Below are 59,706 nucleotides of genomic sequence, written 5' to 3'. Positions count from 1 at the left end.
GAATGGCTTTAAAAGGGGCCTGGATAAATTCCTGGAGGAGAAGGTTATTGATGACTACTAGTCCTGATGTCTCCCTCCAGTACCAGAAGCAGGAAGCCTGTCTACACTGGTTGCTGGGGAACATGGGTGGGAGGGTGCTGTTGCACCATGTCCTCCTTGTGGGTCTCCTGTCGACAGCTGGTTGGCCACTGTGTGAATAGAATGCTGGACTAGATGGACCTCACAGGGGGGGGGGATCTATACTACTGCTTTAAAGCACTTTATAACAGTTTTGACAACTGTTGGGGCCCAGGACACACTGCATATACTATTTTCAAAACGTTTTCAAAGTGCTTTAAAGCGCTTTAAAAGCAGTAGTGTAGATCCCCCCTAGCTGAGCTCCTCTTATGTTTTATATATATCCTGCCCTTCCCTCAAAATTCTCAGGAGACACATGTTTTCTCCACGCACCCTCCACACACATTTATTGTCCTAACAACCCTGTGAGATAGGTTAAGGCCAAGAGAAAGAAAATGAGACTGGTCCAAGGCTGAATGGGGATTAGTACCTGGTTCTCCACTACTAGTGCAACGTTCAAGGGTGCATAGCCTTCTTTTTTCTGTCAAAGGCCATATTCACTTTGGAGTGAATCTGTCAGATGGCACACTGGCAGTGGCCATGACTTCTCTCTCTCTCTCTTTACCATCCCCTTTTCTCTCTCTTTTTCTGACAGTCGCCTTCCACTCCCTCTGGACTCCTTCCACCCCTATGAAATTTGGCTGAGCCCCCACCCCACCACTGTTCAAATCACAGCATTGCACTTCATGTTTCCCCCGTTAAAAGCAAAGTAAGGAAAACTTGCAAACAGAAAATCAGAACATTTGGTGAAAAGGGTTTCCTGCTGAACTGGCTTCCATTTTTGCATGGAGTTTTTAATGTAAAGGAGCATCAAAAAAATATGTCATGCCCATCCACTTACTCATTCTGCACGCCTGGATCTTTATCCTAATGCTTCTGCATGCTACCCCCATCATTCTGCTGCATGTATAGATCATGCCCACTGACCCAAACAGGTTGAGAACTCCTGCTTTCTAAAAACAGTTCTCAGGGTGGCTCACAAGATAAAAGATTAAAAGCAAGAAAAACAATATATCTAAAATCCCAAGAAGTATCTAACATGCTGGTGTCAAAAAGGTAGTAGTAGTGTGTGTCAGGGCTGAGAAGGGGTGGGGGACAGGGGAGCAGTTGGCATGGGCCTATGATTTTGAGAGGGCCTACTCCAAGGCACCCTGGGCAAAGTTGCTTGATTTTTCTGTTGATGATGAATTTGCCCAAAGAAAAGCACATAAAGCATTTCTGAATGTGAAGAAGTGATGTCTTATATACATCTTGAATAAAAGTGCTTGCCGTTACCTTTTTTATAAATCGTTCTAGTTCGTATGTATTTAGAACTGGTTAAAAATACTTAATAAGCAGTTTGAAATGTTGCCTATATTTCCTATCTGGCCCAGGCCTATTACCAGCTTTGCCCGGCCCTGAGTGTGGGTGCCAGGTAAGCCTTTTTAGCAGGGTGGGGTGAGGGGCTGAATTTCCATAAATGGCACCACAAGTAGCCTTACTCAAGGCCAGCCAAGCGATTTGGGTATCTAAGGCTGAAAATCCCATAAGTATCTCTCCCCCTCCCTAGAAGTAAAAATACAACAATAATATATTCAATTACAAAATGAATATTGATGTGCTGACCTTTCATGACAATCAAAAATCATCAATTTTAGACGGCTACATCTTCTCACTTCATCAAGATATGGTGTGGCAATATCCATGGCGTGGTATTTGACTGATAATGGATCGGACACACAACTACACACACACCAAAAAATAATCTAAAAGCACAGGAGCTGCAATATCATCATGTGAAGAAGGGTTGCATCCACATGTGCAGGGCTGCTGCCCAAGACATTTTGCTGCCTGAGTCAGAGCAGCAAATGGTGCCCCCCCCCCCCCACACTCAAGTCAAGGTGGATAGTACCCAAAGTTAGCTGAATTATTTTGGTACATGTGGCAGAAAATGCCGAAAGCACCTCTCCCCCTTCCATGGCAGCAGAAATACAAGGTAAATAATGAACAATTTGCCGCCCCTTTTATGACACCCAAAATTTGCTGCCTGAGGCAATTGCCTCACTCTGCCTTGTGGTAGGGCTGGCCCTGTACAGGTGTATTGTCCACATTGCCCACCCCTTGTATAGCACTGTGACGCAGAGAGAGGAAGCCAGTGTTATCTCTGGAGCCCATGAACATGTTTAGTGGCAGGTGGGGTTCAGGCAGTGGGGCTCATATTTCTTTAGACAAGAAGTTAACCTGTGAGTGGAGGAGGCCCTTCTAAAACAATGTCTTCTAGGAAAAGGGACTGGATTTGTTATTAGATCAAAACATCCAATTTACACGCCATCAGTAAGGTGACCAACTTTTTTTTTCCTGGCACGACTTCTATGGGACTGTTCAAATGACCCTTCAGGCTCTGCAGTTAGCGAAACTGCGGTTCTCTGGGATTAGCACTAGCCACAAGCCATGCTGTCACACACATGTGACAGGGCAAAATTCAAGGGATGAACTTTTGCCCTCAGGTAAGGTTTCACCTTGCAAGGCAACTGGAAAGCAGCCACTGAGAACAGCTTTTTGCACCCTTGATGTCTGAATGTGAGACACAAAATAGGAGGCCCTGGATGGATCTCGGATCACAACAGGCCCAAGACAGTCAAGGTGGGCTGGGCCGGCCCCCAAATGACTCTTACTGCTGTCAACATTTAAGGGGTATGAAACGTTTGTAGTGTTTATCTACTGTATACAATTAAAAGGAAACTTTTGGCAGAATACATGCTCAAACTTCAAGAATTTCAGGATGCTATAATTACCATAAAGACAAGTGATTTATTGCAGCACTGATGTTCAACACTGTCACCTGATTAAGTCTTACAGTGCAATCTTAAGCATTTTTACTTCAGAAATAAGCCCCAGTAGGCTTAATGGGACTTAATTGCTAATATGCACTTAGGATTCCATTGTAAATCGACCAAAGTGTTTTAAACTCTGGGATCGATTAAATCTCCATACATTTGCAATTACTAAAATTTGGAAGGGGGAAAATGACTGTTTTACCCAGAGGACCTTCTCTTCTGCTGCTCCCAGACTGTGGAATGGCCTGCCGGCAACCTGACAGTCTTTTAGAAGTTAAAAAAGCAATAAAGACTGATCTATTCCGGCAGGCCTACCCAGTGAAATTTTAGAATGTTTTAAGGATGTTTTAATCATGTATGCTATGTTTTAATCAGTTTTTAATGTGTTTATATTCATTGTTGTTCCCCACCTCGATCCAAGTGGAGAGGCGGGTAAGAAAATTATTATTATTATTATTATTATTATTATTATTATTATTATTATTGGTACGTTACAGTAATCAGTCTTCGAAGTCCATCCCTCATGAATAAAGGAATGCTTCCTCAAATATCGTGACTGCAACCTGCAGTTTTTATATGTATGTTACAAACTATTAAATATTGGAATTGTTGTAGATCACAAGCCAACAGTGTGATATGGCTGCAAAAAAGGCAAATGCTATTTTGGGCTGCATTAATAGAAGCATAGCTTCCACATTGCACAAGTTACTGGTTCATCCTGAGTACTGCATCCACACTTCAAAAAGGATGCAGACAAGCTGGAGGGGTTCAGAGGAGGGCAACGAGGATGATCAGGGGTCTGGAAACAAAGCCCTATGAGAAGAGACTGAAAGAAATGGGCATGTTTAGCCTTGAGATTGAGGGGAGACATGATAGTACTCTTCAAATACTTGAAAGATTGTCACACAGAGGAGGGCCAGGATCACTTCTCGATCATCCCAGACTGCACGACACAGAATTATGGGCACAAGTTACAGGAAGCCAGATTCCAGCTGGACATTAGGAAAAACTTCCTGTTAGAGCAGTACAACAATGGAACCAATGACCTAGGGAGGTTGTGGGCTCTCCCACACTAGAGGCATTCAAGAGGCAGCTGGACATCCATCTGTCAGGGATGCTTTAAGGTGGATTCCTGCATTGAATAGGGGGTTGGACTTGATGGCCTTATAGGCCTCTTCCAGTTCAACTATTCTATGATTCTCTCTCTGTGTGTGTGTGTGTGTGTGTGTGTGTGTGTGTGTGTGTGTGTGTGTATTGGCAGATTCCCTGGGATGCCATTTCAGTCAATTAAAAAGGGGGGTTAATCAACTAACCTGGCCGATCGATTAAAATTACTGCCCAAATATTGTTTGACATACAATGTGGATTGATAGTATGTATACTCATGTTTGTCTGTATTCATGTTTCAAAAGTACCATGTAATGATATAAAACGAAAGAATGACAAAGCACATTAGTGTACACAATTTATTTTAGAGATTGCAGAAACATAATCACCAGGGAACACCAAGTTTTGGGAGGGTCACTTTTTATTGAAAATTGACAACATTAGAAAGGTATCAAGCTCAACAGTGCTGGTTCTTTCGTGTGGGTCATGTAAAGAGATACTGAGTGCAGCTGTCAAATCACAATTCTTGTTTGTAAAGAAACAAAAATAAGTGTTTAAAAAAAGAGACGGCGAAAGAGAGAAAGAGACAAGGAGAACAAAGTTCTGGGAAACAGACCCCCATGCAGTGAACGTTCCAAAAAAGTTCCAAAAGTGGTCAGAAAATGCATTTTTAAGGGCAGTAACATGTGCGATATCTTTGAAAACAAAATGACCAATTACTGACAAGTTTCTCCACAATCTTGATATTGATAACAGAAAAGTCATTTTTGCAACCCAGGATGATTTCAGGGAGGGTTGAAGTTGTGGGATTAAATTTACTACAGTAATAATACTTAGTCTTTATACAATGCTTCTTCCCCCACCCCGCCCTCGCCAAGTGCTCCAAGCGCTTCATGTGTTTTATCACGTTACTCTTTAGAACATCCCTATAAGATGGGCCAGTATGGTTATTCCTAGACTGGGAGAGGCAGGCAACTGAAGCTGAGAGAAGAATATGTATGCTTTCTAGATCACAGCTCGCTCTCAGCCACCACGGCGCACTGGTCTGCAATAAATTTAGTGGGAGTTTTGTAACAGAAACATTACTCAATTGAGCAGATTACTTTTTATTGAAATGGCAGAGGTTATCTATGATCCCAATGAAAAATATACTTTCCCCTCCCCTTACCCTTTCCCCACTGCCCTTTACTTCAGTGTTAAAATTAAATATTCCTCAGAGGTAGCAAAGTCACTTGTTTTTCTGTTTGCTGTTCATTGCATAAAACAGGTTTGTTTTTTAATCCGCGCAAACCAATGAAGTAGCACAATTTTTCCACAGATACTTTAAAAACACCCATCGTAATTATATTGAGGCAAAAGAGGAAGGAAATATTTGTGTGTGTGTGTTTTTAAAAAACCAAAACTCCTGTCTCAACGTCGTTTGGCTACGTTGTTAATTTGTCCACCATCTTTTGGTTGCTTCTTGAACCTTTTAACCGATACGCAGATGCTTGTCGTTCTGATATTTTCCCCGTCTTGTTGCATAAACCGCTAGATGCCTCAGCTTTAAAACACCCCCCCATGCACATCAGAAAAATGGGAAAATAAACAAAAGCCAGTCTTTCCAAATATCTGAAGACTTACTCATTCCTCCCCCCTCCCTCTCCCGAGCAGGGTGGGTATCCCTATACGTTTCCTCAAGTGGAAATCTTCTCCCTCAGACATAATGCAGCAGGTGGAGACAGATTAGAAAAAACTAGAGAGAAAAAGAGAGAGAGGGGGAGAGAAAGGGAAAAAGAAAAAAACAGAGATCATCAATTAAAAAGCCAGCGTCAGGGGTGGGGGAGCGCATTCAAAGAAAAAGCAGAAAACAGATCACAGGACACAACTAAATCGAGTGAGAGGAGACATGAATTGATCAATACTTGTGCAGCTGTTAAGGTCTCAAACAGAGCAGCATTGATGCATCAGGAGAGATCAAACACATTAAATATTTGAAAGCAACACATATTATTGTAGAATTATGGATGCAACCACACTGTAACAAAATTCACGCAAGCACAATTTTTTTTAAAAAAAAAGTTATTTTTTTCAGATCAGTGCAAACATTCAGAAGATGGTAAGAAAAAACACAAGAGGAGCATTGTTAAAACAGCCCCCTAGTTTTTGGCCCCCAACACCTGGAATTCATAGGCATACTGAAGTTGGAAGTTCCATGAAAGTCTGGAAACAAAGCCCTATGAAGAGAGACTGAAAGAACTGGGCATGTTTAGCCTGGAGAAGAGAAGATTTAGGGGAGACATGATAGCACCCTTCAAATACTTGAAAGGTTGTCACACAGAGGAGGGCCAGGATCTCTTCTCCATCTTCCCAGAGGGCAGGACACGGAATAATGGGTTCAAGTTACAGGAAGCCAGATTCCAGCTGGACATCAGGAAAAACTTCCTGACTGTTAGAGCAGTACAACAATGGAACCAGTTACCTAGGGAGGTTGTGGGCTCTCCCACACTAGAGGCATTCAAGAGGCAGCTGGACAACCATCTGTCAGGGATGCTTTAAGGTAGAGTCCTGTGTTGAGCAGGGGGTTGGACTCAATGGCCTTATAGGCCCCTTCCAACCCTACTATTCTATGATTCTAAGTTCCATGATGGAAGGAATAAAAACAATCCCCCTCTCCCCTTTCTGAACTGCATACTGGCTTTGGTTATTGACTAACCTACTTTACCAGGTTGTTGTGAAAATAAAACAACACACACACATCTTGGGCTTTTGGGTGGAAAGAATAAAAATGGAATAACATAAATGGATGCAGCTCTTGTTCATTTCAATGGGTCTAGCATGAGAGAACAACCTAGTGGGTTGTGTCCCATGGATCCGTTCTGCCTGCCAACATCCACTTGGGAGAGGCGTGCTTTCTTTTTGTAACAAATCAGGGAACCAGTTGGTATTACCCTATTTCTTCGATGGTAAGATGCACTTTTTCCCCCATATAAACATCTCTAAAAATGGGGTGCGTCTTAGAATCGCGGGTGTGTCTTAGGGTTTTTTTTCCTGTTGGTGGTACTGAAATTAGTGTGCATCTTACAATCGATGGCATCTTACAATCGAAGAAATTCAGTATTAAAGGTACTCTGGATTTTGAGGCTTTACGTACGTCCATCTAGCTGAACTACCAGGAAGAGGCATGAGCACCTAGGTTTGGAACTTTTGTTATAATTACACCCTTCCTCTTTGTTGCATTTAAAATCTCTTTAAACATTTGGTGAATCTGGAATATATTTTTTCCACCCAAAGAGAGTTTGAATCCACAACTGTACTAGGGATAAAGAGCCCTTTGCAACTCCTGTGTGTGACCATTCGAGATAGGAAGTCTTTTCAAAAATATATTCTAAGAGGTCATTTGCAAATCTATAAAGAAATGAACTAAAACACTAACTTGTTAAAAAAAAACTGATCTAAACTAAAATTGTGGAGGCCCTGCCTCTTCCATAGACCCATAAATATAGTTGTTTGTGAACAACATTCTTGTTTTTCTAAATACCCATCTGCTGAGGAACACACCAGAATGAGCTAACCACCTGAAGTTCCAGTATACCTGCTTTTCCAGGTGGTGTGATCAGCAAAGAATCAAGGGAAACAAAAGCATATAACAATTATTCATTACCGCATATAAGAACGGAATCCAATGTACAAGCAACATTTAGTTAGTTTACTTGTTCTCGCCACTCCAACATTTAACTAAGGTAGTGGTGTTGTCTTTTAAAACAGAACAAAAACAATACCCGCCGGTCACAGTCAGCATGGTCTTTTTGCCAGTAAAAAAGTAAACATCTAAAAACCATACTGGCAAGTAAGAATTGACATTTTATTCATTGGAGGTTGAAAAAATTAAAATAATATGAAGGGGATTGGCCCAGGATCACCTCTTCAGTTGTCTGCCTCTTTGCAAGGCACTCTCAAAATTCCAAATATGCCTTCCAAACCCTAAAAGATTGGAGAGACTTGTCATAGGGACACTATTCTTGGTATTTACCCTCCTCTAAAAAAGGGTGACTGGTTCTGGCTTTCATGGGAGGTTATTGGTGTGGCGGCAGAGAGGTTCTGGTGCCGGCATCCACTGGGCCTTTTCAATGCCGCCATCTGGCACATGCATGAATTAAGGCTTACGCCCCACAACTAGGGAGGGGATGGGGTTTGGGCACGCTGCCTCATTAAGTTATTCTGCTGAAATGAAGAGAGTACATCCTGCAGGCCTGAAGTCCGCCCACCAACCTGCCCTATAACCTTGGTGGCAATTCTTGGAGCCAGTATGATCATAGCCCTTCCTTCAATCCCAATGTAGCCTCTGATGGAGCTACAGTTTATTGGAAATGAGGAATTACTGACAAGTACATGAGCCTCGTGCCGGACTTTTCCTCCCACGCTAACATGGAGCAAAACTCACCCCATGTCCTGACATCTTACTGACAAGAGTTTTCTTGCCCTGCATCAAATGGCAACAGCAGTCCTGTGGTTATCACAGTCCACTGTTTAGTGTGTGTTTTTTGTTTTTAAGTTCAATATTCTGCCCTTCCAGGGCGGTTTACAAATTAAAAATAAAAAAAAACAAATCCAAAAGAAATAAACACTACGATTGGTAAAAATTCCAGTGGCACTAGAAACAGAGCTTACAGGCTTTAACACACCTGGCCAAATTCAAGGGACTTCACCTGGCATAGAAATGACATTAGAATTCTGCACCTGGCAAACGTTCCTGTGCACAGCTTTCCAAATATATTCCTAGGGGGTTAGAGAGAGGTGCCACAACCAAAAAGGCCCTCTCCCTGATTGTCACCTGCTTAACCTCAGATAGTAGGATCCCCTGGAGAACGGCCTCAGAAGGTTCGTGTGGCAGCAGACAGACCCTACTTTAGCTCTGGGGATTCTGGGAGTTGCAATCCAAAATACTGGGAGTGAGCCAGTTGAGAAAAGCTGCTCTTACTTTCTAGTTCCACCCTTTCTTTACCTGGAGGCAATTGCGTGTAGGGAATTCACCACTGCTGCATAACTGAGCCTAGGACAGCCTTGTATTTAAGTTCTTCCTGGTAGCCATGGGAGACAAGGAATTAAGGCAGGCGAATGCGTAGGCTGGCAGGAAAAGGAATGGGGTACTTCAGTCCCTCCTCTGCATCCAGCATAGAAACTAAGCAGGCTGCCTGAGAATGCATGCCCCCCTTTTTTTATTCCAACCAAGGGCCAGTGTTCCCTATCCCTATTCCTCCGCCAGATTCCAGGAGGCTAGTAATAGTTTTTGCAAGCTAGTAACTATTATGGGCTTATTTACAAGGCTGGCCTAGGATGGTATCCTAAAGACATTCTGCAGTGTGCAAAAAACCAAAAACCAATACTGTTCTTCTGCACGGTTTACAAGGCACACACACCATTATACAGCCAAAAAATAATAATTTAAGGAAAAATCAGATACTGATTACGAAGAATATGAATCTAGATTTATCATTGGTGGAAGCATCATGAGAAGGCCATGGCTGAACAGAAGCGTATTAAATAAGTGAAGGTCCAATTCCAGCTCAGTGTACTCAAAGGAAATTACTCAGTACACAGCCATGGGTTACTGTAAAAGAAGGGCAAAAAAAAAGAAGGGGGGAGAAACAGAAACAAAGGATTAACCAATTATTGTCTGAAAGAAGTTTATTTAAAAAAGAAAAAAAAAAGCTTTCCCATCAAAAATATAGACTTTAACAAGGCAACACAGAGATGTATATGCCAATACATTTGGGGTGGGGAATAGCAATTCAGAACGATTTCAGTGCAATGATTCCACTTCTAAAAAGTACGTTGTAATCCAAGACTAATGCTCCCATTCTAAATGTACTTGTTTGTCTAAGATCCTATTAAGGATAAAAGGGCTGTGCATGTTTGTTTGGCCGGGGGGGGGGGATATAACCCAAGACACCTGTTACAGAGGCAACTGATTTCTTCTGGGGCTGGGGATTTTATTGCTGAGTGGGGCCATGGACTGCTCTAACACAGTGGTTGCGTTCGGACCACACAATAGTCAATGGTGGGTTAATAGTCAACTCCACGGTTGATTATTGAAGGGGTACTCCCTGCACAACATGATTATAATCAACCGTGGTGTGCATTAAGGCCAGTGTTGAGTTAACTATTAGTCAACGGAGTGTTTGATTGCTACATCCCCCACCCTCTCTCCCCCTTCAGTCCTCCCGCTGGTATCCCATCAGCCATTGCGAGTTCTGCCAGCTGGACTAGAGTGGCAGCCGCTGCTGTGGCCACTCTTGCCAGGGGACTCTGTAGTCCCCGAAAATAACCAACTGAGTGTGACGAAATAGTCAACGGCGCACGACACGACATGATAACCACCGGTTGTTCAAATTATCATCTCTGCACAGCGTTGGCAATTTTGTAGTGTGAAGAAGTCAGGACAGATGACACAATAACCAACCGTTGACTATTTAACCCACCATTGACTATTTAGCCCACTGCTGACTATTGTGTCAGTCAGTGATTCAGGAAGTTCTTATAGGTAGGGGATGGTGTATGCGGACATTGGAGGCCCTACGCCTGCAAGGGCTCATTAAATCAGAGCAAGTATTCAACAGGAGCAGGAGCATCACTATCTGCACATCACACCAGTTGAAACGAAAGAGTGACCAGCAATCCAAAAGTCATAAATAGGATAAAAGAGCCCTGACTTCCTCGGTCATTCTGATGTTCCTCTGTGCTAACTGCCCCTTTCACATCCTTGTTTTTGCATCAGCCCCAGCCTTCACACAACCTAGTGCCCTCCAAATGTGTTGGACCACAACTCTCATCATTCCCAGCCAGCATGGGATGGTGGGAGTTGTGGGCCAACACATCTGAAGGGCACCAGAGGTTGGGAAAGGCTGCAGGTGGCCTTTATGGTGCGTTTTGTAACAGTCAAAGTGCAGGTCAAAACGTAAATGCAATAAACAAAAAGATTCCCATCAAGAAGAATCCTATAAACCTCTTTAAACAAGCAAGGGGGAGGGGGAGAACTTTTTAAGCAGAAACATTGTTGGTTTCCCTAGATAATCCATGACAGGGCTTAGGCATCACGGTGCAATCAGTAAGCAAACATGCATCAGTAAGTCTTATCATGCATGCGCCTACCCACCCATGCATTCATGACACAGAACATCTTAAGGGCATTACACCCGCAAACCTCCGGTCAGTAGACTAAGATAGACAAACAAGTACTCAGAACCTCTCTCATCAGCTCCACAGAAAAGTCTGCAGAGTTCTTCGCCAAAACAGTCAAGTGAGTCCAGCCTCTTTGTGTATTTAGCAAACGTGTCAAAACAGAGCAAGAGGGCGCACTGAGAAGGAAATGGGCAAAACAGGTAGAGGGGTGGGCTGCATGTTAACTCAAAATGTGGGGTGGTCGTTTCTGGAGCAAAAGGCTAGGATCTACAGGAAACCTGAACTGAAAACAAAACAACAACAAAAAAGGATTAATGCTTTTCTAGATGAATAGTAAGTTAATAAGATAAATATGGCATGAAACAGGGATGGGCAACACATTTTGGATCAAGGAGCACAACGGCAATACATCATGAGAGACAAAGGTTATTGTATGGATGTCACATGCAATTAGCGTATGATTTGCACAAGCCCCACTGGCACCACACTACTGAAGATGAACATATTGTATCTGTGATACCTTAGATGTCCAATAATGATATTAAGTGGGGGTGGTGGTGGAGGTGGAATAGCTTAAAGCAACAACCAACAATAAATCTGGATCAATATTTATCTGCCTTTTTTCTAGTGCCTGAGACATTAAGCTCATACATATAATCATTATGTTGTCAAAGGGACTAGAAACTTTAAGAAGAAAATTTTCAGCTGAGATTCCCGAGATGCTACAAAAGAAAAGTACTGAGCAGCACCAAAGAACCCCCCTGGTATTCCCATGTAGTCTTTGGGTTGCGGGTTGCCTCCCCCTGGGGTCTCTAATTTATAGGAGGGAGAAAAATAATGTTAGTTTGGCTTTTAATTTTACTTAAACATGCTTGAACACACAGCGCTATGAATACAGCCTTTCAGTTTTCAGCAGATTGCAGCAGGGTAGTTCACTTAGATGCAAATTGTTTGTGACCCAGAAAAAACAGGCAAGCCATGCAAGGCTTCTCAGACCAAATCATTACTGGGAGTGTTTGTGAATTGTTGGACAAGTTATTTGGTTACTGCGCTTCGCAAGGACCAGGACAGATGCCCCATTCAGAAAGGCCATGTTTGCAAACTGTCTTAGGAACAAAAAAGAGGGCCTCTTGGAGCCACGGACCAGCATGCCACAGTGTTGCATATGGCAGCCTGCCAAAAGCAATCCAGAGCTATAACAAGAGCCCACGATGTTTACTCCCTTCCAACCCTTGAAAATGTTCTCGGGCCTCATATAAACACTGCCATTGTTTGAGCTTATTTTTCACAATCCAAGCCTTGAAGGGCAAACCATTGTTTTCCTTTCCTCATTCTCAAATCCCTCTCTTTCGTTCTGCGGTCTTATTGATCTGCAACCCAGAAGAAGTCCCATTTGAATTATATTATCAGGCCCATTCAGGGGAAAACATGAGCATGAAAGGCAGGCAGCTTTGAGTCAAACCAGATGCCAACCTGAACATCACCGGAATGCACCTTTCTTGCAGGTGGATTGGTTGGTGGCAGGTTAGGCTACCGTGGGTCAGCAACTAATTTTTTAAACCAGGGGTGGTGGGGAAAACTGCCAGTTCCGGGTTTCTGATGGCCCTTGAGAAAGTTCCCCATGGCAGATGTCTCTCCCTCAGTGCATCTACCTTCCCACAATTGTCACCAGCTCCTCCTCCTCCTCCTCCACTTGCTCATCACTGCTACACAGGCAAAGTGTGCAAATAGGCAGTGGCATCTACTGCTTCTCCTCACTATCACTGTTGTCTGGGCCATACCAAGAGGCAAGTGAACAAGCAGAGCGCAATAGTGAGGAGGAGGAGGAGGAGGAGGAGGAGGAGGTGGTGGTGGTCCAGGGGGTCCTTGCCAGTGGGCCCATGCTAGGGTGTGGGCCTTTGGCAGGTGCCCAACCATGCCTACCCTTGACGCCGTCCCTGGAACAAGTCCCAGAAGGGCCAGCAACACAGGCTTCATCCAATACCACAGCGCCAATCGTCTTTTTAACCCATCCCTCCCCAGTTAGAAGAGGAAATCTGTCATGCACCTGAGCTACTTACGCTGCTGAAGGAACTTTGTCCAGCCAAAGAATGAGTAAGTAGCTGGGCACATATCAGAAGAACTTCTAAGAAACCTTTGGTGGATGTTCATGCTGGAGGAAGGGACTAGAGAGTCACACATTGAGAGAAAGCAGCAAAGGTGCATAATTGTCTGCTGGGATTGTTGGATATGCAAGAGGGCCCAATTGCACGTTCAGAGTTGCTGTGGCGGAGTTTTGTTTTTTGCACAAAGCACCCTGTGGGGTTCCCACTGCAATGGCTATTTCATTTAGTCAAAGCTTACCAGCACAATATTCTTTCATGCACCATGCAGCAAAGAGCAGGCTTAACTGTAAAAACAGCATACAAATTAAAACCAAGGAAGAGGAAGGCATTTTGGTGTATCAAAACAAGAATAAAAGGGGGGATAAAAATCTTGATTTTAACTTTTTTCTTAAAAACTGAATTAAGCAAAACGAAGGCTTCTAGGAGGGCCAATTAATGGGCAGATGCTTTAAACACAAGACGTGAAGACTTGAGCAAAGTTCAACTTATGGCAGAGGGAGGAGACACTGCCTCTTTATCTTTTGCGATGGCCCGCTGAGTTAGAACATTACAGAGGGTCTTGATTTGGCTAAAATTGGAGGGAGTCAGGGAGAGGGCCTGCCGGATTTCATTAAAGGTCTCCAACCTTTGCCTCCCTAATTCAAGCTCTGGACTGAGGTGACATTACTAAGCTTAAACCTCCAGTACTAAGTTGAAGCCTGACATTGACCAGAACCATTCAGGCAAATAGAGGTGTCACTCTGTCCCTACATGTCTGTTCTATACTCCGGTATGCCTGACATTGGCAATTAAGAGTGAAAACAGAAACAGAAGTGAAAATGAAGGACTGCATTGAAACTGAGCGCAACTCGCTTTAAAAACTGATGCCAGGATTTGGCCCAGGCAAGTTTTGTCTAGCTTTTACCAGCATGAATTCTGGCAGGGCCAAAGACTGCTAACACAGGAAGCAGTGGACTTCTGGCAAACCTGCAACAACCAGTGTGGTGTAGTGGCTAAGGTGTTGGACTGGGAGTCGGGAGATCCGGGTTCTAGTCCCCACTTGGCCATGGAAACCCATTGGGTGACTTTGGGCCAGTCAAAGACTCTCAGCCCAACCTACCTCACAGGGTTGTTGTTGTGAGGTTAACATGGAGAGGAGGATTATTATGTACGCCGCCTTGGGTTCCTTGGAGGAAAAAAAGCGGGATATAAATGTAATAAATAAATAAACAACCCTTCGAGGGAGAACACAGTCGTGTCTCTCTCTCTCTCTCTCTCTCAGCTGTTTCAAGCCATTACGGTAAATGCAGTCAAGAAACAGCCTCAGCAGAGGACTTCAGACATCCAAGACAAACCTACTTTTGCATCCAGAGAATAATAAAGGGAGAGTGGTGGTGGAGAAAACCATGTCTCAAAATGCCACCCAGTGAAGCCAACTTACTTTTTTCTCTCCTTTTCCCTTTTCAGGGTTTGCGATCCTCCTGCCTGCTGAGCTTGAGACTGCAGCAATTCGGCCGCCGTCTTCCTCTGCTTAAATGCATTGACTTCATCGTCCAGGAATTTCTTCTTGTCCTCCACTTTCTTCTTTTCGTCCTGATGCAGCTTCTTCAGGCGATCAAATTTTTCGTGCAACTGGAATAAGAGCAAAAAGATGCAACAGCGCTAGGACCATATGCTAGGCATAGGGTAAGAGTTTTCAAGGTTGGGTTTTGGGGAACCTTGGGGTTCCTTAATGAGGAGCTCACTGATGGTGGACGTCCCCCTGAGCAGCTTGTCCACTAATACCAGCCTTCGTATGAAATGTGCCATTGCAGGGGAGCATCTAGGATAGACTCTCAAGTTTGTGCAAGGTGACAGTGAGGTCCAATAATCCTGCAACAAGCACGCTGCATGAAGTGATTGCACACCCAGAAATATGCCACCAAATTCTCTGCCCTCTGGACGGGTGTCCTCAGAAACAAAGCCATGGGAAAAGGGTTTCCAGCATAAAGGAAGTTTGAAAACCAGGAGGTGACACTGCCAGTGCAATATGACATTGCAAGAGCGGACAAATATTCCCCTCCTTCTTAAGCGCGATTTCCCCAATTGTCTGATGCAAGGGAGATGGAGTCCCCCCCATCTCCTCAAATAAACTAATAATGCTACTTGATTCTTCCTTTGCTTAATTGTTTCTGTGCAAAACAAGTTAGAGATCACTGAGAACACCACATATTGACAGTGAGGGATAGACTTAGGCCATAGCTAGACCTAAGGTTTATCCCTGGATCATCCAGGGGTCAAACCTGTTCATCTAGGTGACACACAGGGGGATCCAGTGCTCAGGCAGGGGCGAACCCTGGAGGATCCCAGGATAAACCTTAGGTCTAGCTGTGGCCTTGGTTTGCATGCAGCGAACAACCGACAGTTAACAAACCATGGTTTGTTTGGGAGTGTATGGGTGCAAGCTGGCTCCCAACTGCTCACCAGCTTCCGCTGCGCTAAATAACCCAGAGATGCTCCATTCCTGGGTTGTTCTCCATGACATGTGAACCTGGAACTCTGGGTTGTTGAGAAAGAAACAACCCAGTTTAACTCAAGAACAAACCATGAGTTCAAACTCTGGGTTGCTCCTGCCCCTCAAGAGATCTGGGTTCACGTATCACAGAATATAATCCAGAGATGGGGTATCACTGGGTTGTTTAGAGCACCAGAGGCGGATGAGCAGTCAGGAGCCAGAACACTCGCTCACTCCCATGTAAGAACATAAGAACATGAGACGTGCCATGCTGGATCAGACCAAGGGTCCATCTAGTCTAGTGCTCTGTTCACACAGTGGCCAACCACCTATTGACCAGGGACCAACAAAGCAGGACATGGTGCAACAGCACCCTCCCACCCATGTCCCCCAGCAACTGGTGCACACAGCCTTACTGCCTCGGATACTGGAGGTAGCACAGAGCCATCAGGGCTAGTAGCCATTGATCGTCTTCTCCTCCAGGAGATGTGTTCCTAAACAACCCATGGTTAACAAACCCTTGGTTGTTTGTTGCGGTGAATCAGGTGATAGTCTTGTAGGAGACTGCCCCTGCGTTCCTTGCTTGGGGAGATTACCAAAATACCTGGTGCTCATTATGCTGAAGAGCTTTCAGTTGTTGGCTTTAAACAAGAGCAACCTTGCTGTGCTGAAGGAGTGAACTCGCAAATGGAAATGCTAATTTTTAAAGAGAGATATATTTTTTAAAAAATGTAGACATATACTAATGTTATTATTATTATTATTATTATTATTATTATTTATTTATATAGCGCCATCAATGTACATTGATGAGTAAAACAGTAAATAGCAAGACCCTGCCGCATAGGCTTACATTCTAATAAAATCATAATAAAACAATAAGGAGGGGAAGAGAATGCACCAAACAGGCACAGGGTAGGGTAAAACTAACAGTATAAAGTCAGAGCAAAATCAAGGTTTAAAAGCTTTAGGAAAAAGAAAAGTTTTTAGCTGAGCTTTAAAAGCTGCGATTGAACTTGTAGTTCTCAAATGTTCTGGAAGAGCGTTCCAGGCGTAAGGGGCAGCGGAAGAAAATGGACGAAGCCGAGCAAGGGAAGTAGAGACCCTTGGGCAGGTGAGAAACATGGCATCAGAGGAGCGAAGAGCACGAGCGGGGCGATAGTGTGAGATGAGAGAGGAGAGATAGGAAGGAGCTAGACAGTGAAAAGCTTTGTACGTCAACAGAAGTTTATATTGGATTCTGAAGTGACTTGGAAGACAATGAAGAGATTTCAGAAGTGGAGTAACATGGTCAGAGCGGCGAGCCAAGAAGATGATCTTAGCAGCAGAGTGGTGAACAGAAACCAACGGATTGATGTGAGAAGAAGGAAGGCCAGTGAGAAGAAGGTTGCAGTAGTCCAACCGAGAAATAACCAATGCATGAACAAGAGTCTTGGCAGAAGAGACAGACAAAAATGATCGAATCCTGGCAATCCAAATTACCATATTCCTGCATCTCAGGAACATTGTCACAACAGCTCTCTGTAATATTTAACCTGAACAACACTCCCAATTTGAGCCAAAATCTGATAACACAACAGATAAACGGATATCACATTCACCTCTTTTTCAGCCTCTTTCAGCTCCGCTTCTTTCTCCTTGACTCTCTGGACAAACATTTGCCGCATCTCCTCTTCCTTTTTCTGCAGCTCTCCCAGGAACTCGTTCCGTTTGGCCTCATATGTTTCTTGTAAGCTAGCGTGACAAAGTGGGAGAGGGGGTGGCAAAACAAGATTTAGAAGGGAAAGGAGTAGGGATCGAATTCAGTGCATGCAAACTACTAATGACTTGAGAGTCTACAAATCTACATTGCTGTGATTATGCTGAACTATATGAAACAGGACCTCTAATTAATCGCCTGCATGGAACCTGGGTTTTCATTAAATAATAAATGTTGCAAGTTTCTAGTCCTCAACGTTGAAGACAAAAACTGAAATCTAAAGTATGGGAAATTCAGGTTGATTTTTATATATAAATAAGATAGATAGATAGATAGATAGATAGATAGATAGATAGATAGATAGATAGATCGATCTCAAATCTCTTGCAAGGAAAATTTACATTGTGTGCTCAGAAAGGAAAATTATCAATGGATGTTTAGCATGTGTAATTTATGCTGTTTCAATAATCTGGAGACTCATACCATTTGGAGATTTTAAAATTTTTGTTTTAGAAAGAATTGAGGTTATGTAGAAGAAAAAATAAAGGAAGTAGGAATGTTGATGGATCAAGAGCTGCGGAGGGCAGGGAAGAGTGCATGGTATAGAAGATTTTGAACTTTTTTCCACACACTGTTCATGTATGTCTCCAAACACTCCACTAAAGCTACAAAGACATAAGCTTAGATATTTCACACACACACACACACACCGTGTGTCCAGACACACACCACTTCAAAAAGTTCAAAATTCAGTGGATTACACTGTTTTCTGGCCATTTAACTAAGTGCCGATGTTTTTCTTTAATTATTTTCTACATCAAGGGTGCAGAACTTCAGGCACGTGGGCTAAATTCGTTTCGCCTGGGCTCTCAATCAGCCCCCCTGCAGTTCCCCAAACAACCATGGTCCCACCCCCTTTTTCCAGACCACTGATCTTGTGGTATTTTTCTGTGCAGTTCCCCCACACACACACACACACACAAATCTAAAAAGTTAAAATGCCTCTCCTAAGGCTAACTTACTGGCAATAAGAGCTTTAAGCTATAATACACTGGTAAATTTGCCCTTGCCCCCTTTTGCCTTAAGCCACCCCCCCCCATCACCCACCCACCCCCGAGAGTTTCTCCCAAATGGAACTTGGTGCTCAGGCTGAAAGAGGTTCAACACTCGTGTTCTACGTCAAGATGTTTTTCCTTTCCAGCCATTTCTACCCAACCCATATTCAATACCTGAATGGCTTGCTATCTGGATCAGTGTCCTTAAATCCCATTTCTTCCAGTTTACATCGCCGGTACAGCTCATAATGGCGCGTGTGGGTCTGCTCGCGGAGATCCTCCATGTTGACACGGATCAGCATTTCTCTGAGTTTTACAAAGTCACAGTGCGCTTCATTTTCCACTGTCAGGGTTCATGTGGCAAAAGGAAGGAGAAAACCAAGGGCCACTTTAAGGCAGGTGGCTCTACACAACATTATCCTGGGGCTTTTTGCACATCGTAACAAAAAACAGGCCATGGGTCTGTGGGTGGTTTGCAGACAATGGCAGCAGCCCACCCTCGCCAGGATTGCACAACGCAACAAGCCATGGTGCCACTTCAACCTCCCCACTGCGGCTTGTGTATGCAGAATGACAGATGACACACAGCATGACGGCCCCGAGTGTGAATTTACCCATGGTGGTTTACCATGTTGTGTGAACCAGGTCACTGAGCTCCTCTCACAGTTAAGGAGGAGAGAATTGTACCTCCCCTTAGTTAACGTGAAACTACAGCTGCCTGGGAATGATGGGAGTTGCAGTCCGACACATCTGGAGGGAGCCAGGTTGGGGAATTATTATTATTATTGTTATTATTAGTATTTATTACATTTATATACCACCCCATAGCTGAAGCTCTCTGGGTGGTTTACAAAGATTAAAAGACTTAACATTAAAAATCAATATACAAAATTGAAAACCATAAAAACAGCTAACATTTAAAACAATTTTTAAACTCTCAGCCAGGCCAAAGCTAATTCTGACATCAGTTAAAACTCAATATATGCTGTTAAATGCCTGAGAGAAAAGAAAAGTCTTGACATGGCACTGAAAAGATAACAATGTTGCCACCAGGCGAGCCTCATCAGGGAGATCGTTCCATAATTGGGGGGCCACCACTGAAAAGGCCCTCTCCCTTTTGCCGTCCTCCGAGCTTCTGCTCAATAAGGTGAGGCCTAGCTAATATGGCAGAGAACAAGGGCCCGTGAATTGCAACCCTGCTCTCACTCAGGTCACACACCCACAACTGGGTAGAATGAGGCACCATAACCAGCCCTGTTACTTACCTTGCACCGTCCCCCAGGGATACTGGCGGGCCTTCATCATTTTGTTTCCTATCTTGACTTCCTCTGTGCTGCCAATCACGGCAAAGGGTAAATGGGCCTAGAACACAGCAAAAGAGAGAGATTATTATTATTATTATTATTATTTATTTATTTATTTATTTATTTATTTATATAGCACCATCAATGTACATGGTGCTGTACAGAGTAAAACAGTAAATAGCAAGACTCTGCCGCATAGGCTTACATTCTAATAAAATCATAATGAAACAATAAGGAGGGGAAGAGAATGCCAACAGGCACAGGGTAGGGTAAGCAGGCACAGGGTAGGGTAAAACTAACAGTATAAAGTCTGCACAACATCAAGTTTTAAAAGCTTTAGGAAAAAGAAAAGTTTTTAGTTGAGCTTGAAAAGCTGCGTTTGAACTTGTAGTTCTCAAATGTTCTGGAAGAGCGTTCCAGGCGTAAGGGGCAGCAGAAGAAAATGGAGAGTCTTCAAATAATAATCATAAGCAGTATCTTTATAGCACTTTTCCTAAATGTTTAAAGCATTTCAACCTGGGGCACATCTACACGGGCTCTATACACTGAAGTAAATGCGCAGATTCGCATTTTAGGACACATGACACTGCCGTCCAGTCGCAGCAGCGCCGAGTTTTTAACTCGACAATGCGCATATTTACAGTTGCGATTTAACACGACATGTGCACCGCGTTAAACTGATGTGTCGTCAGGGGAGTTAAATCGCCTTTTGACATGTGGGCGTATCTTCCACGGCAGAACGAAGTGATTGGCTGAGCTCCCACCTATCACATCCTTATAAATAAATAAATTAAATAAATAAATAAACAAACAATGGACCTTTCCATGTATGGCCAAATGTGCATTTATGTCAAACAAAAACAACCCCAAAATGTTTTTTATATATGACCTTTTGCTCTTCCATTTTAAAATATTTTTATACACTCACAAAGTACCCCTGTGGATCCCATTTTTAGGTCTGGCAAAGGAAAAGTGGCACAGAAATAGCACGCCCTCCCTGGCCATGAGAAATGGCACATGCCTCCATCCTACAGGAAATGAACGGGGAAAGTATTTCTTGCAGCACTCTACAGTAAGAACCGAAGATGACTGCCGGAAACAAACTCATGGTTTGGATCCAAGTTACAGGTTGCATGGTTTGGGTCCAGGTTACCTGCGGGATCGCCTTCTCCTGTACAATCCGCCCCACACACTCAGGTCCTCTAGGAAGAACTTACTCCAATCAACAAAAACAAGGCTGGTAACCATTCCCCAGAGGACCTCCTCTTCTGCCACTCCCAGACTGTGGAACGGCCTGCCGGGAGAGATTCGTCAACTTAACAGTCTTCTGGAATTTAAGAAAGCCATAAAGACTGATCTCTTCCAGCAGGCCTAGACAGTTGAATTTTAAGATACCTTTTAATAATGTGCTGCTTTTAATAATGTATTAGTTTTATATGTTTTAATCAATGATATGTATTTTATGGTGTTTGTATTTGTGTTGTACCCCGCCTCGATCCAGAGGGAGAGGCGGGTAACAAATAAATAAATTATTATTATTATTATTATTATTATTATTATTATTATTATTATTATTTCAAAAAGCAGCGTTGAGAAAAGAGGACAGGGTGTGTCAGTGATGGGGTGGCACGAGAGTACCGTTAAGGAAAAAATATCGACAAGGTTGTATTTTGTGCTTGGCTGCACACCTGCCGCAGACAGCATTATAACAAAAATACTGCATATATATATAGCTATAACAATTAAGCTGTTTCTGTGCCGTTTCAGTGAGACTTAGCAGCACAGAACATGTAGGCAGGACTGCAGAGCACTTGACAATTCTGAATGCAATGTTCCTCTGAGCCTACCCTTTGCATTTCAAATATAAATTGAAAGTGGGAGGGCTGCATGTGGAGTAGGAGTGTGCCAAAATGGCAGGGCTGGGTGGGTGGGTGGAAATCAGGAGGGTTAAGAGAAGTGTTCCGTCTATATAACTGGTGAAAAATAGCAAGCGACGAGAAGGAGTCCTCTTCCCGCCTGCCACCAAATGGTGTTTCAGTCCATGGTAGCAGAGAGTGGCTTTTGGGCACTAAAAACCAGAGGTGGAAAGCATCTAAGTCAGGTGAAAAGAAGAGAGAAACAGGTTCTCAGGATGCAAAGGATGTATTGATACAAAGCCCAAAGGATTTATTGATACAAAGCCCAACGCATTTCGGCCTGTGCCTTTTCAAAGGCCTTCTTCAGGGGGTTGTCAGAAGAAGTCTGCAGATTTTCCTCTAATACTAGGCTGCATCATCTGATACTTGTCATCTGATACTCGTCATCTGATACAATGAGTATCAGATGACGCAGCCTAGTGTTAGAGGAAAATCTGCAGACTTCTTCTGACAACCCCCAGAAGAAGGTCTCTGAAAAGACACAGGCCAAAACGTGTCGGGCTTTGTATCAATAAATCCTTTGCAACCTAAGAGCCTGTTTCTCCCTTCTTTTCACCTTTTTGGGCACTAGCCCTTGCCCATGGGAACAGAGAGGACTGGGCTCAAAGGACATGGGCATGCTTGAGCCCAATGCCACCCAAATCCCAAAATTACTCCAGCAGGAAAGTAAAGCTGCCACCTGGCCAAGCAAAAGGATCAAGAGGGAGGGGGAACTGGGCTCCGTTGAAAAGCTAAAGGAAGGAGGGAATGTTTCAACTTTTAATTCAGACACTCACCCCAATCCCCTGTGAAGCTTCACAGGTTCCTACTTGGTATTCCAGACTTACAGAATCGCCAACTTGCTACTCAACAAGTTTCATGGCTGATGTGAAATGTGGATCTAGGTCTCAGTCCAACACACCATTGTCTAGGTTATACTAAGAGCACAATCCTATGCCTTCTTAGATCAACCCCCTCTCCCCAAAACAAACCACCCAGCATTCCCCAGCCAGCCATTTGGAATGTTAAGAGAGTGTCATGGGTGCTGTCACAAGATGGCTGCCATGAGAGCTTTGCCAGGGCACTCATTTCCCAGAAGGCAAACTAATGAGACCCAAAGAAAAATAACTTGTCCAAGAATCTAAGTATAAGGCAGTAGTGGGTTCTGACTTCCAAAACTCAAAATCACTCTTCTAAACACCAAAAAGAGGTGGAGGACCGCAATTCACTTTCTAGTGTCTCGGCCTCCCAATTATTTTAATTTAAAAATCTTAAGAAATAAAATAAAAGCCAGAAGTGGCAGGGAATCTGTTGGACACCAAGAGAGGTGCCCATAGGTGCCCCATTAGCAAACCAAACCCTACATAAGAACATGAAAAGTACCATGCTGGATCAGAACAAGGGTCCATCTAATCCAGCACTCTGTTCACACACTGGCCAACCAGCCATTGGCCAGGGATCAACAAGCAGGACATGGGGCAACAGCACCCTCCCGCCCATGTTCCCCAGCAACTGGTACACACAGGCTTATTGATCTCGAATACTGGAGATAACACACAACCATCAGGGCTAGTAGCCATTGATAGCCTTTGCCTCCAGGAACTTATCCAACCCCCTTTTAAAGCCATCCAGATTGGTGGCCATCACCACATCCTGTGGCAGTGAGTTCCATAACTTAACTATGTGCTGTGTGAAGAAGTCCTTCCTTTTATTTGTCCTGGATTTCCCACCAATCAGTTTCATGGGATGACCCTGGGTTCTAGTATTTTGAGAGGGGGAGAAAAATGTCTCCTATCCACATTCTCCATATCATGCATAATTTTGTACACCTCTATCGTGTCTCCCTTAGCCTCCTTTTCTCCACATCATGTCTACAGAATGGGTTGTATAGACCTCTCTGTATATTTTTAAGAAGGCAAGCATCTAGTCCTCATGGCTGAAAGTGCATCAAAGTGGTCTTCGGGCAGGACTTGCAATTAATTGGCAAGGGGCAGTTTCCTCACTACAATATCTCATCAAATTACCCCAAAGTGCTCCCACTGCAGGTTTGTTTTTATTTGTTCTTTCACTTACATTCATTGTCCCGTTTATTTCTGCCACGGATTCATCATCAGTAGGAAACTGATAGATTTGCACCCCGTTGCTGACAAGTTCGCTTGTGATCTTAATTTTGAATTTTGTCAGCTCGCTCTTGGAGATGGCATCCGATTTTGCGATTATAGGAATGATATTAACCTGTAGGAAAGCAAAGAAAGAAGAAAGGGAGAGGGTGTGGATATTCCAGGTCATACTATGCATCCCACTGAACAAAAGAGGCTACCTTATACTGACTAAATAGCACTGGTGCATTTACTCCAATGTTTTCAACTCAGACTAGCACTAATTCTCCAGGGACTCCGGTGAGAAAGGCCTTTCCTGGTCCTGCTACTTGATTACCTTTTTTAACTGGAGATGCCAGGGACTGAACCTGGAATCTTCTGTACGCAGAACATGTGCCTACCACTATAAGCAATGGCCCATCCTTAATAGCAGTGCTGAGCCAAACCCTGCTCCCTTTTTTCAGGAACATTTTCTCTTCCTGTGAAAGAGGCATTGGAGGGAGAACTTTGGATAATTTTTCTTCTTGGGGAGGGTGACAGCGTTTCCACATACCTCTTTAAAGTGTAGCCTTCTTTCTATTTCTTATTTCTACTTGGAGGATCTCGGCCATTCTTCCTGAATGCCTACTGGAGACCATGTGACCTCTCCCTCTCCAATAGGCATTCAGGAAGAATGCCTCTTTCACCAGATTTTTCATTTTTCCCCACCCCACCCCCACAAAATGCCAAAAATAGAATAATCAAAATTTTCAGCACAGCACTACTTAATAGTAAACAACATGGCAGAAGAGAGAGCAGTGTGAAACAATATGTCATTGATGTCTTCACATCAGAGTGGATAAAAATCAATGATTTTAAAAAATAAATAAATTAAAAATCGGATTTTTTTTTAATTTAAATGGGATTTTTTTATTATTTAAACAGATTTTTTTTAATAAAATGCTTTTTGAGGAAAAATCTATCTAAAGATGGTTTTCTATTTAAGATACATTATAGTCCAAAGGTTATTCATCATGAAATAAGGATTAGTTTTTAATTATGTAGCATGAGGCTGTGTATTCATGCAATGTTTAAATTTTTTGGTAAATGAATTCCGTTAATCCATTCACAATGTCATGCTCTTCCAGAGGTTTCTGTAAGATTATTGGGCAATTTTTTTCTATCTAGAAGGTATTATCACAGATGCTTGGTTTTACAGTTCTCAAAACTGTGAATATGCGTCTGCAGAGATCACAATCCCATTGTTCTTTTGCAAATCTATGTACACAGAATCAACCCCTTGCCTCTTAAGTGCTAAGTTTCAAAAAATTCAATGAATAGAGTGCACTTTTTTGGGGGGGGAGTCACATGATTAAATCGAGTCTTTCTAAGTAGTGATTTAAATCGTGATTTAAATCAAATTGATTAATCAAATCCACCCTGCTTCACATATGGAATGGCAGAACCAAGAAGAGTAGCAAAGTGATACTTCCTCATTGGATGACAACACAATTCTTTCCTACCTTACTATCGAGCTTTTTCATTGTAACCAAATCCAGCGATTTCAAAGAGTGGCCCGTAGGGGCGATGAAGTACAAGCAGGTGTGGATCCGGGAATCGTGGTAGCTATGTAACACACGTTTGATTTTCAGTTCCTCTTGTAGATAAGATTCGAACTGGGCATCGATGAACTCCACGATGGGCTTATAGCTTTATAAAAAAAGGGAACGGAGCAGAGAGAAAAGACATGGAACACATTGCAAAATGTGGAATGCTCTTTTTCCAACAGTTCATTTATGAAAGGAGCCAAGTCTCTGCCTAAGTTCCTGAAATCACATGGCTTACATAAAGCTTTTCATGAACAGCCTGCAATGCCTCCCCACTCCAATCCATAATTTCCTTATATATTTGCATCAAATGAACAAAGCCTGTATATAATGTCAACCAGGTCCTCCAAACAGCAAACGAATCTCCATTCACAGAAAATGAGAATCGGTTCTGGGAATACCCCAGACTTCAGTAAAAAAAATACTGCCAAATTGATGGCCTTGAGTAAAAATGGTGTTGCTCATGCAAGTGGTCTGCTCATCTCCTCCTTGGGCTGGAAAGAACTGGTAAGTCCCAAGTTCCCAGAAGAGGAGCTGTAACCTTGTACAAATTCATGACTTCAACACTGCAACGTTCACAGAAGTAGACCACTTGACACATTCAAGTAGACACATTCAAAGCTAGATTATTGGTTCATTCATTTATTGTATTTCTATTCTGCCTTTCTGAAGCAAACCAGTTTACAATGATTTCAGAAAATGAGAATCACAATCAAATAAAAACATCTTCAGAAGTTCAAAACAACCTTTAAAAAAGCCACAACAATTTTAAAAGCCAACTTAAAATGATGTCTCCTGACCTCCTTCCTGAATGCAGAGAGAACAGGGAGTAGTCACAACTCCAAATACACTGTTCCAGAGCACGGGGACAACAGAGAAGAAAGACCTTTCCTGTGTCTCCCACAAGCCAGCCTCTGCAAGTGAGGGTGTCTTCAAAAGGCCTTTCCAACATTGGTTCATCTAGCCAATGTTGTGTAGCAACAGGTTTGCAAAGACCTGTCCAGGGCCTGCTGCTCAAGTTCATTTTAACCAGGGATGGAACACGGGATCTTCTGCATGCAACGCATGTGCTCTATTCCCAATATATAGCCCCACCTCAAGTTGTCTTGGAAGGAATCATAATGCAGTGATAGAACACATGTGTTGTATGATGAAGACCTCAGGTTCCATCCCTGCATCTCCAGTTAAAAGGATCAGGCAACAGCTCATCCCAAGACCCTGGAGCAGCCTCACCCAACCCTGTGCTCTCCAGACATGTTGGAATATAACCCCCATCACCCCCAGCCACTGATGTTGATGGGAATTTTAGGCCAACATTCCCAGAGGGCATCCAGTTGGGGAAGGCAGCTCTGGAGTGTCATTGCCAGAATAGTCAACATTGGGCAAGATGGACCAATTCCCTGACCTGATATAAAGGCAGCTTCCCAAGTCTCCCTCAATTTGGCCACCACTGTAGTGTTACAATAGATTCTCAAGAGGCTAAAACTGTCCAGGGATGGAGGAAATCCTGATTTCCATTCAATGAGATACAGCCGCTTGCTTACCTGTCCTCTTTGTTAATCTGATCCCCAAAGCCCACAGTGCTAACAATGGTCAGTTTCAGGTGGACGTTGCTTTCCTGAAGGTCGTAAGTACTGGATTTCAGCTGAACCCCTGGCTGTGAATGAGAGGCCGGCTCCCCTTCGAACTTGGTGTTGAAAAGGGTATCCATCAACGTTGATTTCCCAAGCCCGGTTTCCCCTTTCAAGGAGGGAAAAAAGCAAAACGATTTGAAAGACCTTGAAAACATAACAGTGGCTCATTCTGTGTCTGTAGTTAGTTTGTTGTTGTTTATTCGTTCAGTCATTTCCGACTCTTCGTGACTTCATGGACCAGCCCACGCCAGAGCTTTCTGTTGGCCGTCACCACCCCTAGCTCCCCCAAGGTCAAGTCCATCACCTCCAGAATATCATCCATCCATCTTGCCCTTGGTCGGCAAGGTGAAACATAACCGCGGTGAAACATAATCAACACGGGGCAAACCCAAGTTCAGCTATGTGGGATGTGTAAATTATGTCTTTATTTTTACGTTCGATATTTATACTCTGCTTTCCCACTGGCAGCGTTCGAAGCAACTTTCAAACAATAATAAACAGTCATGAAACAAAATCAAAGTATCATAAAGCCCACCCAAAAGCAGCAGGAAAAAAACCCTGAACAGCAGTAGAGTCAAAGCAATCTAGTGTAAAAATCAAGTTTTTAAGCAAAATTCAAGTTTTTAAGCAAAATGCATGAGAGAACACAGCAGTTGCTTCTGAAAGCCATCAAAAAAATTAATTTAAAAAAAGCTCAGAATTCCAACAAGTTTTTTTTAAAAAAAGGTCTGCAAGTCCACGGAATCCACATGACTTGGAAAAACTGCAGGTTGTATTCATAGTAATCAGTTGTAGATTTCTCCACCATTCCTAGCGTTAGCTGTCATCAGGGCTCTGACAGGACAAAAAGCCACATCCCAAGTTAGCTGAGCACCTAAAAATTTGAAACGGAATGCTTAGGGAATAGGATGGGGGAATTCTAGCCACACTCCCACTTTCCGAAACGTTTAAAAATGGACACTAGCAACATTTAAAAGAGTGGCATACAGGTGCCATTTACACTTGGACTTAAATTTGGCCATTTGGTCTGCTTTCATGGAAGTTTATGTGTAATTTATGCTACTTTCCCTTTCTTCTTTTTTCATTTAGAACGTTGTGGTTTTTGAAACGGAGGCTTTGAAGTATGTAGTTGCAAATACCCCTTTTTATTGTTTTATTTTGTTAAAACTCACAATAAAAAAAATGATTAAAATGGGCATTTGGATACAAGAATGTATTCTTAGCATCACTCGTAGAAGCAGCCTAAACTCACGATGTACAATAGCAATCCTATGTGTGTGGTTAAGGGGCCTCCATCAAAACCAAGCAACATCAACAGCAGGGTTACAACTCGCTGCTGATTTGTCCTTAGTTCCCCCCCCTTTTTTGGGGGGGGTAGTACATTAAGGCATTGACATACATTTCAATCAGGAAAGCATTTGACCCCGAGCGAGCGGATGAGAAGCAGGGAAACCTAAGCCATTAAAGAACAGAAAGGCTTCTAACTCCACAGAGGAAAAATCAAGCCAGTTTGAGCAGAGGAATAGCTGGTTACATGGAGTGACAGAGGGATTGCAGAAGGATTTTAAGATTGGTAGAAATGTTTCCTGCCCAATCACGTGTTTACCTTTTAAAAATGTATTCATTTATTTAAAATGTGATCAACCCTTTACAAAATCATTTTAAATTGTTGTTTTAAAATAATAACAAAAACAAAAACAATAATGTGACAGTTATATTAGCAATCCAACAGCCAAATGCAACAGCTTCTAGAAAATATTTTCAGCAAAAGACTAGGAAAATGAAGTGCCCCTACTAAGAATCTAACTGATAAAAGCATAGGCGCTAAGCAAACATTACTAGGGAGGGCGTCCCAGAGATAGGGTGTTTCCACAGTTAAGGCCATGTCTCTGACTGGTTTCAGACAACATGATAACCCAGACTCAAGGGTTGAGCAAGGATTGAGCGTGAGTTGTCATTGAACTGTGGATTGTTGTTAAAATGTGGGTTATTGTGTTGTCTGAACCCAGGAATGCTAACAAACTATGGTTTGTTAACCACAAACAACCCATGACAAGAATCCATGGTTTGTTGTTGGATTGTGAACAACGGGTTATTCACCATGGTTTATCGCAGCTGGGTTCAGACAACACAATAACCCACAGTTTAACAACAACCCACACTCAACCCATACACAAATCTTGAGTCTGGATTATCATGTTGTCTGAACCCAGCCTCTGCTTGCCACCTACCTAACCAGTGAAGCCAACGTGGAACAGAGAGTATCAGGTAGTTCTCTTATAGCAGATTAGACCCTTGGCCTATGTAGCCCAGTATTGCCTGCACTGACTGGCAGCAGGTTTCCAGGGTCTCAGGTCATCTTTGTTGCCTGATAATTTTTAACTGAAGATGCTACAGACTGAACCTGAGCTCTCTGGCATTCAAAGCATATGCTCTATCACTGCGTTATTGGCCCTCCCTGTTTTAGTTATGCCACTGAATTAGGCTTAGTGTAGGCACATGAGCAGAGCTGGTACTACACAGGTTTTCAAAGGACCTGTCTCCAACTCACCAAAGACACATTCTGATCAACTTCTGGCACAACTGACATTTGGATTATGGGGAAAAACAAACAAAATACTCAAAAAGAGTATTAGAGCAGTTTTTTTTTTCATCTGCTGGGTGAATCCAGCTTTGCAACTAGTGATATACTTAACAGCCAAGGAGTTGTGGCAGCCCACATTTTTGTCACACCCCAGATGCACCAGGCAAGTTGTCCATATGTTTCCTTTTAAGCAGTGCATTTTTACTTATATATAGACTCAAAAGTCATCATATGAAAAGCTTTCAACCATTCTTAGCACACAGCATAACTGCAGCCAAGGTTCGAGGGAGAAGGGGAGGACGTGTGTTGGTGATACAATGGACACTAGCCAATAGGTGCGGTTACCATAGTTCGACTGGACAATGGTGATAATACAAGGAATCCTTTTCTCCCCAGTCATGTGTGGATGTCCACCGACCTTCCTCCTCGGTTCTCAAAATGGTAGACCCAGCTCCGCTCAAAGAGATGTATACACCAGTTAACTGCAGGAAGCTAACAGGCCTTTTACACGGCCATCATAATTTTCTCAGGAGATTCCAGAAAGACCGTGGTGCATACATACAAAAACAACATCAGCAGCAACAACGACGATCCAGCTTTGATAATCCCGTGGTGCTCCAGAGGACACACTGCCAAATATTGCTGCACGCAGAGTGGATCAGAAAAGACAAAGGGGCAGCAGCAATATTTGTACAGATGCCTGAAAGACAGAAGAATCAGGCAGCAAGCACAAATCTGTACATAAAGGTTGTAATACAGCTTGCTCTGTTTGTGGATGTGACGGACGCGGGCAGGACAATCAGGGCAAAAAGGAGCCAAGATCAAGAGACCAAGACAGGGAGGCATAATGTGCCTTAAAGCTAGCATGAGAAAAATCAAATCATCAAATAATGCACTCCTGGCATGGAACCTTTTTAATCAAATGAATGCTATGATCGTGTGTGTGTGTGTGTGTGTGTAAATATCTGTATGCCTAGCAGCACACTTCAGCTTCTAGTACAGGATTTAGCAGCTCACACAAACGTAAGAGCAGTCCTGTTGGATAAGAGTAAGTCCATCTCATCTGGCATTCTTTCCCCCCTCCCAGAAGTGGCCAGTAAAATGTCCCCAGCAGGGCATGGAGCCAGCAAGCCTTTTCATTGCTTGCCCCCAGCATCTAGTATGCAAGCGTACACTGGCTAATGCAGCTTTTCAGTCATCGTGGCTGTGAAAACAGGGTCGTGGGTAGTTTCTGCTTATGACTGAAGAACCTTCAGGCAGGGAACCTCAGGTCGGGGTGGGGGCATCCTGGTTCTCTAAATGGCCCTACTAAGGGAAGGAGCAATTGACACATGGCAACAAGAGAGAAATAGCCCTCTCCTGCTGTTGCTCCCCATGGACTGCGATTCATATTACCTTTGAACCTGTGTGGGTGTTCCATAGAGCCATCACAACCAACAGCCATTGATCAATCCATCCTCCATGATTATTTTTGAATCCCCTTTTTAAGGCATCTTGGTCAGTGGCGACCACCACATCTTGCGGCACTCTTCCCCAACAGGGAGTTAACTGGTTGTGTTGTTACTACAACCCCCATCATCCTCAACCACCACAGTGATTGGCTATTTGGTCTGATCCAGCAGGGCTCTTCTTACATTTTGACCATGCCGGCTGGCAATGACAGGGTTGTAGCCCAATACATCTGGAAGGCGCTCAGTTAGGGATGACTGTCTTGTAGCAATGATGGTTTCCATGCGTTGTGTATAGAACTACTTCCCTTTATCCTGAATCTCCTTGTACAGCCAATCATTTTCACTGGATGATCCCAAAAATCTACTATTATGAGACACACCCATGTATAATTTTATAAACGTCTATCATGCCTCTATTCTCCCCTTAGTTTCATGGCTGTTATTTTTTATTGTCCTTCTGCTTAACATCCAGCCCAGAGAAGACATCTGGAGAACTTGAACTTTACAGCATTTTAGTTGATGCTATTAAGGATAATACCCTAGAATGACTTAGAGAGCTCCATCAGATGAGTATTTTATTGCACACTCATTACTGCGCACTCACGGATTTCTGCAGGTCCCTCTCACGACATCGTCTGCCTCCCACCTCTTCTAGCCTTCTTCACAAGACAAAAAAACACCCCAGTAAGTCTGACTTATTTTTAAAGATGGAAGTTGCCGCTCTCTCCTGCTGTGTGCAAGAGAAGCAGTGGGATCAAAACAGCCCACTGAATGGGCAACGTGCACATTGTTTACTTCCTCTTTCAAAAGAGGAAGTAATGAGGGACAAATGCGCAGGGGGAAAAGCAACAGTAAGCAAATGCAATTTTCCCGTGTGATGACGCTCTTAGATTATCAAACCCTTTTTCTTCTGCGTTACACATTTGCCACAAAATGTGTCTTAAACTTATTTCATTCTCCCCCTCTCTCATCCTTCATTTCAGACAGGAAGGGCACAGGTCAGTGGCTAAACACACACCCTGCCTGCGTGAGGACTGATATATACACCATCTTTCTTTCTGCTAGCATAGCTGGGAAAGATTTCTGTCCAAGCACAAGAGAGCTGTGCTCTCGTGCGGGAGCGAGACGCAACATTAGCCCGACAATACAAATGGATTTCCTGCTTCCTTTCCAAATTTGTCTTATTGTAAAAGCACCTTGCATTAAAGGGCCATAGGCTGCCAATTATGGTCATAATTGGAGCTATAATTATCTGGCTGCAGCCCAGATGAAGGCATGGCTAAACCAGTCTCCACACAGGGATGGAGGAAAAGCAGATGGGGTGGTGCTAGAGCTTCTAGAAGGCATTGGTTAAGGGAAACATTGTAATCCTGTTTCCAGAAAGGTCGCTGGTTGGTCTGTTGCAGCAAAAACAGCAAAGAGGACTAACCTTAAAACACCTTAAAGACTAACAAATCTATTCTGGCATACGTCTTCATGGACATTGTCTATTTCATTACATGCATGCAGTGTTAACCTCAAATTGACAGATTTATATACACATGCTTGAGGGAAGGACTGTGTGCTAAATGTCGGAAATGCATGTGTGAACCAGTCTTTAATTCATCCGGAAAGCCTTCCTCCTAGGCCATAGCTAGACCTAAGGTTTATCCCTGGATCGTCCAGGGGTCAAACCTGTTCATCTAGGTGACACACAGGGGATCCAGTGCTCAGGCAGGGGCGAACCCTGGAGGATCCCAGGATAAACCTTAGGTCTAGCTGTGGCCCTAATCTCAGGTGTCTGGGGGCTACCTACAGTTTCCAAATTCCTCACCAATGAGCGCTCTGCACATGATCAAAAATATTTTCCCCTTTATGATTTCCATATGATTCACTGTTAAAGCCCTGGCTTAGCATTAACCAGTGGTTGATCCTCATCTTGATTCTCTTCTTAATGCCGAGAAAGCACAAGACCTGCCGAAATGGCATGCCAGCAGAAGCCCCAGGAGAGGAACATTTTAAGCAAAGACACCATATGCCTCCATACACTAATCTTAAATTAGAATTTCTTTCTGCATTTTAAGGAAAGCATTAGCTAATCCAGAGATACTTTCCCACAAACTACAGTGAACCTTGTCTCTTAAGGGACAGAATTACTTTAGGAAAATCTATTCACAAACAAACATTCCAGTTTTTAAAATATTTTTTAAAAGGGCTCTTTTAAAACCTAAGTTGTGCTAACAAACTATCATTATTAAAGCCCATTCACAACAAGGTATTGTTTAGAGCTGGCATCATGCTAGTTTTGAAAAAGTACACCAAACCACAAACGTTTAACTTTCAAGAGCATAAAAAAAACAAAAATGCAGCTGTACATAATACTAAATACGTTTCGTGAAGGTGGGAGGGGGGAAATGACACACGGTACAGTGCCTGGAATTCAGAAGATCACTGAGAAGCAAACCAGATGGCTACAATGAATTCATTGCATGACGCTAAAGGGAATGCAAAGAGTGAACACAGTCACAAGTTGTATAATCATTTTATAAGGGACAGATGTATTCCTTTGAAGTAGTAGGCTGGGACACCTGCTTAAAGGTAGATTTTTCTTTGGGTGAAGTTCTCGAGCCTGCTGTTTCAACCTTCAAAAAGAGGATGAAATTCACCAGTACATCTGTTAAGAATATCAGAAGAGCCCTGCTGGATCAGACCAAGGGTCCATCCAGCACAGCACTCTGTTCACACAATGGCCAACCCAATGTAGAGCAGAGACCAACAAAGCAGGACATGGTGCTACAGCACCCTACCACCCATGTTCCCCGGCAACTAGCATATACAGCCTTACTGCCTCCGATACTAGAGGTTGCACTTAGCCATCAGGACTAGTAGCCATTGATCGCCTTCTCCTCCAACCCCTCTTAAAGCCATCCAAATTGGTGCCCATCACTACATCTTATGGTAGTGAATTCCATAGTTGAACTCTGTGCTGTGTGAAGAAGTCCTTCCTTTTATCTGCATTGAAGCTCCCACCACTCAACTTCATGGGATGACCCCACTGGGTTCTAGTATTATGGGAGAAGGAGGAAAATGTCTTCATATCCACATTCTCCACACCATGCATCATTTTGTTCAAATTTAAAGAGCACACCCAAGAAATGGAAGGAGGCAATCTTCTACCATCCATATAACTTGGACTAGATTATATATAGCCTATTTGCTCCTAAAAGTACAATTACAGCAAATGGTACCTACATGGGCTTGGGGGTGATTTTCAGCAAGAAAATAGCATTGGGCAAAGGTCCAGTCCGTCCCCCAACTTCCAGCATGCAGTAGTACACATTCAGAGCTCCCACACCCACACTCACCATTAAAAGATCAAGAAGTCCAGATCATCAATCACATGGCAAATGTTAGCACATCTTTCCCCAATCTACTACCTGGGGAAGGCAGTGTTATCATCAAGAGGCCGTCTTCATGGCACCAAGTGGGTGCCACTCCACCACCAAACTCCTCAGTATCACTGGTCTGGAGTGGCAGCGAATAATCCCCCCGGGGAGGCAATATGGGCTTTCTGGTGGCCATGACTCTCACTAGGCCTGCCCCCTCCCCTCCAGCAGCTTCTGGCAACCAATAAGAAATCACCTTCTGTCCAGGAATGGTCCCAGAGCAGCGTCAGAGCAAGGACAGATGGCGGAAGAGCCACACTGACCTTCCTCGGACAGGAAAAGTCAGGGTGAGTCCCTGACTGTTCTGCTGTGGATCTTTGAATCTTTGCTATGAATCGGCAGCTGTGACATATAACCAACACAGCATGGATTCGGCAACACCCCGAGGCTCCAGAGCATATAGACAGCCTCATAGTCTTGGTTAAATACTAAAGATGAGGAAATATACCCTCCACACTAAGGATGTGTGTAAGTCAGCAAAACTTGACATCACCAAAACTCCCTGAGTTCCATCTCAAAGCTCATTCCAACTCAAGTTCGTATCAGATTTTGAGCTTTGTTTCTTTTCTCATGAAAATCTCTCTGCATTTTCATGCATTTTTTTTCCAAATGTATGCATCAGTTGTGAGCCCAGAGGAAGAGTTCTCTGAGACTGAAGAACTAGTTCACTGCTTTGTCATTTTCATCTAGCTCTAATAAAGATATTGGGTGTCACCGCTACATCTGGATTATTGCCAAAAAACGTCAACAGTTATGAGCTACGGATTTCCTGGAACAAAACCCAGAAGTTAGGTCCTCATCAGGAGGAGATGCAGACTGCATCAGCTGTCTGAGAGGGAAGTCTATGGATTTATTGCTTTCAAATTTAAGAGTTTCCTGGAATTGAACATTTCAGACCAATCCCAGGTCTCACTGGAACTCCATCCTGGCTCTGTGCCCAGGCAACGCTTCCTGACAGGGAGGTCACCGAGTTTTCAACATGCGATCTTTCACAGCTTGCCAAGGCTAGCAAGTCTTTGCCAGACCCATTTTTTTAAAAAAAAGAAGAAAGAAACAAAGGAAACAAGGATAGGGCTTTGTGTATATCAGAGTCTGAGTCTGATGAGCGAGCAGAAAGCATCTGATTCTTGTATCTGAAATGCTTCAATACAGAAAAACAGCATCGAAGCCTCCCATTGTCACAACCTGCACTAGCCGATCCAAATAATTGAATACATCCATAATTGAGGTCACATCTTTTCAGCTCTTTGAAAAATAAAAGCAATTAGTTAAAGCAACCTGAAGATGTACAAAAAGGCAGTTTTTAAAGATCATGAAACCTTATGTAGCCATCGTAAGAGAGAACGAGAACACATGGAGTTTAAACCTCGCCTCAGTCATTTATTTACTTATTACATTTTTATCCCAAAGTTCATCCAAGGAGTTTACAATGATAAACCTGGCTATCTCCCCCTCCCATTTTATTATCACAACAACCCTATGAAGTAGGTCAGGTTGAGGCAGAGTGATTGAGTTTCAATGGCTGGCAGGAATCTGAAACTGAATCTCCCCAAGCCTAGATCATCCCTAACCACTACACCACACTGCCTCTCATAAATTCATTAAATGGCCATAGGCAAGCTCACTTCACTCACTCTCAGCCTCAGCCTCCCATCTGCAATGCGGATGTCAAAAACACTGCCCTACATTTTGTAATGCGGATTATAAAGATCATTTATGCAAAATGCTTCAAACGCTCAAGTGCTAAAGAAATGCTACGCGTTCATATTAAACTGCATTTCTCCCCCAACCCTTAATAGGTGACTCCTAAGATCAAGTTATTACTTTGAGGACCACGACAGGTCATCATTGCTCTTAATACAGTAGTATCAGAATGGACAGCGTCATATTTATTAAATCGCCTCCAGGGGCACAGTTGTTAACCTACAGTCGAATTCCAGGCTAGTGCAACACGGGTTTGCTCTGGCATCCACCAAAGGTGATAGCTGAAGCTCAGCTGTCAACTCCCTTCGGCTTTCTTTCTCTTTCGAAAAGCACTAAGCAAGGCAGGCAGCGCAGTGGAAAATGTGCAAGGCAGTAAAATGTTTATCTGAATGATTCACTGAACTGGAAGGCAGCTAGCCACATTTGCCAAAACTGTAGTCGAAGAACCTTTGCAACCCAGCACAGACAGAACACTCAACCTCGCTTAGTGCAACTATTTGCAGCCTTATCCCTGAATGGTGCAGCCATAGTTGAGTTTACTAAACCAAGTCCTTCCTAGGAGGCATGTACCAGCAGGACACCTTGTAAGCAAATAGGTTGAAGAGGCAGGGAAACTGCAAATAGAATACTTAAGACAAACCCTTCCCACCCATGTTCCCCAGCAACTGGTGCATATAAACTTACTGCCTTGGATACTGGAGATATAGCACATAACCATCAGGGCAAGTAGCCATTAGTAGCCTTCTCCTCCAGGAATTGATCTACCCCCCTTTTAAAACCATCCAAATTGGTGGCCATCACTACATTTTGTGGAAGTGAATGCCATAGTTCAACTCTGCGCTGTGTAAAGAAGTCCTTCCTGTTATCTGTCCTGAATCTCCTACCAATCAGGTTTATGTTGATTAGCTCATATGGAATGCCCTCTCTGCAGCTGAGCAGCCATGTCCTAAAGAGGGAACTACAGGGAAACTGACCAGAATAACAAGGGTTGCCAATCTGGGAGTAACAAGGAAGCCTCAACAACAATTGGGTGGAGCTGGTCACATGATACTTCCTAAACTAAAGTATCAGCATATTGTATCTCAAGGCTCTTTCTGCTAGGAACTAGGCCTTAGGAGAGACATTTCAGCCTTTTAGAATTTGGAAGATTGTGAACCGCCCAGAGAGCTCCGGCTATTGGGCGGTATAGAAATGTAATAAATAAATAAATAAATAAATAAATAAGATTGCACAAAAGCCAAGAAACCTCCAAATCATTGGTGGTTGGGGGAAGAGGGTGGGACCAGAAGAAGTGGGTGGGGCCATCTGGGAAACCCTGGAGGGCTAGACTGGGGGAGCCAGATTTGGCCCCCAGGCTTGAGGTTCCCCACCCCTGGCCTAACCCCTATAAAAACCTTTGACAACTGGCTTGCTCACTGGCCTGAGCAACAAGAGGTCTTTTCTACAGGTGCTGCTGAGACACATTATCATTGACTCTGCCTTGTCTTGGCCTTCCAAGGGCCATAGCTTGGTGATCGAGCACATGTAAAACATCCCAAGTTCAATCCCTGGCATCTCCACATAGGCCTGCAAAAGGGTCTTCTCTGAAACCTCGGAAAGGTGTCGCCAAAGAAAGCAGACCAGCCTCTCTCACCATGGGTCCATCCAGATGTTTTGGACTGGAACTCCCATCATCCCCAACCACTGCTAAGTGGGCCTTATGGTAGTTACAGTTCACAACACATGGAAAGACCCAAGGTGGGGTAGGCTGTAACAAGCTGAAGACCCAACAGTCTGACTCAGTATAAGGCAGGTTCCTAGGTTCCCCAATCTGAAATTGACAGAATATGGGTTGCACAGCTCTCCGGCAATCAATTGGGCAGAGTTAAGACATTACTGGTGATGTCACATGGCCCTTAATTAATCAGGGGGCCTCTTGCTGCATTTGGAAGCTCCGGAAGCAGTGGTAACAAGAAGCGCTTTGCATCAGCTTCATCTGATGTGCAGGCTGCAGCCTCAACTAGATCAAAGGGATCCACGATGCAAGCATCAACCAGGCCTTTGTAACCTCAAGGAACTGCAGTGAGCTCCAGTCGACGCAGAAGAAACAGACCGCTTCCTGACAGAGGAGGGGCCACAGACGACACTTACACAAACAGCTGTGCTGGCTGCCCTTGGCTTGCGGGTCCAACTCATGGCATTGGCTCCTGCTTGGGAAGCCCTACATGGTCCACATCCCAGCATACCTTGGGGTAGGAAGCACCTCTCTCCGTATTAACCCTCATGATGATGTTGTTGTTGTTGTTGTTATAATTATTTGTATCCCACCTTTTGCCCAATGCTGGGCCTCAAGGCGGCCTTACAAAGTTTAAAACATATATGGGGGGGGGGGAAACAAAACCACAAACGTTTAAAATACACAACAAAATTATAAGACATTAACATAGATGGAGGGCCAGATTATTCTCCAAAGGCCTGCTGGAACAAAAAAGTTTTAGCCTGCTTCCGAAAGCCCATCAAGGAGGGAGCCAGCCTAGCTTCCCCGGGAAGAGAGTTCCAGAGCATCGGAACAGCCACCGAGAAGGCCCTCTCCCATGTTCCCACCAAGCACACCTGTGAAGATGGTGGGACTGAAAGAAGGCCTTCTCCAGAAGATCTCAAAGCACAGGCAGGCTCACAAGGGAGAATACGTTCTGTGTTTGCTAATATCATCAGAAGAGGCCTTGCTGAATAAGCAGAAGAGGCTGGATCAGCAAAAGTAGGGCCTTCGCCGTTGTGGCCCCAGCATTGCTTAGCATGTTACCTAAAGAGGACTTGCTTCAGCTCAAGCCTGTCCTTTAGGAAACTGTAATAATGCCTCCAATTTGAAAGAAATACTTTATTGGTTTGGCTTTTCTATTGCAGGCCCTAACACCGGATCATGCAATAATCCTTCTTCTTTCTAACTGAACTTATTGCAAATTTTAAATCTGCAACCTGAAGTGGTCAGCTACATCCTACCACGTCAGGACTCTACCACCTGACCCAGCTGCATATGAAGCCCCAGCCTTTGGTCTCTTTGATCAGGTGATATAACTAAGGATAATCTTTTAAAAGAAAGAGAAGAACCTTAAAATAAATGATATTTGGGCAATGCTTTCACCATGAAATCACATGGATATCAAAAATAGATCTATTCACAGAGGGAAAGGAGAGTAGCTGAGCCAAAGTGATTCTGAGCTTTTGTCTCTTCGTAAACCTCAGAGTTTTCCTTCCAGCACTTCTGCCACTGTCTATTAGTGTTACCTTGAAACTAGATCATTGTCTGATAATACACTCGCAACCTAGATTTAGCAACACAGGAGGTTCACACACAGGCAATCAGCAAGGCAAGTCAACCTTTCAACTTCTACACACACACACACACACACACACACACACACCACATACACACAAAGGGTCAAAACAAATATGACACAGATCTATGACCAGATCTCCAAATTTGTTTTACTTCACAGGAGCTCAGTTTTCATCAGAGCAGTGGCACTGGGTAAAGGGGGATTTAATCATTCCCCACCACCCCACACATGGTGTTTCCTAAATCTAAATCCTCCCTCTCACTATTATTAGCTCCTCTGGCCAAGAATAAAATAAAAAATCAGGCATGTTCGTCTATTATTCTCCCCTGCATGACCAATAGCAGTTTTGGGGTGGGGCAATTTTGATCAGGAAAATAGCAAACAGGAAAATGAATTGCCTCCTTCCTCGATACTTCTCCTCTATTAAAATTTAGAGTCTCCTGTGGCTTGATGATGATGATGATGATGGAAACCCCATCACAGATCTCTGGTGTCACTCATGATTTGGGCACAAAGGTGACATCATTTTTTACTCCTTTCTCTGCATCCCAAATGACATCAACCCTTTCCTTATAGTATTGTTATTCTTTATAAACAAACCTGGGCATTGCTTATTTGCGTATCTTAATTCATTTGAGAATTCTTATAGGAAGACATAAAAAACAGGGGTGTCAACCCTCTTTCTACCTGAAGCCCGAATTCAATATCAGAGACTCTTGGGAGCGGCGTCCCAGGGGTGTGTGGGATCAAAGGCAAACTGGGGAGAGGCAAATGCAAAAGGAACAAATACGAGTGCTACTAAAGGCCTAATTCTAGGAACTGCATTTGGGGCAAAACACAGCAGCTAGGTTTCTGGTTGGAGGTAGGCATTTTGACCATGTCATGCCTATTTAAACTGTGTTGCACTGGCTGCCAGTTTGTTTCCAGGCCCAGTCCAAGGTACTTGTGTCAAGTTTTAAAGGCCTAAACAGCTTGAACCTGGGTACCTTAATTTGTTTATTTTTTACATTTCTATAACAGCCGAAAAGCTGTAGCAATCTGGGCCGTTCACTTGCCTTCTTCCATATATTCCTCTGCACACGCTCCAGACATCGCCTGGGGCACTGTTTCAGCTCCCCAGGCCTAGTAAACTAGGCAAGCTGTCCCACAGTCTAGACCAGGGGTAGAGAACATTTTAAGACTGAAAGCCGCTTGTCATTTTGGAGAAGCTTTCAGGATCCTAGTGGTGGACAGGGTTGGATACAAAAACAAGCAGGGCCAATGATAGGGGGACCATATGAAAAGGAGGACAGGGCAAAAGGGAATTTCAGCAGGTGTCATTTGTATGTATGGAGAACCTGGTGAAATTCCCTCTTCATCACAACAGTTAAAGCTGCAGGAGCTATACTAGAGTGACCAGATTTAAAAGAGGGCAGGGGCACCTGCAGCTTTAACTGTTGTGATGAAAAGGAAATTTCACCAGGTTCCCCATATATATAAATGACACCTGCTGAAATTTTCTTTTCAACACAACTGTTAAAGATACAGGAGCCCTGTCCTCCTTTTCATATGGTCACCCTAGCCAATGACAAAGGAGACATCATTTTTGTGAAGTGCCCAGAGAGCTTCAGCTATTGCACGGTTACAGAAGTGGAATAAATAAATACCAGAAATACCAGCATATTTTCGTTTAAAACTCTTACTGTGAGGCATTTAACCTTTTAGAATGGGGGGGGGTACAGTTCAATAGCTTGGAAACTGGCAAACGATAGGTAGTTGGAGAAAAGGGAGTGGAGTATTTGGCCTATAGGCCTAATGATCAACACTCTTGAAGTAGGTGGACACATGTTAGAGCAGGCAAACTCACAGAAATAGCAGCTTCTCAGTTTATTTTCTTTCCAACAAGCAAGACACCCAGCTTATTTTCCACCAAAGACCTTGGCGCGGACATCACAGCACAAGTCAGAGTATCCCACAGGCCCTCAATCTCAACCTCTAGGCTTCTACTGCTCGTTTGGTCCAACAGAATCCTACAAAGACGTCATCTCACCCCGTCATCTTCAGACCACCCAAAGAGCTTATTTTTCTGCCTTAAAACTGGCTCAGACCACAAACACAAAATGTGTATTCTAGTTAAGTCAAAGGATTACTTTGTTAGCCCTGTTTACCTACATCTGATGTTGAGCGGCATAAAGAGCCCACATTCAGCAACAGAGTTTTCCAAAAATGGAAAGGAAAAGAAAAGAAGAGGAAGAAAGAACGTAGTACTCACCCACACACAGGATGTTGAAACAGAAACCATGGCCAACTGACTTATTAACCAGCTGATCGGGCATGCTATCGAATCCTACGTGGCCAGAAAGAGGAACGGTACGGCAACCTTCGCCCTACAATGGTTTTAAGGAAATACTTGTTAAAATTATCTCTAAGCATGTTTTATTTATTCCAAGGGTGGGCAACTTTGGGAGGTCCATTGGCCAATTTCCCTTGACCAACTACCAAATTTCAGTAGTGCAGGGACAAACAGCAGGGATGGCCACATAAAAGCTATCAGGGGATGCCTGTTGCCCACCCACCCAGCCCAATCTAGTCCATAGGCTTTCCCACAGATTAGTACATGAAAACAGTTATTAGAGCAAAACAGTAAAACAAGGATAAATTAAGACACATAAAACAAACAGATCAGTATTAAATAATGTAAACTAATCCTGAACAGATTAGAAATAACCAGTCCCACCGTTATTTCTAAAGTACACACGATTCTATTCTGGGAGCAGTACGAAAACTCTCCCTTCCAAAGGAAATATGCCATTTATTTTGCCATCTAAACACCCTCACAGATCTTTGCATACTTTCTAAATCTTGTTCCTTGACAGCCAACTTACTGAACACAAACCAAACACAAACGTGGTGTGGCATTCCCTTTCCACAGGACTGTTCTAAACTCTCACAATTATGTTTACAACCGCAGCGACACATACACAGTTTATAACCGTTCACGCTTCTGACACGGGGCATTTGGAGAGAAGAGACACTCCCGAGGGTTTCTCTCCCTATATTGGAAAAAGAGCGGCATTGAAAGGCTTATTTTAAAAGTTGCCTTAGGGCTGGAAGCAGGAGCAACTGTTAGAAAGAAAAGCTGGAATTGTTTTGTGGAACAATTTAAAAGCTAACTAATACCGAACAACACCTGGAAGCTCTACCTGTACAGTTATTTGATCAGCTTATACAGTATGGCTTCACAACAGAAAACACTTTGCAGCAGGATTTCCATTAGTCAGGGTCAGCATCAAGGGTAGGCCTGGTCAGACACCTGTCACCCACTGTTAAGAGCCCCTGGAATTACTCTTTCTCTTCCCCACTGGAACAGGGTGACCCTATGGAAAGGAGGACAGGGCTCCTTATCTTTAACAGTTGTATTGAAAGAGGAATTTCAGCAGGTGCCATTTGTAGGCATGCAGCACCTGGTGAAATGCCCTCTTCATCACAACAGTTTATGCTGCAGGAGCTATACTAGAATGACCAGATACAAAAGAGGGCAAGGCTCCTGCAGCTTTTAGAGTTGTGATGAAGAAGAAATTTCACCAGGTGCTGCATGCATACAGACGAAACCTGCTGAAATTCCCCTTTCAATACAACTGTTAAAGATACAGGAGCCCTGACCTCCTTTTCATGTGATCACCCTACACTGGGACCTGTTTGTTCACCTGCCTCTTGCTCTGGCTCAGACAGCGGTGGGGGTGAAAAGGAGGAGCAGTCGATGCCCCGGCCTCCTGGCTCACTGGCTCTCTGCCCATCAAGCTAGTGCTAGCAATGATGAGAAAAAGGATGGCATGCACTAGTAACTGGTGACCACAGTAGTGTATCTTTAACAGTTGTATTGAAAAGGGAATTTCAGCAGGTGTCATTTGTATATATGGAGAACCTGGTGAAATTTCCTCTTCATCACAACACTTAACGCTGCAGGCGCCCTGCCCTCTTTTAAATCTGGTCACTCTCGTATAGCTCCTCCACTTTAACTGTTGTGATGAAGAGGGCATTTCACCAGGTTCTCCATATATACAAATGACACCTGCTGAAATTTCCTTTTCTATGCAACTGTTAAAGATACAGGAGCCCTGTCCTCCTTTTCATAGGGTCACCCTATATTTGCATCATCTTACCCCTGCTACCCAATTAGGGGATTCTATAATCAAATGCCTCCAGGAGAATTCTGGAATTAAAAATGAGATTCCAAAATGTGACACAGCTTGGCCTCCCGTCCTGCAAATAGTAAAGGTGTATCATCTCTGAAGTTTGCCAGATGAAATACAGCAATGCCAAGCCATTGGAGACTAATCGTTGGTACCCTTTACTGTTAAGAAAGGAATCCCCAAAAGGAGGTACCCATGTTAAATGTATAGTTACATCTTCCTCTTAGCACTGTAAAAAAGAGAATCAACTAGATGTTGTCATGAGATCTAGTCTCGTTACAAATATAAAAAGCTCAAACCAAAGCAACAAAAATAAGTACTCGAAGGGAGACACATCAATTACATTTATTAAATATCAAGTCAAAGCTGCGTTTCAGAGATGCAGGCACAGCACAGCACTTGTTGCAAAAGAAGAGGCAGGTGTTGAATTCTCCTGTTGGCTCTTCCAGCATTCATAAAACAGAAATGCAATGCAGGTGCGACACAAAAAAAATACGTTCGCCTGAGCCATTTATCAAGAGGATGTGCTTTTTGGCCACGTAGACTTTTCATCTGCTTCCTGTTTCCTGTCTTGTTTTCAAAAACGCAGGTGAGTTTAGAGGTGCTGAACTGTAGTAATCACCTGTGGCAAGACATAGCCTGAAACCGTTCCGCCCTAGAGCTGGTGCAGAGGTAACTAGGGGCGGGGGCATTGCTGGCTGGGGAAGATGGGAGTTGCAATCCAATACAGCTGGAGGACACCAGGTTGGGGAAGGCTGCTTTAAGGAGTGAGCACTCCCATTCTCTAATCCTTTCCCATTCTTTTTCCTTGCATGAAGAGTGTTATTAACCCTCTGGAAACAAGAATGGGATGCTTAGCATCTTAAGCAAGTGGGGAGAAAAAATAAGCAGAATGAATACATGCAACTTCCGTTCTTTAGCAGGGGGTGCGCTGCAAGGTGTACTTACTGGAAAATACATCCAATTACAGTAGTCCAATTATAGATGCTCCCGCTGAGGAAGTTAATTCCTTGCTGTGCTTTCGAACTTTGCAGCACCGCCGACAAGAAGGTCTTTGGCCTTGCCCCATCACACAGAAATGCAGCATGTCGAAAGTCACCCATTTAAGCACAAGAGATGCGTCACTGGGTTTTAGACTCATAGAATAGAATCACAGAATAGTAGAGTTGGAAGGGGCCTACAAGGCCATCGAGTCCAACCCCCTGCTCAATGCAGGAATCCACCTCAAAGCATACCCAACAGATGGTTGTCCAGCTGCCTCTTGAAGGCCTCTAGTGTGGGAGAGCCCACCACCTCCCTAGGTCATTGGCTCCATTGTCGTACTGCTCTAACAGTCAGGAAGTTTTTTTCCTGATGTCCAGCCGGAATCTGGCTTCCTGTAACTTGAGCCCATTATTCCATGTCTTGCACTCTGTGAGGATCGAGAAGAGATCCTGGCCCTCCTCTGTGTGACAACCTTTTAAGTATTTGAAGTGTGCTATCATGTCTGTTCAGCACCAGCCCTGGGCACCTTCTTGTATTTCTTTAGTGCAGTTGTTCTTAACCCTTTTTGAGTCACAAGCCCCTTTGAAAATCTGGTGAAAGCTATGGACCCCCTTCCTAGAAAAATGCACATAAGCACATAAACACAACTTTGCATGCAATGAATGTACTTTATTGAAAATTGATTGCCTCAATACACAAAGCATGAATAAATTTATTTGACTTTCACGGACCCCCTGAAGCCCATCCATAGACCCCCAAGGGGACCCCCCTTGGGGGTCTATGGACCCCAGGTTAAGAACCCCTGCTTTAGTGCTTTTCAAATCGTGCGCTCTGTGGCCCCCTTCACAGCTCAGCAGGGGTTCAGGAATACGAGCTTCCTTGAAAGAAAGCTTGCCTCTCATGATTGATCCTTCCCTGAGATGCACAACTGAAGAAGCGTGTTGGGTGTGTCCTTGGTTTGAATGGGGATAGAAGGGAACAAAAGGGGAACAGAAAGTGGGAATGCACCAAATCAAGGGGGGGGGGAAGGGAAGTAATCTCCAGTATGTTTATTGAGCCCAATGCACAAAAGTAAGTTTACGGAGCACTGCTACCATTCATTCCTTTTCAGGCACAATCAGCAGCTATATTAATAGTGTCTTAAAAGTAAATAGCAGTCACTGGGGGGGGGGGAGGTGGAGAATCTGGGTCAGGACCCTGGGGTGGGGCCTCCTGCTTTGGTCCTGACCCAGGTCAGGCCCCAAACAATGACAATATATTTTTAAGAAGTCAGCCATGCAACTGCAAACTGGATGGATGGTGTCACATCTAGCTTGGCCCCATGAATGCAGCTGAAGAATTCATGCTGGAAGTGCATTAGAATAACAAAACTTGAGTCTTTGTTCTGCAAACTTGAAAGGTTTGGCCAAATCCAGAGATCAAAGACTCAGATTTCTTCCCTTCTTTCCCTTCCTTTGCAGGAAGGCAAAAAGGAGTCCTAAAAGGCAGGCCAGGACAGATTATGACCTGATTATGGATCAAAAACATGCCCCAGAATCCTCTGCTGCAACACACAAGACCTCCACGGCAAATGCCCAATGTTTTCTGGGCAAACGGCTTGGGAAGGATTCTCTGAAGGCAGGCAGTTTTAAAATCACAACTCTCGAGTCTACCTTGCAATTTCCATGCAACGGTATACATAATTATGTGGCCTTAAGGAGAGAGAAAAAGTTAGCCAAACTCAGGCTGTACAGCTAAGTGGCTTTGTACACCATCACATTGAGAAGTTCAGGCAGCGTAAACTGCGGTCAAAAGTTTACCCTCTCATTGAGGCACACACTAGCTTTCCCTCCTCTCTGAAGTTCACATTTAGACAGGTTGCGAGCCTTCATGGTTGAAAAGATATTCCCCAAAACATGAGGCCAATACCTGCTGAAATGGCTGAATAAAACCCCTTTTTTTTTCAGAATGTGGAGATTCCAAACGGAGCCATGTGTAATAAATGATGCTGTGGGAAACAGTGCCCTTAAAAAGGCCTCTCCTGCATATCTTAATACCCGGGCAGGTTCATAGCAAGACAGGCAGTCCCTTAGACAGCCTAGTTTAGCAAGCGAATCACTCACTTCCTGTGAGCTAGGGAACTGGTGTGCATGCATGCGGTTCCTCTCTCAGTTCAGAAAGCAGCCAGTTCCCACCTGAAGAAAGGAACATAGTTTTTGACTGCTTCTCGACTTGAACAAAGGGGAAATGCTGCAAATGCAATGGCAAGCCTCCCGGTTGGAAGAGGCATACTCCCCCACCCTGCCCCAATTCTGTTTTGCTATTGCAACACGCGAGTTGTGAAAAGCAAGGGTCTCTGAATTTCTCCTTCTCTTTTGTGGCAACTGAAGGGCCAGTAAATCAGGTTTAGGAGGGAGGAAGACATGATACATAGTTTCCAGGGTGGATAAAAATCAATGCTTTTTTTTTAAAAAAAAATTAAAATCGTAGTTTTTTTTAATTTAAATTTGATTTTTTAAAATAAAATGCTTTTTGAGAAAAAAAAAATCTAAGATAGTTTTTTATTTAAGATACATTATAGTCCAAAGGTTATTCATCATGAAATAAGGATTTGTTTTTCATTATGTAGCATGAGGCTGTTTAAATTTTTTGGTAAATGAATTCCATTAATCCATTCCCAATGTCATGCTCTTCCAGAGGTTTCTGTAAGATTACTCTTCTCCTTCCAATAAAGTACAGCAGAAAAGTTGTCCAAATATGAATGATTAACCTATTAAAACTGGACATAGTTCACCTCGCAATAATTTCATAATTATCTATCTATGATGTGTTTCTAATAGTATAACCAAATCAGTATTTTTTGATATACCTGTAAAACTAATCTGAAAAGTTGCTATTCTAAAAACGAAACCTTCATCTGGTTGTAAATATTAAGATTATACCAGCAAGAATGAGTCTTTGGTAACTCTGAGTTGTATAAAATATAGCGAGGAAGAGTGCACTTTTTTTGGGGGGTGGGGAGTCACATGATTAAATTGAGTCTTTCTGAGTAGTGATTTAAATCGTGATTTAAAACAAATCCACCTTGTTTCTAAGCCTACCTTCCCCAACCTGGTGCCCTTCAGATGTGTTTGGATTACAACTCCCATCAGGGGAAGCAAAATGCATAAGCCGGTGCTCTCGCTTTTATTGGGTTTTCCAGGACCCACCCGTTTGGCATCCAAGATCAGCCAACGCCATCTGGATTCATGGTTTCTGACAGCTCTTAGCTAACTCTCTTCAAAGTCCTTGACAAAGGGCACAGAGTTGACAAGCTACCTGGATATTTTCCTAGCTAAGATTTCCCTATTAAGCTATTCCAGAAGACAGGGATAAAAGGATGCCCTGTCACTACCCTGGTGTTACAGGGAGCTTTCTACGGAAATTCACTAGCACGGAAAAGGCACCTTTTCCTGGCTTTGGCAAGGAAGAACAGGAGTTCACAGGAAGGACAGGGAAGCACGCACAGGTTAGAGACTGAATGTACAGAGACCACAGCAGAAGGGGCTGGTTGAAAGCCACTGTATAACTGGGTGGGATTTTTGCTAAATGGGCGGGAGGCTATTTCAGCTACTGATGGTCTGATGACATTGAATTGGCACAACCCTATCATGCCACAAACAGGCTGACACTGTGATCCAAAATTGGAAGGAACAGCTCCAAGTCATCCCCTCCCATAACACAGTGCTGTATCTCTTGGCAACTTCCAATCTGGCAAGAGGCTGTACGTAACTCAGAGACGGAGCACATGCTTTGCCTGAAGGAGGTTGCAGGTCCGAACCCCATCATCACTAGGTCCAGCTCCCATCTAAGAATCTGGACAGCAGGCACCAGTCAGTGAACTAAGCTCAAAGGACCAAGAGGCTGACTTGGATTTTATTTATTTATTTATTACATTTATATCCTGATATTTTTCCTCCCTAAGGAACCAAAGGCGACATACGTAATCCCCCTCCTCTCCATTTTATCCTCACAATAACAACAACCCTGTGAGGTCGGTTTAGCTGAGAGTCTGCGACTGTCCCAAAGTCACCCAATGAGCTCCATGGCTGAGTGGGGACTAGAACCCGGATCTCCCGACTCCCAGTCCAACACTCTAACCACTACGCCACACAGACTTCCTATGTTCTTCCCCTACCCTGCAAACTCCACAAGGTCCATATCAAGTAATGCAGGAGCTAAGTTTTTTTTCCAAACCCCCAACCATTTACAATTTTAAGACCAAGACCCAACCTCCCAGATTAGAAATAAGATCTTTGAAGGCTCTTCATTTATACAAGCACAGCCTCAGTTAAAAGGAGAAGATCCACCAGTCCTGCTTGCAGGAACAGGGCCATAAAGCCACAGAAGGTGTTACGTTGCTCAGCACGAAAATAGTTTTACGGTGCGTCAAAAAATAGGAAGCGTTAAGAAATACTTGCACTTTAAGTTGCCTGCAGAGAAACTGGTTTCTGTCCAGAGATCTGTAAATACTGCTTGGAGATCAAGCAGAAGTCATCTCCCTTGGAATTGGGAGCAAGAGAAATGAGAAAAAAATCTTTGGTACATGCCAAATGTGCAGGTGCGTGCAACAGATTTGGTGCAACCTACATGACTGCAAACCCAAGGTATTCCAGTTGTATTGTGCACAGGCCTAAATTCATCTGAGACAGGAAGCACTTCAAAAAATGACTTATTTTCCTTAGTTAAAAGAAAACTGTTCTTTAATATTATTATCAGTGTTTTACCGAGACAACACTGGCTTATTTTAATAAATCGGATTAGGTTAAAAACAACAAGACCACTAGTCAGCTAAAGGCCTTTGATTTGTCAGTGACTTTAAGTTTCAATTACTGCTGACTTCAAATGTCATCAAGATGGAGAAAGGAAGCATTTTGCAAAAAAGCCAATTTAAATTCTCAACTTGTTCACTTCATTCTTCCTCCAGCACACATGCTTAGGTTGTTAAATGATAAGTATACATATTTATTTTTATTTTAAAACATTCATATTCTGTTTATTCTACAAAGTGTTCTAGGTGACTCATAACTAATACATATGTAACTCTGTGTGTGTAGGAAGAGCCCTGCTGTAGCAAACCAAGAGTTCATCAAACCCAGCATTCTGTTTCCAACCACGGTCAGCTAAGAGTCTCAAGAAACTCACAAACAGGATGCTAAATATCCTAGATCAGCTTCTTTGGGGTAGTATCCAACTGTATAATTCCATTAGCGGAAATGACATTGCCATAGCATAAACTAGGTTTTGAACTATGTGCAAGAGAAGAATCAAACTTCAGTTATATTTACACAGTTTTGCATTCTGCTTGTGCAATCCCTTGTGCGAGAGTAATAGGCAACCACTTGCACTACGGGAAGATTCAGCAGAACTCCACTGGGGCTATTTGAGTTTGTGGAATGTCACCATCAGATACTGCCCTTGGACCCCCAACACCTGGTCTTTAGCGGTATGCAGCATGAGAACATGGAGATATGACTACATTTCTGGCCTACCTACTCATGCTACAGGAAGACTAACCAGTCTTGAAGATCCTGCTGTCCTATGGCTCATTCCATAAGAACAGAAGAGCCGCCCTCCTGGATCAAACTAAGGGTCCATCTGGCCACCATCCTAGATGCCTCTTGGAAGCCCACAAGCAGGACACCTGAGCAACAGACCCTCTTCCACAGTTATTCCCCCAGAACAGAGGCATATTGCCAGAGAACACAAGAAGTACCATGCTGGATCAGACCAAGGAACCATCTAGTCCAGCACTCTGTTCACACAGGGGCCAACCAGCCATCGGCCAGGGACCAAAAAAGCAAGACATGGTAGTAGCATACAGCCATCATGACAACTAGCCATTGACTAGTAGTGAACGGGGCTTGTGCAGGAGAACTCAGGAGAGCCCATGTGCCAGCTGTGTCTGTCTCTCCCACCTTGCTGACTTTAATGGTGCTCATAATTATAAGACCTTCCCCTTCACTTTACCTCTGGCTCTCAATTACTATTTTATTTATTTATTACATTTCTATACTGCACCATAGCTAAAGCTCTCTGGGCAGCTTACATAACATTAAAATAATAAAAATGATATAAAAAATTTTAAACCATAAAAACATACAGTATACACAAAAACATACATCTATAGACAACTATAAGCTGTCAACCGAACCTAAAAACAGGTCCAGTATCGATTATTGCTAAATGTCTTGGAAAATAGAAAGGTCTTGACCTGGTGTGGAAAAGATAGTAATGTTGGTGCCAGGCGGGCCTCATCGGGGAGATTTTTCCATAATTGGGGGGCTACCACAGAGAAGGCTCTCTCCCTTGTTGCTGTCTTCCGAGCCTCCCTTTTATGAGGAAAACCTAACATAAGTCTTACTCGGGGTAGACCTATTTAATGAATGGGACTTCAGATAGTCATGATGAACTTGTCCATTCATTTAAATAGTTCTATTCTAGGTAGGATTTATGTTGGATTTTACCGTACAACTCCTAGTTTCCATACCTAGCAGCCACAGGGTACAGGAGTGTGTGGATATTCAATGAGAGGGCTCCAATCCCCAAGGCACACAGTCTTAGAGTGACCGTATGGAAAGGAGGACAGGGCTCCTGTATCTTTAACAGCTGTATAGCGAAGGGAATTTCAGCAGGTGTCATTTGCATGCATGCAGCACCTGGTGAAATTCCTTCATCCCAGCATTTTAACAGTCTATAAATAAATTTTAACTTGGTGTTTTAAATTTGTAATTTTGCATTGCTGCTGTTTTTGTCTGGTTGAGCTTTTATATTGTATTTTATAATTATGGTTTTATACTGTTGTTTTATACTTTGAATGTTTTTTTTATTTTTGTGAACCGCCCAGAGAGCTCCGGCTATTGGGCAGTATAGAAATGCAATAAATAAATAAATAAACAGTTAAAGCTGCAGGAGCCCTGCCCTCTTGACCAGATACAAAAGAAGGCAGGGCTCCTGCAACTTTAACTGTTGTGATGAAGAGGGGATTTCACCAGGTGCTGCATGCATGCAAATCACACCTACTAAAATTCCCTTTTCAATACAATAGTTAAAGATACAGGAGCCCTGTCCTCCTTTCCATATGGTCACCCTACACAGTCTTCCAAGTTATGGATGAAGCAGTGGTGATTTCCCAATGGGAAGACATTTTGGGTGGCTTTGCCATAGCAAACGTAACCTGTGCTTCATGTCTTCCTCTGGCTCATTACGTCCACTGGGCAGGAAGCATCGCTAGCCCCAACTCAAGGCAGACAACATGACTCATGCACCATAGCTTTCATCCTCAGTTTGTGGTAAATTCATTTCTTGCCTGACGAAAAGCCACACACATCAAAACAGTCAACTAGTTCTCATTTGCCAGCAAGCAGCAACCAAGCCTTATGGCCATCCATGGCAGGTTGCTAATGCATGTTAAAAAGGCCCATGTATGCATGTGTAACACAGAAAATGTATGAATGATTTTATCGGTGCAGATTTCTTTAAAAACATTCCCTACATGCTCACTGCACTTGCAAAGTGGAACAGTTAAATTAGAGACCTGCCTCGCCTTTCTCGCCACTTCCACGCCTCCCTATCACAGCATCAATGTTCTATCAGCCACTTTGAACAAGAGAGAAAACCCTAAAGATACACTAAAAACAATATATTAAGGCCCAATACATTTCAAGTCTTTATTTATTAATGTAATAGTTTTTTAACCAGCTTTTCAGAATGCACCGCACTCACAAGTTGGCTTACAATATTACAAAAACATGAACATACAAATTACAATTGAAGACACGCACACAGAGAACGGCTAACGGTTTTTAAGCACCAAATACTGACTGGAACAAATGTATCTCCGGGATTCTTTTTAAAAGCCAGCAGTGACGAGGAAAAATCTTTCTTCCTTGGGTGGGAGTTCCAAACTTATGGGGCCACCATTGAGAAAGCCCTGTTCCTAGGACCCACCAGCTCAATGGCTCATACTGGTGGGCCAGGAAGTGCCCATAATAATAGTCAAGGCAATCTTCTCAAGAGACAGCATCAGCTGATATCCTCCCTTCCTTTGCTAAGCTTTAGATCCAGGACAGATCAAAGGAAGTACTGGAGGCAATTAGCCTATGTACACCAGTTGCTGGGGAAGATGGGTGGGATGGTGTTGTTACACCAGTGTCCTGCTTGTGGGTTTCTGGTGGGCAGCTGGTTGGCCCCTGTGTGAACAGAATGCTGAATTAGATGGTCTCTTGGCCTGATCCAGCAGGGCTCTTCTTATGTACTTCTTCACATAGTACATAGTTAAACTATGGAATTCTCTACCACAAGATGTAGTGATGGCCACCAATTTGGATGGCTTTAAAAAGGGTTGGATGAATTCCTGGAGGAGGCTATCAATGGCTACCAGTCCTGATGGCTATGTGCTACCTCCAGTATCAGAATCAGTAACCCTATGTACACAAGTTGCTGGGGAACATGGGCAGGGGGGTGCTGTTGCTCTCATGTCCTGCTTGTGGGTTTTCCGTGGGCAGCTACCTTGCCACTGTGTGAACACAAAGCTGGACTAGATGGATCCTTGGTTTGATCCAGCAGGGCTCTTCTTATGTTCTTATACAGCCTCAAGAGTGGTGAACCTTTGGATGTGCTCCATTGTAGCCACAGCTTTCACTTCCTACCTTTTTTCTTCAAGATTCAGTAACCCTGTTTTCCTCCCACAATGCCCCAAGTGTGGGCTGTTCTCGATGGAAGCAAGAGTGGGGGGCTGAACACTACAAGGAAATGAATTTCTGGGTCTTCGTGCAGAGATATCAGACAGTGCAACAGCACCCGAACACCAGTGGGAACTTCACCGGAAGGCTTACGAGACGTCAATGGATCCGCTCCATACTCTGCTAACCACAGGCATAGCCAGCAGGTTTGGTGGCCAAAAGTAAAATATTTGTGGAAGGACACAATGCAGGCTACATGCAACCAACTATCACAGGAGCTTCACAGCAAGTCATCCAATCTAACAGCGCAATCCTATTAATGTCTACTTAAAGTAAATCCCATAGGGTTCAACGGGGCTTACACTCAGGTAAGTGGGCATGGATTGCCTAAACCTTCTAGAATTATGTTTTGGAGCATTTTCTGTTGGGTTTAGGAGCATGAGCTCTTCTTGCGCGGCCTTTGAGTCTACAACCTCAAGAAAACAGTCTGAAACTGAAAGCATATGGTGCAGCCACCTTGTTAAAGCTAAGCAGGTCTTAGTGTGGTCAGGACCCTGGATGGGAGACATGCACACCACCTTGAGTTCCATGATGGAAGGTAGGAAATAAATGAACTAAAGGAGCAATCCTATGCCCCCTAGACAGCATCCAAGGGGCCATAGGGTAGTTCACATTCCCCAATCTGGAGTCAGCGCTCCAACCTCAGAGGGGGGAATCAGAGATCCAGCCCACCCCCTCACAGTCAGCATAGAAAGAACTATGTCAGCTCACCTCCCAAATTGGGAACTCAGTGGGCAGAGAGGGGAGGAGACTGGAGAGGCCAGGATATGAGCTATCCTGAGGCTCTGCCAGGCTCCTTCACTCCCCCCTCTGAAATGCTTTCAGTAGATGGGGAGACGAAGATGGCCTCTGACGCTCCTCCCACCCTCCATGGGATAAGAACATATGAAGTGCCCTGATGCTGGATCAGACCAAGGGTCCATCTAGTCCAGCACTCTGTTCACATCGTGGCAACAGCACCCTCCCGCCCATGGAACTGGTGCACACGGGCTTACTGCCTTGAATATTGGAGGTAGCACATCTCCAGTGTGGGGGCTTACGATCATCAAGAGTGCACCTAAGTCAGACATGGTGCCTTCCTGAACTCTCAGCAACCCCCAGCCGGCTAAACAGACAACTATTAACAAATGCAACATCTACTTACAGAACGGCACGTTAAGGATGTAGTACAAAAACTGCAAGGATGCTTACTGCTTTTACCCAGATAAAAGCAGCTAGACTAAAGGTCTTTCTTCAAAGCTTCCTTTTTAAATTCAGTTTGGCTTTGCAAATTAATTGCTGATTTTTAAAAAATACATTAAAAAAGAAATAGGTGATCTGGGGTGTGAATAAATGATTTAGATACATATGAAAAAAGTCCTACAACTCCCAGCATTCCCCAACCAGCCATGCGGCTGGGGCATGATCGGAGTTGTAGGATTTTTTTTTTCCTGTCTAACCCTACATAGGATTGCGCCCTGAACAGTTTGGATATTAGAAAACACAGAAAAGACGCTGATTTACACCAAGTAGTACCTACAGTGACCAGCACTCCCAGGAAGAGTTCTCATTGTGCTCTTCTGCCTAAAACCTTTAACTGAAAGTGGAATATCCGAGAGGCCTTAGGCATGCAAAGCCTGGGTCCCACCAGAGAGAAATGCCTTCCCACCCACAACCCCATCATGAAGCTGATGGGCCATCAAGAGTATTCATCTTTACTTTTTACAACATCAGCCTTTAACCAAGATGCTTAGACAGCATACATGAGGTTATTGCATTTTGTCTTGCTAACTCTGAGGTGGAATAGCCCACAATAGCCTTCCGCAGCCTGATGGTCTCCACACTGGCTGATGTATGCTGGGAGTTGTAGTCCAAGGATGCTGGCTGATGCATGCTGGGAGTTGTAGTCCAACACATCTGGAGGGCACCAGCTATGTTCTACCAAGCCACTTGCTCTTCATGGCTGAGCAGGGATTTGAATCCAGAATTCACCCTCCTAACCCAAACACATTTAGGGCACAATTCTATGCATGTTTACATAGGGGGAAATCCCTATATCCCCCAGCACTGCCCAGCTGGCCACGCTGGGAGTTGTAGGACTTTTCCCTGTCTAAAGATGCATACATTGTGCCTTTATTTATTCATTTTTCTATAGCGTGCCTCCATTCCCCGCCCCCCCCCCCCAAATGGATTCCAGGGCAGTATACATAAATATATGTCATTCGTTGAAAAATGCACTCAGATATATCTCTGGAACCGGGGGGGAAACTGAACTACGTGCACCTAGAAGGTCGTATTCACAAAATCTAGGAACACAAGTACCGACATCATACCATGTTAAACTATTTGTCCATCTGGCTCAGTATTGCCTACACTGACTTGACAGCAATTCTCCAGGGTCTGGGGCATAGAGTGAGAGGTCTTTTACATCGACTACTACCTGAGATCCTTTTTAACTGGAGATGGGAGAAATTGGGCCTGGAACCTTCCAAATGCAAGGTATGTTCTCTACCAGTGAGTTCTGCTGCCTCCCCATCTCCAAATTCTTGAACCGTGAGAAATCACCTTTGTTCCAGCCCTAGAGCACAACCCACTGATTTAATGCAGAGGGACTATCCATTTAAAGCATCCATGCGTACTATACTATACAATGCTATTCTAACATACTGGTAGGCTGAAGATCCAGGAGTTCCTTGTTAGAAGGAATGACAAACTGCAAATGATTTGAGCCAGGTTCTCAGTTCATTTGGAGCACAAAGAAGTAGCCTCATCTCTTGCCTCCAGAGTGCCTTTTCATTGTAGCAGAGAAAGCCACACATGATAACAGAACAGGTGAGCTCTGAACCTTATAGAGCCTGTGCAGAGACAAAAGCTCCCACCCCTCCAATTTTGAAAACTCCTTCTCTTTGTCATGTTGAGGGGGGGGGGATGTCATGGCGCTGCGAGGTTACATTGAAGAATTGCCCAATAGCATATTCGAGACAGAGCCACAGATAGAGAGAGAGAGGGAGAGAACATTTAGCACAATGGAGATCAATCTGCCTGGACATGACACAATTTGCAATCGAACCTAAAAGCACTTTGTATTGCTGCTTGCTGTGGCCCACGGCAATCGCAAGTCAACAAAATAAACCCCTCTGGGGGAAAACACATACACCAGAATCCCAGCTGATCGTATCAAGTTCAGCCAGACTCCAAACTGACCACTGCAGTCCTAAGATTTTTCCCCCAAATCGTCCTTCTCTCTCCACCTTCACACACGTTATGCCGGCCACACCGCTCACACACACCCTCCCCAAGCGTAGGCCCTGCGAAAATCTTTTAAGACAGGGACCTGAAAAGAGCTCGTTCCTTCACCAGATGCAACATCTTACCCAATAGCTATCTCTTGCTTAATACTGCCACTTTCAACCCATCAGCCAGCCAAATCGCCCCAAATCAAGCCAACCCTCTATTCCCTTTTAATACATCCAGCAAACACATCAGCTGGTGCGGGGAGCACAGCATCTTCCTACCTTTCTCCCCCCCACCCACCCAGCTCCAAAAAAAGCAACCAACCTCTCCCCATCACTCCAGAACCTGTAACAGAAAAGTCACCACCAAGGCATCACCTTGGCAGCCTTTCTATGGTCCCAGCCCTCATCCAATAATAATAATAATAATAATAATAATAATAATAATAATAATAATAATAATAATAATAATAATAATAATAATATCAAAAAAATCAAATCCCTTCTACCAATCACCCCACTAGGATGCATCCTCTAGAGAGGCCCGCCCCATCTGCTTCGGAATCCCCCCCCCCTTCCTCTCCATGCGCCCTCTTTCGTAGTGTAAATGCCCAGAGCTTAATTCGGAGCCGTGCGGATCCAAGTGAGGAGAAAAACGCCACCCTCGCCCGCTCTCCTAACGGAGCCATCCGGGCATCCACCCAGCGTCCATTCATCCTCCCCATCCGAGGAGCTGCCTCTTTTCTTTGCGCATCCGTGGCCGGCATCCCCGCCCGACGCCGCCGGCGTTTCCCCTCGGCCGGAGAGCGCGAGAGAAAGCGCACCAAACGCTGGCCCAGCCGCGGCAGTTTTGTATGTATCTATAAGGCACGGGGACGGAGGGAGGCCGGCCGGCCGGTCGCGCTTCTCCCCCAGGCCCACCGCGACCTGCTCCGCTTCGGTCCGCGGCGCGCCCTCCTCCTCCTCCTCCTCCAGCCCCGCCGCCCTACACGACTCACCACCTGGCGCGCTATCTCGGTGGCCGCCATGGCCCCTTCGCCCTCGCCGCCTCCAGACGCCGAGCGCGCTGCAAAACTCTCCTTCAGCCCAGGGAACGCGCTCGCGCCGACTGAGGGAGAGGAGGAAGGACCCGGCCACTGCGGCACCGGCGCTGGGGGGGGGGGGGGAGGGTGTGTGTGTGTGTGTGTGTGTGTGTGAGAGAGAGAGAGAGAGAGAGAGAGAGAGAGGGCGTGGACGCGGCTCCGCGCTCGGCCACTCGCTTGGAGGGCGCGGAGGCGAGAGACGCTGGCGGGGTCCTTTTTCTTCGTCCTCCTCCTCCTCCTCCTCAGTCAGCCTCCTCCTCCCGTTCCTTTTCGGGGGCCGGCTGCACAGCTCTCGCTCGCTCGCTCTCTCCCCCACCCCTCTTCCTCGGGCCGAAATGGTGCAGGCCGAGGCGCGCGAGGCAAGAGTCCGCGCGGCGACACTGTGACTGCGCGCTTTGCCTGGGTGCCGCTCAGCGAGGCGGCGGAGGGAGGAAGGGAAGGAGGGACGGCAGGCGGGTGGGAGGGCGCGAGCTAGCCAGAGAGGGAGGGAGGGAGGCAGCTCCAGCCCGACTGCGACGGCCCTGCAACACCCCCTCGGGCCAGGCCGGCTTCCTCCGCCGGAGGCCCCCTTTCTTCCTCCTGAGCGCGCAGCCGGATCCTGTGCTTGCTTCGTCGAGAGAAAGTCCCGCGGAATTCGAGGAGCTTTGGAGTGCGATGCCACACGAGTCCTACTTAGAGTAGACCCATTGAAATGACTGGAATCTCGGTTAGCCGTGGCTATTTTAAGACCCATTCATTTCAATGGATCTACTCTAAATAGGACTGGCGTTGGCTTGAACCCTTGATCGCCAGCGAATCACAATCGTGCTTAGGATGGGACTCGTTCGGCCGGATCCCTAGCCTTTTTAAAAAAAAAAAAACTCACGAGCAAACCCGTTATTTGTCAAGGATGCTTTCTACCTGGGTCCTAAGTGGTGCAATCCTATCAGGGCTGCCCAGAGGGTTTATGGAGGAAAGGGAAGCCAGGGCGATGTTGGAGGAGGCGGCGGCAGCCCCAAGGACTCTATCCCTAGGCAATGGGACAGGATCAGGGCCAACAGGAGGCATAGGAGCTGAGGCAACCTTAGGCCCTTGGTCCTGATTCTTCCCATCTTCAGTTGAAAAGGATCCCAGGTAGTAGTAGTGGATGTATAAGACCTCTCACTCTATGCCCCAGACCCTGGAGAATTGCTGCCAGTCAGTGTAGCCAATACTGAACCAGATGGACAAATGGTCTAACATGGTTATGACATCGGTATTTGTGTTCCTAGATTTTGTAAATACAACCTCTAGGTGCAAGTAGTTCCATTTTTTCCCCAGGTTCCACACATTTATCTGAGTGCATTTTTCAACAAATGACTTATATTTATGTATACTGCGCTGTAATCCATTTTGGGGGGGGGATGAAGGCACGCTATAGAAAAATGAATGAATAAAGGTACAATCCTATGCCTGTTTAGACAGAAAACGCACACACACACAGAGATTTGGCCCAATCACCTTTGGAAGGGAAACAGAAAGAGAAAAAAGTGACCAGATGAGGACCCCCTTGATAACATGGGACATAACAATGCAGAAGGTATCTAGGAGAGTCCGTTGACACAAGAGCCCAGCTGCAGAACTTCAAGCCCAGGATCTGAATCTCACTTTTTGGGGTTCCTTCTTCCTTGCCACCAATGTTTGCTGTTCTTTGGCTTTTGTGCAGTTCCCCCTCCCCGTATTCTGAAAGGTTCAAATGCCTCTCCAAAGACTTTAGTGACTGGCAAAAAGAACAGCAGGTGTGATCAAATGGCTGCAAAAGGAAGAAATACAACCTGCAACAATTTTATGAAAAGCTTAAGAGAAACCAAGTCACCATTCACAAGAGTCCATCATGACATGCAGTTTGCATTCTGGATGTGCTTTCAGGATTGCAATTTGGAGCAACCCTCAGTGGTTAACTTTCTCTTTCAACTTCTTTTTTTATTTTTATTTTAGCAACCT

The 59,706-nt window shown here is 44.2% G+C and overlaps 1 protein-coding gene across 5 annotated transcripts; it reads right to left on the bottom strand.

Annotated features, from left to right (window-relative positions):
* Window positions 1–4,391: 4,391 nt before the first annotated feature.
* On the bottom strand, window positions 4,392–58,125 carry SEPTIN6 (septin 6). Of its 5 annotated transcripts, XM_063142029.1 has the most exons (11): window positions 57,661–58,123; window positions 41,784–41,898; window positions 26,962–27,157; window positions 25,334–25,520; window positions 23,806–23,967; window positions 19,799–19,895; window positions 18,708–18,876; window positions 17,381–17,513; window positions 14,727–14,917; window positions 13,545–13,590; window positions 11,461–11,484 (listed from the first exon to the last, which is right to left on the bottom strand). In XM_063142029.1, exons 1-10 carry the CDS (start codon window positions 57,688–57,690, stop codon window positions 13,587–13,589), a joined length of 1,284 nt encoding a protein of 427 aa, XP_062998099.1. In that variant the 5' UTR covers window positions 57,691–58,123; the 3' UTR covers window positions 11,461–11,484; window positions 13,545–13,586. The 5 variants fall into 5 exon arrangements, with proteins under 5 accessions (XP_062998098.1, XP_062998095.1, XP_062998096.1 ...); XM_063142028.1 differs by lacking the exons at window positions 11,461–11,484; window positions 13,545–13,590 and adding an exon at window positions 4,392–5,775 and having other exon boundaries at window positions 57,661–58,122; XM_063142025.1 differs by lacking the exons at window positions 11,461–11,484; window positions 13,545–13,590 and adding an exon at window positions 7,177–7,850 and having other exon boundaries at window positions 57,661–58,125.
* Window positions 58,126–59,706: the final 1,581 nt, after the last annotated feature.

This window comes from Elgaria multicarinata, chromosome 15 (assembly GCF_023053635.1).
Source record: "Elgaria multicarinata webbii isolate HBS135686 ecotype San Diego chromosome 15, rElgMul1.1.pri, whole genome shotgun sequence".
Taxonomy (NCBI): Eukaryota; Metazoa; Chordata; class Lepidosauria; order Squamata; family Anguidae; genus Elgaria; species Elgaria multicarinata.
Note: the sequence above shows the minus strand (reverse complement) of the source record. Positions and strands in the feature narration are given on the sequence as shown.

What these genes read in the sequence shown, in the direction of transcription:
- SEPTIN6 (XM_063142025.1), bottom strand. Translation starts at nt 57,690, where the DNA reads ATGGCGGCCACCGAGATAGCGCGCCAGGTG. An exon ending in TGAAAAAGCTCGATAGTAAG is followed by an intron (nt 23,968 to 25,333) that starts GTAGGAAAGAAT and finishes GCTTTCCTACAG; the next exon opens with GTTAATATCATTCCTATAAT. An exon ending in AGGGAAAAGGAGAGAAAAAA is followed by an intron (nt 7,851 to 14,726) that starts GTAAGTTGGCTT and finishes TATGGTTTTTAG; the next exon opens with ATGTTTACTTTTTTACTGGC.